The 70,276-nt window shown below is 36.7% G+C and overlaps 2 protein-coding genes across 2 annotated transcripts; both read right to left on the bottom strand.

Annotated features, from left to right (window-relative positions):
- Positions 1-12,399: 12,399 nt before the first annotated feature.
- Positions 12,400-47,952, bottom strand: LOC306875468 (ligand-dependent corepressor-like; the record flags this gene model as incomplete). The annotated part of the gene is made up of 7 exons (XM_079426051.1): positions 47,853-47,952; positions 27,288-27,353; positions 24,991-25,070; positions 21,519-21,630; positions 16,198-16,518; positions 14,966-15,062; positions 12,400-13,441 (listed from the first exon to the last, which is right to left on the bottom strand). Exons 1-7 carry the CDS (start codon positions 47,947-47,949, stop codon positions 12,400-12,402), a joined length of 1,815 nt encoding a protein of 604 aa, XP_079282177.1. The 5' UTR covers positions 47,950-47,952.
- On the bottom strand, positions 17,264-18,261 carry LOC306875466 (uncharacterized protein). Its single transcript, XM_079426048.1, has 2 exons — positions 18,123-18,261; positions 17,264-18,013 (listed from the first exon to the last, which is right to left on the bottom strand). Exons 1-2 carry the CDS (start codon positions 18,246-18,248, stop codon positions 17,615-17,617), a joined length of 525 nt encoding a protein of 174 aa, XP_079282174.1. The 5' UTR covers positions 18,249-18,261; the 3' UTR covers positions 17,264-17,614.
- Positions 47,953-70,276: the final 22,324 nt, after the last annotated feature.

Raw genomic sequence — 70,276 nt, 5'->3', positions numbered from 1 at the left:
ACTAACTTGCACAATGTTACATTTAAAATGTGTTGAAAAATGGCATTTTTTTCCTAATGGGTAAAATATAACCAGTAAAACTCCACACATGCACAAAGACGGATCTAATCAGCAATTTGCTTAATGGTCAATGCAAATAAAAAGAAAGAGAAAACTTTTTTTTGTTTGTTTTTAAATTAGACCACAGAAAATCTAATCAGTTTTTTCCTTTTCATTTTTAAAAAAAACAAAATCACATACATTAGGATATTATTCATTAGCCCAGCTCAAAAATAAGAATTTGCATTCAAACGGAAAACAAATAGTACCAAAATAATTGTGATCCTCGTAAGTGCTCTAACACGGACATCAATAATAGTCTAGAATAAAAGTCAAACACACAGTACAAAAAAAGAACAAATGAATATACATAAAGCTACAGTACAAGAAAATATTAAACTATACAATGTTTTTGTCAAAGAGTAAACAGTATATATTGAAATGAGGTCTATTCCAGTTTTGGAGCACCTGTCTTCCAACAATTGGACTGACTCGAAGGAACCAGTGTGTTACAGGTCAAGATGCCATTTCGTAAAAAGCACTCGTTTCGATCTAGATGGTCTGAGGTATATCGAAAACAGAGAAGATTCGGACAAAGCAGCACCTTATCCCACACAGTCAAACCTGCACATTTTAAAAACCCACTCAGTCTCGTATTAAAAGTTAAAATGTAAGTATTTCATTTTTTACCTTAAATCAAGCCTGAACTTTTGAGTCCAAGCCTATGTGGACAACAACAAACTCGCTGCCTGTTATCAGGCATCGCAAACTAAAACCCACGACGACAAGAACAACAACAGCAATGTTCCAAGAACTGCCGATCTGAGGGAAAATAACAACAAAACTCAACACCAAGACTAATTCAGGAGTAAATGCCGCCCTTGTTTCACACGACCTTTTATGTCGCTTTAATATGCACCATTCCTGTCTTTCTAATAATAATTATAGATGAAAATCAGCATAGCACAGCCAGTTCATAAACCCTTCGTTAAGTAGCTGAGCTTTTTTGACAATAAGAGTAGGCACCTAAAAGCTCAAGAACAAAAAAACAAGCACAAATTAAAACCAGAAAATCAGACCGCGACGTAAAGACATTCACATATTGAGAGGCAGTTTCTTCAGGCAGTCCCCCCCTCTGAAATACTTACATGCTAAAAGCAGAGACCAAAACTACCAATTACTGACTGCAAATGTGAAAGATCAGGCCTTGCGATGTAGAGGTATGTCTGTATACGAGTGCTGAGACCGGTCGACCACTATCATTGAGGGCTCTGATGTGGTGTTTGTCGCTATAGTGTCTATTGTATTCAGGCATTTGAGGCACAGTGCGTGCAGAAATTGTAATGAAAAGCACTCTCTGAGTGTTGCTCTTCACCTGAAGTTTCAGCTTGACATTCATTTCGTATATTGTACTTAAGTCTGGTTACATAGAATACAAAAACTAAAAAGGACAGAGAAAAAGAAATTAAGCGACAACAGGTTAAAAATGACTCTCGTCACGAGCAACCGTTTTCTTTTGCTCAATTTTTCAAAAAATATGTACGTTTTTGTCGCATTTTAACAGCTAGTCCGCAGAATCTAGAGAAAGTACCTGAATAGATTGAATCAGTGTCATTTGTCCCTGAGGGATTCGTTGTGGCGTAATAATAGGATTTAAGATAAATAGAGAAATGGTTTAAGGATCGTTTTTTTCTTTCTTTTCACAGATGATCAAGAAAACCACTCAAGAGGCTTGTCTTATCAGAAATCGCATGATTAAGTGTATAAGAAATGGTTTATCTACAAAATGCATGAGCAAAAAATGTAAAACCTCAAAAAGTTCCACACACTCATAAACAACCAGCTCACAGCCACGGAGACGTTTAACTTCACACAAGAAATTATAATAGTTATAAACAACATTATCGTTAAGAAAAAGCAGTTGCAGCAAAGCACACCCAGGGCGCGTTTCTTCATCATAATGAATAAGGATGATTTTAGGACATCGTCCAATAGAGATCCAGTGTTCACAAATAATTTAACCATCCGACTTGCTGAACTTAAATTTCATGTACATTTAGCAAGCAAAAATAACAAGCAATACCGCAAAATCTGGCTGATAAGCTTTTTTCACAGGGAATGTCCCAATGAATATTTTATACTCACTTAAAATGCTGTTATTAAGCCAAAACATATGGACTATATACACATCCACCTTAAAAAGTTTGCCCTTTCTCTTAATATATATTCTTGTTTGTACAGTATTGTGGAAAAAACAGCTGTCTGCATCACTGCAGCATTAGATGCCTTACAATAACTTATTTTATTCTTTGTTTAGCTCACTTCAAGACTAACTACCATTCCAGTATGTGGACGATAAAAGAAACTTGTGAGAAGATGTAAACGAACTATACAAATGCGGTATACAGGAGTCTAAAATATACTGCACAGAAATGTTTGTTCCCTGAATCAAATGAGGAAGAGATAAACATCTCGTTCCAGAAGATAAGTATATAACTATACAGAACATTATATACAATGCACTGCGACTGTTGAGTGTATATATATTTAAGAACACATTAATATAATAATCTATAGCTTGTCCTAAAGTATGTATGTAGTTACATAAAAAGTTAGTTTGTGTGTTAAGAGTTTCAATTTTTTTATTCTTTTTCCGCCTACATTCAGTTTAGCTGATAATGAGAATGAATGATGAAATTACGCTCGACAAATGCGTAAACTATGGCTTATGCTTAACAAACTACCTCTAAAAAAGACAAAGCCCATCTTTTGACTTTAAAATCTGGTTTTGAATTGAGCCGCAACTTAATTTACGGTAATAGACTGAAATCTGCAATTATAAACATGGTACTTGGTCTGATTATTAATGCATTACTTTGAAATGGACTGTAAAAATAAGCATCTACTACTGAGGCAATGTCTTCCCTTCCTAAAACGGCATTCACACTGTCATCGAAAAAAAACGCTGGAGGTCTCGATGTTGCAGTGCTGTTGGTTGCTAGAATATGTTCTTACTCAACCACAGTATCCAAATGAATCAGGTGACGAATCACAGTCTAGGCTCCCATTGGTTGTCACCTCATCACTACACATTTGCCTAAAGTCGATTAGCTCAACTTTGTCACATCATCAAAAGTCTGATGCTCAAGTCGCCTCAAATCGACAACTTTCATTGGAATCGAGCGACTTGCAAAGTGCCGTCAGTGTGAACGGCGCTTAACCTTGTCAAGCACACAGGTGAATGAAATAATGGTTCCTTTGTTACTGGGACTAAAAAAAAAAGGTATATATGGGACTATATATACACCTTTATATATAAAGGTATACTGGGACTAAAAAACCTCCATAACATATAACGGGCAGTGAAATGATAAAGAAGAGACGTGAGAGATGGGGAGGCAGTGAACAAGGTTCTATCTACACGTGGAGGCTGTCAAGATTTACATGGATTTATTATCTGAGGTATTCTGTGTTGTAAGGTTTTTTTCTTTAACTTGAAACATCACACATTGTACAGACATCAGAAACAAAATAAATAGTCTTTGTGGCCTTGTAGGTCTCGAAGGAACGAATTAAAAGTCTAAAGTTAGAGCGTCCATTTTTTTTTTGTTTCCCCAGGTAATTTGTACTTTACAATCCTCGCTGTTTATAAAGCACTGAACTAAGGATATTTGGCTGAATCTTTTTAAATGCAAAAGGCGGTCTGATAAGGACGTCGAGTTGAGTTGTCCGGCTGTTGGGCGACCTGCTTTCTTGGGCCTGCGACAACAAACTCACTTTTCTCATGTCAAGGGGATCACAAGTATTGCCTTGCTAGACTCATTTTCCCACTTATAGTCTAATACTGCAAAATAAAATCAACAAAAACATTTTTTAACCCAGTTTACTGGTAGGATTCTGGATTATGAGCAGTAAAACATGGAACCTAAAGGCAAGCGTTTTTGATAAAAGTAATCACAATATCAATAGTATTAAGAAATATAGAAAAGGTATCAATCTTTAGCCGAGCCTAATCATTCCACTCTCATGCATTAACCTGAGGGGGTATGGGAGAAGGGATCCTATCATCATACTACACTGAACGCTGAACCTTTACAACATTAAGACTCTACTCTGAGAATCCTTACAAAACATTAGAAAGTACTTGGAAATATGAACACAGCCGAACAGTTAGCAAAAGGCATTTTTGCTCCATAAAGCTTTGACTCCATACTCCACAAAAAGTGTAAGCACACCATCCCATCAAGAGATAAGATGCGCACCTTTGACGTATGCAAATGAGTGCAAATGCAACCAATCGCATTTCTCGCAAACAAAGATACTGCCCACAGACTGCATTTGGCTTGATTTTCAAGGGCACAAACTCATATGGTATGGCGTGACTATACTAGATTCTTGAGGAAACACAGGTAACGACGTGTTTCCAACTTTAGAGGTGATCGGTCAACCTGATTCTTCACAAACACTGGTCTTAGAAGCAGTCGAGATGCATAACTTGGGACCTTTTGGTCCAAAAAATATCATTACCTCTATCAAAAACATGTTTTATTAAATACACATGTGTATGCGGAATGTTTAACTGCTTTCCGACAAAACGAGGCCGTGACTTTGGGAATGACGAGCCAGTGTTATCCGTGCATCTGAAATGCTACATACAGTACAGCAAGTAAGCCGATCAAACCGCCAAGACATTTATACAACCTGATCGACAAAAGCCTGTAGGGACAGTCAGTCCCTCAAGATACAAGTCATTTTTTGCTTTACTACCAAAGGGCTCCTATGTCAAAACCATCGGCAAGTTGAGGTAGCAAAACTAATAATCCTAATAAAACTAATAACAGAACTCAATGGACTGCAGGGTTAAAACAGTCATGGATGGAGTTAATGGCCAAGAGCAGATTCAGGCATGAAATTCAATACAATGCCAACACAGTAGAAGGACAAATTGCAGAAAGAAGGAAACTTCGTAACTTCCAACACATCTAAAATTCTCTGGGAAAATTAGAAAGAAAAATTTACCCAAAACTACGCCTACATTTCAATGGTAGAAATCGCATGTGAAATACTAAAAATGCACAATCTTGGTATAAAATAAAGTAACAGAAAAGAATGTGGGTTTTACTTAAATGAAAGACTAATTAGAATAGGCACACCTTTACTTGTGAATGATCTTGCAAGATTGTCATGGCAACACAAGGGCAGCCCTTTCACGGCCAAAAGCTCTCTAGAAGAACGTTGGCCATTTATTTAAGCCCATTTTCTTCTTTCCGCTTTCATTTGCATTTTCACTGCTATATTTGACCTCTCACTGAGCTAGCATTAAGCACCTCAAGAAAGACTAAGTCATCATTGCCATCCATATTAATGTTTTATTCTAGAGACAGTAGAGGCAGCGGTCTGTTGTTGACTTTTCATGGCTTTTCAGGTTTCACTGAAGCCTTTGCAGGAACATCTCATTTTAATGATGAAGTGTGTAATTTTATTGACTTTAAAATTCTTTGTTGCCCATGTTTTATGTAGACTAGAAAATAACATGTTGGTTGATTCCCCTGAAAACACTGGCACATTTTAAAAACGTTGATCAGTGGTGCGTTTCCCGACAGCATCGTTAGTCCACTATGGCCGCATGTTTTGTCGTTACCAACATATTTCAACAATATGGTGTTTCCCAAAATCATAGTTTAAATGAACATTTGCAAACAGCATCGCAAACTTACATGGTTGGAACTACAGCTCTCGATCTGTGGTTAGATGCATATTGACATAAATAAATGATGCTATTGGGCACAGAAATCAAGATAACATGCAGTACTAGCTATAAATCAATTTAAATATCCACCTTTTTCCTGAACACGGCAGTCTCGTTCGCTTCGTAACAGAAAAATGCTTTACATTTTCGGTGTTTCTAGTTAAATTAACGCACAGCTTAACCCTGCGTACAATATTATATTTAGTTATATTTAAAAAGTTTCAATTAAATTAATTTAGTCTATCTTTTTACCCCATTTTAAAATGGATTTCTATGGAGAGCATCCAAACAGAAGTTAAAAACCATCATGGCGGCGCTTATGGGTTATTCAGGAAAAAGGTGGATATATTCATTTCAATGTATATATTTTAGTGTGTCCTCAATAAGCGCCAATGGTGAAGAGTGTGCATGTGCAAAAATGTGTGAAGAAACTATGATGTAAGAGGGAACCGCAGTAAATCAAACATCAAATAAACCAAAATGACAATGAACGGTAAACAAAGAAGTAGTTATCAGGTGCAATGTTTGTTACAGCAACATCTCGGAGATCTCAAATCAAACAATTAGTAGAAGTTATTACTCTACCACCTGCGCGTGATTGTTGCACCAAATGGTTCAAACGACAGAGATGAGACCATGTTCAGGAAACAGTTGTGACTAGCTAGTTAGTTTCTACAACGATGCATCATACTATGGTGGTTAAGCAGCAAGTTACATAATTGTATGGGAAGCACAGCCCTATTTATTTGAGTATCCTGCCAACTATGAAAGCAACTATGGTCGCAAGTTCTGTCATTACCAACTGAGTTCAACGGAATTTTGACCATAGTTGGCTAGAGTGTTTTTGGGGGTGTGGTTATCTGTTTGGAACGGGTTTAGAAACAACAACAAATACAAGAGTGTTTTGCAATTTCACTAGTGGCCCCAAAATTACACACTTCACCTGTATTTATTTTTATTTAATTGCATGAAAGCAATCTAGACGACACGGATTCAATTTAATTTAAGAAAAATAACAAATAGATTGTAAGTCGCCTTGGTTAACGATTTTCGATAGTTGTTACCAATTATCTGTACGTATCATCGGCTCATCATTTACATTAATTAGTAAACAACACTTAATCATGTAATGATGATTGAATGCAATTATGGAACTCTCTGTGACGATTGAACACTGCAAAACAGGCACTCCGGATGACACCAAAATTCCAACGAAATGTATAAAGTATACAGTATCATGGTGAACGCAAATTTCTGAGTTTATCTTTTCTGAGCAAAACTGTCTGTGCATATTCTATCAGTTTTATCTAAGACGTTTCTCTAGTCGGTTACATTCAAAACATATCTTTTACCATGGCGTGTGCTGCAAGTTGTACCATGACAACAGCTATTTTAAGATATACTGCTACAAATAATATGAATCAAATGAAAATTATGGCCCCTAGAACTACAGAATATTTTCACAAACACAGAAAACAGTTATGGTGCAAGAAACTTTATCCTCTCAAGTGCATAGATTGACAGTACAATGGATATCTATAATTGAATTGGACTACAATGGTTGCCGACAATTTGTTTCTCCCAATTTTGAAGATGTTTTCTGTTGAATAAAGGTGTGGCTATTCATTTTTATCTCACCAAAAAAAAATAAAAAAAAATGCTTTGAATCTAAAAAAAAAGAACACGTCTCTAATATATATTTAAATGGCAGTTGAAAAGAGACATTTAATCAGATGTAATAATAAAAACATCTAACTTGGAGTGCCTATGTGTCCATATATGCCTTTTCTGTTTCTCTCTCATGTCATAACCAACTAGATAGGTTACACTTTAGGAGTTATCAAACCAATAGCCTAAAACTGTATAACCATCCACATGATGTAGACCTGAAGGTGTTTTGTGGGCACGTGAGACTATGGAGTGTGTATTAATTGTGGCGTACAAATGTGTGCCCTATTGATTTGAACTTTTGTGTGCTAACATCAATAAAGTTGCATTCAAAAAGAGACCCGTGGTTCAGTTAAGCAAAGCATTAATATTTTAAAACACACTGGAGGAAAACAAAAAAATGTGACTAGCGTTATTTATAAACTGCTTCCTTGAAAAGTAATAGTTGCGTTTTTTTGGAAACGTGTAAAAGTCACGTACAGGACCTGATTTCTACAACTAAATGTAGAATCAGCTGCTCTGGAGAGATCTCACCTGAGGTAATGCTGTTAAGTGGATATGCAGTGGAGGTCAAAAAAGAAAAAAAAAAAAGGCTATCTGAGCATCTTTTCAGAAAAGAAAATCATTATGAGCCACTTGAGACAAAACAAATGGCACTTCATATGGTACAGAAACTGAGGTTGTAGCTGTCAGCGCCGTTTTCCATCATTTCTTAGTGTAGCATGTCAATTTCAACCAGAAAAACACAAATAAAAAGATAAAACAGTAACATAAATATAATACATATTAATTTGTATATGTATAGATTTTTTCTTCCATATAAAGGTATCTCTTGAAATTTTTGGAATGCAGTTTAAAAACAAGTTTACAGAGAGCACAAAAACAACAGAAGGTTAACATTTCCACCTGTCACATATTCTCCCCTTCAAACCTCCATTTGTGTTTTTCACGAAAACACCCATGACGGTTAAATCGCATTTCAGAGTACAGGAAAAAGGTATAGTGTCTTACCTACAGTATCCTTTGATATTTGCCTTGACGATCAACTTAACTTAAAGGATGAGACCCATTATTGGCAAGATGCGAATGTTAAGTGAAATTTTTGATTGTATTCAAATAGTTCGATTTTCTGTACCTGAATGAAAAAGGGCGTAAATATTGGTCAGTCAGACACATGAAATGCCTCGCTTGCCATCCCTCTCATAGAAGACAAAAAAGAGGGTTTAATAGGAAAATAAAATTAATTTCCCAGAGTTTCAACTGCTCCTTTTCCACGTGCCCCTGAATGGTATTTAAGGATGTGGCACAGAAAGGTGCGTTTATTCCCAAGGATGAGGTATATTGTGCAAAGGCTGTCTATGCACGTCTTGCACAGGTAGTTATGGCTGCATCGTTATCCGACTGACAAATATTGCGAACCCTTCTGCTGAATCTATCCTGAGATACGAAAGTACTGAAGGCTACAGGTGTACGTTTCGGAGAAACGCAAAAAAAAAAAAAAAAAAAAATTGAAACGAGCAGCAAGAGAAAAACTAAAACAGTCTGTTCAAAGTATGAAATGTGAAAGTGCCATATTTTCTAAACAACTTCTTTAAGAAATTATTCTTAAATGGTTTACATTCATTTGAGTAAAGACGGTATCATTTCTTCAAGAGGAGGATGTTTTTGGACAGGGGGAGCCGTTAACCCTGTAATACATTAATCATTAAAGTCAAATTAAATAAATATGTTGAAATGGCATGCACCATAGACAGCTGATGATAAATAAAGGCTGCAGAATGTACAGTGGCAATGTGAAAGTTCAAAACTTTCTAGACTAGTCATAGAGAGCTGATCGTTTGAAACTTTTAGATTTAAGTGCTGCAAAACATCTTCCAGTCATAGCCATCAGTGCAATAGTTTATAAGTGCCAATTATAGGGGCAAATATTCAATTATAATAGAATCTGTTACTAGTAGTACTAACAATCTAGTTGTAGCTACTGATCTACTACTAATTTGCTATTAGTTGCACTTCAAACTAATATTTTTATCTTGTTTTCCAGTAAAAATTTTAAGTAATATTATTGGAGAATCCAACTAAATTTAAACTTAAAACAAGAAAAATAAATGTTCCAAATACGAAGTACGAAATCAGGGTAAGAAAAATGTAATTCAAGGGTTTCAAATATTCTTAGAAACCAAGAAAGCTTTAGATCTTTAGGTATTTTTACTGTAAAACAAGACAAAAATACTAATGTTAATGTTTAATAATAATGTTTAAATGGCAAGAGTCAAGCACAGCTGAGCAGTATTTTACATTACATTGATTAATATATAAATCTAATTTATTGATTGAATGATTAAGGACCTAACTAATTTCTAATTAGACACTTCAAACGCTCAGCATTGGTAAAGTGTTGGTGCATTTGATGCTAGATGATCTAAAGGGATTTACACAGTACAGCTCATAAGTATGAATATGGTTCTAATTCTTTATACATAAAATTCTTTCCTTCAACTTGTTTCATGTAGAAGTACAGTAGCATGTGATCATAATTTATAAACTCAACCAAATATGTCACATCAGTGGTTTACTATTGTATGTTGCATTGATTAAAAATAATCAGATCTCTACTAATTTCCGTAGTGTCTCCAGACATGGCTATAATTGCAATGCAACTTCATTAAACAAAGCAACACTATTGGCATTTTTAACAACACTAAAATCATTTTACAACCATACTTACAAGTATAGCATTGTAGGAAATATATACAATTTATATAAGCCTAATATGATGTGGGAAATTCACTAGGTCTAGTACAAAATTATAAGGGTGAGCCCAGGACAGTGTTCCCGGTTGTCCACTTTGATGACAACCCTGCCACCAAGTGTCAGATTATAAATAGTTTGATTATAAATATCACTGAACTGGTGCATGCCATTTACTTAAATGATTCAAATTAAATAATGAAATAAATAAATAAAAGGTACATTTCAAAGAGTCAGTTTCATCATCAGAAACCCTGAAGTTTGAAGTATCATTTGTCACAGACTGGGTGAGCACCAGGCAGTGATATATACCAGAATGCCCTTCAAAACTACATCAAGTGGAGCATGCCATTCCAAAAGCCTTCTCATTGAAATATTCACAGATCTATATGCTTTCTCGGTTTTATATACATAATACGACATTTGAAAAAGGGGCAATGTGACAATAAACACTGAGGCAACATTAGACAAATCTGAGAATTCACGCTGTCAACCAGGTAATTTTTTTCAAAACAAAATGAGCATGTTTGGGTCTAAGCTGCAGGATGCCAAGAGTTGAAATACTCCCCCTTTGATCTTGCAAGTCTCTTTTATGCTATCTGCTACTGCAAAAGCTACTTTAAAACACACCCAAACATATTCGCTTTTATTTTTAAACAAAGTGCTATTTTCAGAGAGATCTCAGAAAAATCCCAACTGGCCCAGGTGTTTTGAATGATAACATCCTACCAATATCTGCAATCCATGGCTCAGCTCGGCCCAACCTACTCCCGGTATAAAGCCCTGCCCCGACCCAATTCATTGACTGAGAATTGTCACAGGTTCCAGTTCAAGTAGGTAAGATGCATTGTTTCTCCAAAAACACGATCGCTATATTTGTCTCAGTTGCCCTGAGTTTTACATGAGGAAATTAATGTATTCAGAGACAAGAATTGGCTCTCTGAAAGAATGCTAATTTATAATATAACAGGGTTATATGGTCATAACCCTACCTACATTTCCCCCACCCACCTATGTTCCCCAAAACCAACCCTCTGCGAAAAATGCTCTTCTATTTATAAATATACACTTCAGCGACTGACTATAAGCAGCGATGAGGGAGCAGCCAGAATCAGCCAAAAGTTGACTGCGTGCACCCTCCCTCGATTAATTTTAGTAGAAAGATGTGAATCGGAAACACATTCCTGTCCTGTGTGGCTTAAGTCGGCATTGTCCCTTCATGGGCGTCAAAATCCTTTTAAGAGAGAGGCTCTCGCCAAGAGTAGACTACTGTAAAATGAGCATTATGTGGTATGCCACAGTAAGTAAACAGTAAGTGCGTAATGCAAGCAGTGTTGAGGTAATCGGGTCTAATTGCCAGATTTAGGCTCTGGCGAGTGCCAGACTCAAAGTGTAGTGCAAAAGAAAGCGCTAGATTTAAAGAAAAATTTAGTTACAGTAAAGTAAAAAAAAAAAAAAAATATTTTCAACATCACAAACATGCATCCCTGAATGACTAATCTTAAGCTTCATTTTTTTTAAATGGACGTGTCTAATTCTTAGTCTGTTTCAATGGTGCAGAATATAAAAGGAGGAATCTACAAAGAGTTGAAAGCAATTGTTTTACCTATTAACAGAAAAACGGGCCTAGGATCGATCCCTGGTGATAATCCAACTCCATTTGAAATAAATTAGTTTTAAAGATCATGAATTATTTCATAAACCTACCAATCAGAGGAGATAAATTCATTTTTGAAGGGTCAATTTCCAGCCTTGCACGCAACCCTTGAAACCCCGCTTCTCGTTTCTCAAAATGGTATGCTGTCCAAAACGCATGAGCACTAATGGCGCAGCGCGCAAAGTTCAGATGAAGGGGGCGAACAAAGGGTTAATCTGCTTGCTTTTTTAAAATAAAATGTCTCTCTGTCGATACTCTCTTATGGCTTTAGTACGCATTTGTTGCTTTATGTTGTAAAAAACTTCAGCAAATGCTTGCAGTGTCAATGCGACCACTGTGATAACTGCCAATTTGTTTCTTTTCCCCAGTTATCAGGCTTAAATCCTCCCATGAATCCCTGCAGTTGTGCTCACCCAGATACTGCAAGTATAAATTGGCACAATTAAAGCCCCATCCTCAATTCCAAATCATTTTAGTTTTTTTGTGTCTGTCAAAATCTAAAACATTTTCCGTTTTATGAGGTGTTCTGTGTAATCTACTCGACTTTGTCTCCTGTCCCCTGCAAGACATCCACTTGCGTTGCGATGGGTGTGGTGGCGGGCGTCGACGTGGATTCGGTTTCGGTGGTGATCCCAGAGTCCTGCGCCTCTGCCCTCATCGTCAGTTTAAGCTTTTTCTTTGGTGGGTTCTTCAGGGTGCCCATCCTCTCTTTCACCTTGTACTCCAAGGTACTGTGGGGAATACCGTAGATGTTCTGCGCCTTCGAAACGCTCATCTTCCCATTCATCACCACAGCAATGGCTTCTTCTAGAATCTCGCTGTTGTACTGACGATACCGTCCCCTTTTCTTTCGGGGTTGCTTGGAGCCGGTCGGGTCTGCCTCTGGATCTGATGTCGGGTACTGAGGTCCCAAAGTTGGCTGTTCGAGGTCTGCACCCCAGTACTCGCCCACGGCTCCCCCATCAAGAAGGCCTCCGAGAGCGGCTCTGCGACTCTGCTTTGGCAAGATGGCCCTCAGCTTCCTACTGAGCGCATTCTCCGAGTGCACATTGCCCAAAGCTATAGAGCTGTAACTGTAGAGATCCGAGACGTTCCCATGGGAGTCCCAAGACAGATCCATGCCTCTGACTTGTGGGATCTTCAAGTCCACTGGAGGGGAATGTCCAGGTTCTTTCTTTACCATGATGGAACCGGTGTCGTGGGACTTTGTACCCTTGGTGAACACGCCTTGGTTCTCCTGGAAAAGAGGCAGGTTGTTTAGGTCGGCGCTAACTTGTTTGAGCTTCAGGAGGCCGTTTAGATGGGATTTCCCCCATGTCCCATCACGGGAAAGAAGGGACTGGGCTTGGCTGTTAAGGAGACCCACGGACTCTAGGCTAGCCAAAGAAAGAGGTTGGCCAACGAGGCGATGTTTCTGGCTCAGGAGTTCCTCTTTTATGAGGAGTGAGCAGGCCAAGGGTGGCTTGAGGGGTCCAGAACCAATACAGTTCTCCCTTATCCCATCATGCAAGCTTCTCGGTGGCAAGCCATCGTCATCATCAACATCTCGATAGTTGTGATCAGCTCTCTGGGAACGCCTAATTTATGGAAAGATAAAATGTTCAGATGTGAGAATGTAGTTTGCTATTGGAAGGAAGTCTTGTACTTCAGTCTTGTAAAGGAAAAGGACAATTACTTTGTCCGCTAGAAAGTGAATAGGGCACTTTCCATGAAAAAGGTAAATTTTGGTGTCGCATTAATTTTTTGTAAAAAGAAACAAATTCCATGTTTTTGTGTGTGAGAGAGAACTATTAGATCACCGGATCTAATTGATCTCAGCTGTATCCAACAATTAAAGTCACGTTATAATTTTCACACAAACTGATGAACTGATAAACAACTATAGTAAAACTATTTATAATTATTAACTTATTTTAAATATTCATAAGCTTTTTTTTCCCAACAATTTGCGATCAACCCTGTTACCACATGATTTCCCCCAATTACAGCATGGTGACATGTAAGACGTTGACTGAATTTATCAAGCCCAATCATTCAACCATTAACAAAGATATTACAAGAAAAAATTTTCAATCACAAGTCTTCAATTCATAGGAAATAAGTTTTTCAACATTACAGTTGATAAACTTCTTGAATGGGTAACAGGTTAGCAAATTTAGATTAAGTTAATCTCTCACTGAAGTAGTGGGGTTAGCTAGTTTGCGACCAAATATTCAGTGACAGATTGACTTACTTAATTTACCAATTCTAGCCCTTTTCATTTAATCCATTTTGTCTTTTAAATTACATATATTTTACATATGTTTCATGTTTATTGCTAGAAGATAAAATTACACAAATCAGGGTTTTATCTACGATTTGTTTAAAAAAAGTTTTGTACCATATTTATATAAAGTTTCATAGACGATCATTCACAGTACCATTTTGTATCTTTTAGAGAACAAAAAAAGTATAATTAAAATAAATGTATCTCTCCTGAGGAAATGATCGTATGTACCTCAGTTTACTTACCCTAAAGTGTCTTGGTCAGAAGGACACTGACCGTCTAGACTGTAAACTGAAGGTCCCCCAAGGGGTTTTCAGCATTGTTCTCTGATGACACTTCATTTAGATTACTCTGGCTCGTCTGTTCCTTCAAGTATCAGCCAAATTATGAAATTTGATTCATAGCCATCATTCAAATAAAGTTTATTACTGTAAAAACTGCATGTACGCACCATTCATTACCAGATTTATACAAATTTCACTACATTTTTATCATTTGAGTTTTTTCCCTTTCTTTTTGTATATATCCAACTAACAATTATTTTCCCCTAAAAGAGTTAGTATAATTTTAAGGACACCTGTTACCGTTGCATTATATAGTTTAGGTTAAAATTCTTACTAGTAAATCTAAAATTCTTCAAAATTGTTTCTAAAATTGTTTTTGCAGGGCTCATTTTGTGAGCTAACATCAACAAAAGTGAAACACAAAATAAGCATCTAGGGATTGGACTAAGACTTATTTTAAAGGCACGTGTATAACAGACATGCTTACATGATGGTTACAGTGCTACAAAGGACTTTGGGAAAAGGAAAAAAACAGCAACAACACTTCTTACCCCTTAACTGTGGGCATGATTGAGAAACCATGAGAGCTTTTCAGTGAGACACTACCATGACTGTGGTTATTCTTAGTTGAGAGGTCAAGGACTCCATCTGTAAATAAAAACATCATATTCTAAAACCAAACTAAGGAAAATTAATCAACCAAACTGAATCACACTGTCTAGTTTTTTTTAACCGTATAGATCCAACTTTCTTTTTGATATTTTATATTGTTGAATACTTGAAAAGTTCTTTACATTCGCTTTCCGAGGTTTTGGTTTTTGGGTTTATATAATCAATATGACTAATAATTATGATGATGATGATGATGATGATTACTAAATAAAACTATTAAACAAAATAAGAAATATTTCATTATTAAAATAGAGTATTTAAAAAATATATATGATAATAAAAAAAAAATAATAATATACTACTGGTGCCCTATTAACATGCAGGTAGCCTATAACTATAACTCATTACAAAGGTTTTATTATATTATATTTTATATATTATTAAAATTATGTAATTTCTTAAAGTTCATGTTTTTAATATGAAATACGAGCCTCTTATACATCTCATTTATGCATTGAAAAAAACTACACAACAAAAAACTATTGTACACCGGAGAAAAATTGAAGCTTTACGGTTTACTTAAAATTCTTTAAGAAGTATAAACATAATTTTTTTTTATGTTTCATTCATGCTGTCAATAATACTTTTAATAGCTTATTTTTGGGCAAATATTCAAATCTTTGATTCATTTCATCAGTTGTTTTGAACTGTTTGAATGAATCTATTTTGAACAATTAATTTGCCTGATTTGTGAGACATTTCTGACTCTTGAAAATGTAAATTTTTTTTAGAACAAAATATATATATATATATTTGTAGGTAAATTGCTGTTTTTTTATTATTTATTGATATTTATGTGAATACAGATAAATATATATATCCATATATTTATAATGTTAATGTAGCGGAAAACGTTCCTTGATCATTTTAACTGCAACTAAAACCTATAGGTAAAATATTACAAATATGTTTTAATATTTCAGTTGCCTATATGATTACTTGTTTTCAGAGAACATATCTTGAAGTTTTTGGAAAATATTTTTGCTTCTGAAATGTGTTGAGGATGTTTAATTAAAAAAAAGAAAAAAGACACAAATATGGGTTAAGAATTAAAAAAAAAAAAATACACAGAATCAATGAAACACGGATCTGAAGGTGTTTGCGGTCTGACCTTGTTCGCTGGGTTCTGTCTCTGGTTTCTTGATGGTGAGGTCCAGTGGGGAGTCCTGGTCTGCCATGAGAAGCTTGCTGAGGACGGGATTCTGTGCGGAGGCAGCAGCGCCGGTACCGGGTGTGGAGGTGTCCAGCTCCAGCGAGGGCGCTTTCGGCAGGCTTTGGTCCTTGGTGCCGTTGGGCTGGGACTGGGGTTGGGGTACGTCCTGAGTTGAGCTGGTTTTTGAGGTATATTCGGCAGCGAACTGTCGGATCATTCGCTGCATGATCTCACGAGCCACTAGAGGAATGTGGGGGTCTGTAAATCTTGGGAGGTCTGCTGAGGGAAAATATATGAAGGAATAAATAAATTGCTTGTTTTTTTGAAGATACAGGGAAATAGATTTTAGCTACAAAATATAAAAAGTCTATCCTTCAGTGATATTTACTGCTCACACTTTACACCAGTTCTGTTTTAATATAACTGAGTGATTATTATAGTTTGAATCATTTTTAAATAGTTTAACATTTGTAATTTGTCATTTAAATTTTTGTTATATATTATTTTTAATTGTTATATATATTATATTTTTAAGTTTACAAGTTCCACTAAGTGCAATTAAGACATTTTATAATATTTTTTTTCAGTTTATGTATATTTTATTACAAGTAACAATTTTTCTTTTAACGGTTTTAGTATTTGTTAACTATAATAATCTTGCTTCACACACATTTGAACAAATCTCTTGTAGTTTGCAATATTGTTATTGAACAGGCAGGTGAACATGATACGATAAGTTAATATTTGACTAAAAGTACCTCTCGTCAATTTTTCTCTTATAGGAATTTTATATCTTATAACAGTGCATCATTAAACTGTTTCACAATACTCTTGGTTAGTTCCAATCGTTAAAATCAAAGTCACTGGATTTGGCAGACAAGCCTTTGAAAACATTTCCCGATCAAGGCTGTAAAGTCCTGCAGACTTCCAAAAAGGAAAAGCCATTTCCTAAGTTTGTTTAGAGTAAAACAAAACATCAAATAGACACGGCCAGGAAGAGAGTAACGAGGAGGCATTTTCATTTAGATCCATGTGCAGCTTTATTAGTTCCACAGAATAGTCGTACAAGCAGAGGTCAATCATAGACGGTAAACGCAATGTAGACAAGGCAGAATCATAAACCAAGTTCAGGCTGAGGGTCAGGGCAGGCGGCAGACTGAGAATAGAGCAGGTCAACAAAGCAGGCAGAGTCAGAGTAGGCAGGCAGAGTTCGTTCGTAATCGATATAACAGTCCAGGTCAGCAACAGGAATTCAAACACGGGAATAACGCTCAGAAATGTCTGCATGGGCAATAACAAGACTTCGTACTGAGAGAGGGGAAGGAATGGTTTATATATGCTGGTTGATGAGGAACACCTGTGCAGTTAATCAGTCTCAGGAACGGGGTGATATGGGAAATGGAGTCCGAATGATAATGTCAGTACTCAGGAGATGGTTCCCTCTGGTGGTGATCGGAGGGAGCCACAGAGGCTGAATTTGTGACAAAGCAACCCCCCCTCCCTTTGAGCAGCTCCTGACGCGAAGAGGCGACCGACGCCGGGGTCTTCCACGGGGTCTCGGGGCCGGCCTATCCAGATGGTCTCCGTGAAAGTCGGTGGTCAGAGATGGGTCCAAGATGTCGTCTGAGTTGACCCATGACCGTTCCTCCGGGCCGTACCCGTCCCAGTCTACTAGGTATTGAAGGATTCTACCCCGGCGCCGAGAGTCCAGGATTTCTGATCTCTGGTCTCCAGCCTCCTCTTGGACCTCCGCTCCTCTCGGACCACCAGCGTGCTTGAGCAAAGAGACATGAAAAGTGGGTGAGATACGGTAATGAGCAGGGAGTGATAAACAAAATGAAACAGGAGTAATTTGTCTGAGGATTTTGAATGGACCCACGTACCTGGGACTGAGCTTCTTGCAGGGTAACCGGAGACGTAGATCCCGAGTGGACAACCAGACACACTGCCCGGGTTGATAATTTTGGTTGATGCGTCGGCGTCGATTGGCCTGTTCTGTGGTTCCACATCTCCTCACTCCGTTGCAACCTTGAATTAACAGATGGTAATTCTGAAGGCTCCCCTGACCAGGGGAACAAAGGAGGTTGGAATCCCAGAACACATCAGAATGGTGTGATGCCAGTAGCAGATAGAGTTCTGGGCGTATTCAGCCCAGAATAGGTAGTAGCTCCAGTCGGATTGGTTTCGGTGGCAGTGAGATCGAAGGAATCGGGTTAATTCTTGATTGAGGCGTTCTTCTACCTGGCCATTGGATTGGGGATGGTATCCAGAAGTGAGACTCACGTTAATGTTCAGTTGTTGGCAGAATGCGGTCCATACCCGCGAAGTGAATTGTGGTCCTCGATTCGAGACCACGTCCTCAGGAAGGCCGTAGAATCTGAACACATAGTTGCATAGGGCTTCGGCAGTTTCGAATGCTGTGAGCAGCTTTGGGAGTGGAATGAGGCGACAGGCCTTAGAGAAGCGGTCAATGACTGTGAGGATGGTAGTGTGGCCCTGTGAGGGTGGAAGATCTGTTATAAAGTCAATGGCGATGTGTGACCAAGGACGTTGAGGAATGGGTAGTGGAAGGAGCAGACCAGCGGTTAATTGATGAGGCGATTTGGAGATGTTGCATATTTCACAGTTCTTCATGAACGCCGTTGTGTCAGACTGAATGGAGGGCCACCAGAATCGATTACTCATAAGTTGGAGAGTGGCTGTAATACCAGGATGGCCTGAGCTGGGGGTTGCATGTACTAAACTGAGGACTCGTTGCCGTAAAGCCTGAGGGACATAGGTGAGATTAGGCGGGGTCTCGGCAGGTGGAGGTTCAGTGGTCTGGGCATCTGTAATCTCTGTCATAATATCCCATTGAATCGGTCCGTGAATGATGGAAGATGTCAGGATTGGTTCTTGATCGGGAGTCCGGGTTGAGAATTTGTGGAGTCGGGAGAGTGCGTCTGCCTTGGTGTTCTGGGATCCTGGTTGATAAGTTATTTTGAAGTGGAATCTTGTGAAGAAGAGTGCCCGTCGATGATTGAGTCGTTTAGCGGGTTTGAGATATTCCAGGTTCCGGTGATCGGTGAGAATGGTGAAAGGTTGTTTAGCTCTCTCGAGCCAATGACGCCACTCCTCAAAGGCTGCCTTCATAGCTAAAAGTTCCCGATTGCCCACATCATAATTCTGCTTGGCAGTATTGCGTTTACGGGAGAAGAAGGCACAAGGGTATAGTTTAGGTGGGTTGCCCTGACGTTGGGAGAGAATCGCTCCAATGCCCGTGCTGGAGGCGTCCACCTCCACAATGAACTCTTGTTCTGGATCGGGATGATGTAATATGGGAGCGGAGGTAAAACGTTCCTTGAGGGACTGAAAGGCCTGAAGGGCTGCCGGTGACCAGGTGAGGCGTTGATTACCTTTCTTGGTCATGGACGTAAGTGGTCCTGCTACCGTGCTGAATTCACGGATGAATCTCCGATAGAAGTTAGCGAAGCTCAAAAAGCATTGAAGTTCTTTTAGTGTGGCTGGTTGAGGCCAGTCGACAACGGCACAAACCTTCTGATCATCCATGGCTACCCCTCCTGAGCTGATCACATAACCGAGGAAAGAAACAGATGTTTGGTGTAATTCGCATTTTTCTGCCTTGGCGTAAAGTTGGTGATCAATGAGGCGTTTTAGGACAGCTCGGACCTGCTTGATATGTTCCTCGAGTGACTTAGAGTAAATCAAGATGTCGTCTATATACACAATGACCCAACAGTTGAGCATGTCTCTTAATACGTCGTTGATGAAAGACTGGAACTCAGAAGGACTATTGGCAAGCCCGAAGGGCATAACGAGGTATTCGTAGTGCCCCGTGGTGGTTGAGAAGGCCATTTTCCACTCGTCACCCTCCTTTATGCGAATGAGATTATAAGCGTTGCGCTGGTCTAGTTTGGTGAAGTATTTTGCCTCTCGCAGTTGCTCTAGTGCCGCCGGAACTAGGGGTAGTGGATAACGGAATTTTATGGTGATGTCATTCAGGCCTCGATAATCAATACATGGTCGAAGGCCCCCATCCTTCTTCTTAACGAAAAAGAAACCGGCTGAAGCTGGTGAAGTGGATGGTCTGATAAATCCCTTTGCGAGCTCCTCCTCGATATATGCTTTCATAGACTCTGCCTCGGGTTGAGAAAGAGGGAAGATTCTCCCCTTGGGTGGTTGTGAACCAGGTTGAAGGGTGATGTCACAATCACTCGTCCTATGTGGTGGAAGTTGAGTGGCCTTGGTCTGGCTGAATGCCTCTGTGAGATCGTGGTATTCGGTAGGAAGAGTTGTTTTGGGTGTGCTCGTAATCTTTTTGGCTGAGGTAGCTGGAAGACAGTCTTGTTGGCAGGATTTTGACCATTGCGTGATTTGCCTTTCTGACCATGAAATGGAAGGGTTGTGTTTCTTGAGCCAGGGTAATCCGAGGATGATGGGGGTGTGGGGTGACGAGAAGACAAACAGCTTCATGGATTCCGTGTGAAGCACCCCAACACTTAACTGAATCTCCTCGGTAAAGAACTGAACTCGGCCCGAACCCAGCGGGCGGCCGTCTAGCGCTACCGGAATAACACTCAGAAATGTCTGCATAGGCAAGAACAAGACTTCGCACTGAGAGAGGGGAAGGAATGCTTTCCTGTAGCTCAAATAGTTGAGCATGGCGCTAGGAACGCCAAGGTCATGTGTTCCATTCCCAGGGAAAGCAAGAGCTGATAAAATGTAAAAACTGTAACTTGAATGCAATGTAAGTCGCTTGTCTGCTAAATGCATAAATGGAAATGAATGGTTTATATATGCTGGTTGATGAGGAACACCTGTGCAGGTAATCAGTCTCAGGAACGGGGTGATATGGGAAATGGAGTCCGAATGATAATGTTAGTACTCAGGAGATGGTTCTATCTGGTGGTGATAGGAGGGAGCCACAGAGGCTGAATTTGTGACAAAGACTAAAAACATTTGTACATCAAAACACTTTTCTTGGACATTACACTAAACATACTGTATGCTATGTGTATAATCTGTGTGTTAATATTTAATTTGATTTAAATCTGCAAGGTCTTTTAGTAATTTTCAAAATGAATTTTTGCCATGTCATAACTATTTGAATTTTATTTAAAAAAATTATTTAAAAATGACATCAATTTAATTCGCCTTTGTTTATAATGAAAAAAGAAAGAAAATACAAAAATGCAGATTCCTCTGCAAAAAAAGTATCTTCACTTTATCAACTACTTTGGTTTCAGCTTATGTAAAGTACAAAATAATGCACGTCTTACCCTTTCTATAGAAGACAACATTGAGGAAATCCTCTGCTTCCTTCTCAAGTTTGTTAATGTTTGACTGCTCTGCTTCTGATAACACTTGGTTGTTCAAACCAACCAAATTTTCCTGGAGAGAAAAAAATAAAATAAATAAGAGACTATAATTAATTAACAAAAAAAATCTAAATATATTTGAAGAATCATGTACATTTGAAAATCATACTTCATTACGAAGTCCAATATTGTACCAATGTACCTGTGAGATTATTAGCCTGTAAAATGTCTGCAAATTTGTGAATGCAAAAGCTTTTCAGTGTCAAAGAAAGAATAAAGCTGATTTATCATTTGAGGTTTGTTGTATAGGCAAATGACTGACAGTGTTGTAGTTCCTTCACAGTGCATCTGTCACATCTGAAGATGTGTTTTCAAGTCATAGCTTAACAAAAACTTAAGTTATAATAATAAGCACCGGTCACTTGAAAAACATAAACATTGAACGCATTAATGAGCATCACATATATATTTTTTTCTTTTAAGACCAATGACCCAGCAACTACAAACACATTTAACCCTCTGGGGTTGGCTGTATTGCCGGCGATTAGGGATGGGTACCGAAACTCGGTATTAAATCGGTCTCGGGGCTAAATTATGAAAGACCGGAGTATCGATAAGCTCTGAAGTTATCGGTACTTCTGTCGGTATTGGAGAAATTAAGAAAACACACATACATTTATTGTTGCTCTCTCTCTCTCTCTCTCTCTCTCTCTCTCTCTCTCTATATATATATATATATATATATATATAATGTCGCCAGCTGTTTTTATGTGCAATAATATTCAAACATTTGTCTGTGATGCATTTTTGCTATGCGCAATTCAGAAGCCAGATCGCGCTCACGCGGAGGAGCTTCAGCACACGCAACATGAAAGTCCTGTTTAATTATGATAGAAGAGAGAACCAACTATTCAAACATCTGCTCACACTTTAGGCCTGTGGCTGTTATATTAAGTATTTTTTTTTTTTTTTCGATTTTGGCTTCCAAGGATTATAGCCGTATTTCTTCTAGCACAACTCCCTTCCCTTCATACAAGCAAAGTACACTTTGAGCTTCGGGCGCATCGAAATAACAAACAAAAATATGCCAAAAAATACACACACAATGTGTCAAAATGGCTGGTTATGAGAGTCTTCACTTTTATGTTTTAAGTGGACGAGAACAGTTGGGAGAAAATCCGATGCGTGTCAGTATATTGTCTTAAAGTGTCAGACTGGAGTTTGAGCCATCAATGTTAATCAAAGAACAAAATGCAAAGAGAAAATCACCCACAGCTCTTAATCTGAACAACGTTATAGCTTTAATAAACATAAATCTATCAGTACATACAGTGAAAACTATGCAGTGCTCATTTACATCTGATTACTTTTAGATTTATTTTGTAGTTATTACTTACCTGAACATTAATATTAGTAGACCTTCATGGAAAAATGAAAGCACTGTTTATTTCATTTCGTTTGTGTGTTTGTTTTATTGTATTTGTCAGTTTGTTTTACTTTGTTTCTTTGTTCATGTTGTTACTGTATCTTATCTTATGTATATAAAACACTAAAAATACCTGCACACTGGTGCATGTACAAATTGATGAAGTGCAGGCATTTTTAGTGTTTTATATACATAAGATAAGATACTGTAAGAATATGAACAAAGAAACAAAGTAAAACAAAAAGTACCGATAAGAATACCGTTAAAGTACCGGATCGATAAGCAGTATCGGTAAGAGTAGTAATACCGTTAAAACCTTAACGATACCCATCCCTACCGGCGATACCAACTAGTTTTTTTTAAGATCAGTGCAAAAGACACTAAAAATACTCTGTTTCGTTTTGGTCACACAAATAATTGTTATACATCAATCAAAACTGTTAAGTGTCGATTTGTTTTTGTGTACACTCACGATTACAACAAAACTTTGTGGTTTTGGGGGAAAAAGAAAACAAACAGGGTGCGCTCTCTGTCTTCTCCGTCTCCGCGATCTGTTTATAGTAACGCGTCACTAAAATGAAGTGTAACTCAGCGAATACTCAACACAGAAACATGGGAGTTAAATCATATCGAAAATAAACGTTCTGTGATAAAGTAATCCGTTGTTCAGTCTGTCCAGTCTAACTCATTATTTCTAATGAGATCCCGCCCCCTCGTGTTCACATGTAAATCACCACGTGACCCGCGCGCGCTTGGAGACGCCAAACATAAACAAAGCATCAGTGAAGAGATCATCACGGATACTGTTCCTTTCTGGAAGAAGACGCGCTGAGTAAAGGCTGGATTTCCCTAAAAATAAGAGCAAGAGTTCATCCAGAATACAGCGATCGATCTGATGAGTAAGTAATGCTTCTTTTTTGCATTAGTTAGCGTGTTATTGTGACAAACCTGAACGCGTTTAGTTGGGTTTTTCCCAAACGACAACATGATGAATGCTACGCATCTAAGAATGTTTAATGTTCACAAATAGATTTAATAGCGTGCTAAACAATAACAATTAGTTTCTCAGATATAAAATATCCTTTTTTTAATGGTACAGAGTACATCCTTTTGTAGTTCACAGCAATCATAACAGCTTCTATAAAACCATACATACTAGGCTGTATGAGTGCAAAATCATAGTTGTTTTTCTCCCAAACTGTAATTCCAGACTACAGTGTTTGAATATGATGGACAATTCATTGTATTTAAATTTCTTATGGCACGATGATGTTTTCATGCTCTGTATAAAACAATAAAAGTAATATGAGAGTACACTGTAACATGATGAATGCTACGAGTCTAAGTATGTTTACAACATGTTTATGATTAATAGCCTACTCTGTTCAAAAATAGATTTTAATAGCGTGCTAAACAATAATAATTCGTTTCTCAGATATAAAAGGTCTTTTTTTGTTTACGATAGTACAAAGTATGTGTGAGTCTATAAAACCTATATATTTAGATGCTCCTGATGTTAACATGCTCACAAATGTTTTTGGTTGTTTGTATTTTATTGAATCAGGTACCACAGATGAATCCTGATGACTTTCTTCTGATGTTGGTACAGTGCTCTCAGAGGAACACAGTTTGATGTTCAACTACACTGATATTCTCTGGTAAAACAAGATCCTTGACTGACTGTTTTTTTTTCTTCTTGAATCCATGGACATGTCAGGTACTTGTTGAACATAATCTGTTGCAGGAATGAGTTAAAGTCTGTTCACATCTCTGTGGTTAGATCAGTGTGCACAATAATGTGTCTTTGACCTTCATTATGTATGTTTTGATTATACTGTTGTAAATAAAATACAAATAATTAAAAAACCTTTTTTCTCCTCACACTCCGTCTTACAGTCTTACAGTGCTGCGTGATTGAAAACGTTCAATGACTCAATGTGAGATGTGAAATTGCTAATGCCTTATTTGTGGAAACATAGATACGAAAATAAGAGTGAGATTAATTACCTTCACTTTTTCACGTCTTAAGCAGCAAAAGAGACAATTATCATTAAACGACCAATCTGATACACCCTCCGGCTCACAATCTGCAAGAGAAAATAAATTGTATCAGTGCTGTCCTTTATAAACAAACACTTAATACACTTTGCAACATATTACAACAAACATGTTGGCCAATTATTAATAATGGTGCATTTAAAAATAATAATAATATTCTGTGTTTTTTCCTGCACTGATAATTTTCAGTAGGATCCAAAATAATATTTTGGGTCACATTACAAAACAATAAAAACATAAAGAAAGAAGCCTTCCTCTTTTCGAGAAAATTTCAGAAATACATCTTCCACCGGTTGTTTCCACGCAAAGGTCAGAAGTGTGAAGCTATTTATTTTTGTTAAATTTGATTTGAGTTTGCAAAACGGAATTATTGATCCTAATGCAAATTGCAATACAAGTGAACTTGTCTAATTTCAGTACATACTTTCAACTTTTATTGTTAGAATTTAGCAAGTCAGTTATTTAATTTAGGGTTGAGAGATATTTTTTGTTATACCTCCTTTCTCAATATTCTCAGTAAGAAGCTAAATATCCATGTATTATTTTACATTCTGATCAAACACCCATTGAAACAACTTCAAAATGCTTAAGAACTACATGCAAAACTGCACTGTTTAACTGTTTAACTACATATATTTTATGTCAACTGATTTAAAAATATTAATTAAAATAACCCATATATTAATATTTGCTGAGAAAAGCCCTTAAAGTAAGACCTAGTCGAATGTATTGCTGAAACCAACAGAAGTCATGTGCATGATCTTGTTGAGCACGAGAAATGAAATTACAATGGTTTTAAGAAACCTTGACTACAATAAGTGGGCCTTGGGGGAAAATTAAAGTGATAACTCTTGACCCCATATATGACCCCTTTAAATGTTTTCTTTGTTATGATCTTTGACAGACTACATTTCCAACACTGTGCCTGATTATAGCCACAAGCTAACAATCACAAGACAAGAACATTTTGTTTATTTTTAGGAGTTGCTGTCTGTTGACCGATTGACTGCGAAATAACCTGAGTGGAGACAATCTTCCGTTCTTGACTACTCCATGTATGTGATAGGTAAAGATGTAAATGTACATACTGTATGTATAAAGATGTATATAGATATATTTGTTATTTTCTTAATTAACAAATTAAAATACAGAAAAGGTCATTTAAAAAAAATTAAATAGAATCATCACATTACAGTACAAGCAATTAGATGATTGCTTATTATCAAAGAAAATTAATAACTACAAATAACCTGTACTGATCTGTATAAAATATTAACTTGAACAACTTTTAAAGTTCATTAACACTTCCACCTAAAAGGCCTTTTAATTTGTGGCTGTGTGAATTTTAGGTTACTGTTTTTGCAAAAATAAGTATTTCTCTTAATAAACAATTACCAACACAAGTCAAAACACAAAAAACATGATCTTTTTCTCCAACACAAAAATGTTCACTGTGTGAAATTTTAATTTGCATATCAAGTGCTGCACAAAAAGCAAAGCAATGCTTATATTCATTTTTAAATTTAGTTTGATTTATGTGATTTCTATAGTTTAAGCTCATGAATGGTACTTCGAAGCGAAGTACTACTAACGAAGTTAATTGTATACACCTTCAGAAACAGACAATTTAAACATTTTCTGATTGAACTGCTAATGTGCAATTAGATCGATTATATTTTATGAATGAATTTACAAAACAACTAAAGGGCTTAGAATAGAGCCCTGCGGTACACCAGAACAAAAACAGAAACCAGGTGTTTTTCCATCTATGCAATTTTGTTTGAGTGGACCAAAAACAACAACAACAACAACAACAACAAAAAATAACAACTACTTTTCATACTCTAATTACTTTATTTAAAGGTAATTAAAAACAACTTTTTGTCTCTCTAAGGCTATTTTTATAACTAGCATTGTACATACCTTAAACACAATGATATATTTTTTTTTTTTACTTTTTCATAGTTTGACAAAATGACATTAATTGGAAATTATGAAAATTATTATAATTTAAAATATAGTTTTAAACATATGTAGTTAATCATACTTTAATGGATTTTCATCATTTCAAATATAAGGTCATGGACAAGGTAAAAAGCATAACATCTATACAAGAAATGTAAAAATTATGGTTCAAATATGATATTATTTAGACTATAATTAAAGTTAATTGCCAACAAAGTATTTTAATCTAAAGTAAACATCAATATAATCTTCACCTCCACTGTATGCAGTGTAACACTGACCTTGAAATAGGGTAAGATCTTTTACGAGTCCTAGTCCAAACAGCCCCTCCAAAATGCTTTCAAACCCTGTGAAGCAGACAAAGGTATATTCTTACTAGCTCCGTGCAGGGTTTATAAGTACAAATCACACGTCCACCCACGTCCACCCCCACACGTGCACAAACTGCTTTCAATTTTATGAACTAAATCAATGCTTTGACTATTTAATACTGCCACTCATTTTAATTAACTGCAAATACTGGCTCAAGTGCATAGTTGCATGAATACACCCTGAAGAATCTGCTAAAATGGGATCAGTATTAATAAAGATAAGTATTGTTCTGTGTAAATGTTTCATAGTAGTGATTCTTGGAAAGGAATCAAATACTATTTAGTCACCTGAATGACAAGATGTGAATTCCTGTAAATATGGTGCTTTAAAAGGGAACAAATTTAAAGACACAATCTTTCTGAGAGGTTTACCTTGCTACTAGCTAATGCAAAACACATTGCAATCTCCTAGTTCAGTTAAAAAAGACAAAAAATGCAAAGAAACCCCCATAGATGTATAATAGCGTTCATCATAATAAAAAATAATAAGCATGAACAAAATAATTGTTTTGTGCAATCTCTAGTCTAAACCACATACATAAACTTGAATGGTTCATAGTGGCATTTTCTCAGGTTGTTTAATGCAAACCCTTACAGCTTGTTCAATAACGTACTTAGTTATGCTGTCGCAATGATTAAGAAGAACATGATCACAAGATTTTGTCCTTCAGGAGATGGCTCTTTCAGACTTGAAAAAGCCATCAGATGGTCTTTCTGACAGAAACACAAACCGCCAGGCTTAGTTAGTGTGATTCACTATTCATCTGCTGTTCCTTATACAGCATGTTTGCTTATAAAGCATGCAGTTTGCTTATAAAGCATGCATTCCAAATTGTTGCTGGCTACAAAGGTGGCTTTGAAAACAAAAATGAGCACTTCAAAATGTTTCAACATTCCAGTCCATGAAATGCACAGCATTACTGCTAAAACTGCAGCGGTTTTGAAGCTCTAGTGGATAATTGCATTGGTACACATTAGCCCATGCCACACAGTAATACCAGTAAATTGGCATAAAATTACCAGAACGACTTTACTGGTAAATTCAAAAATGCACTGTTCACAAAGGCAACAACATTCCGTCTTTTTTCCGGAAAAGCACTATTCACACATCCATTCAAAATACTGGTAAATTCTGTGACATCTTTAACCTGTGCTTGTATTTGTAAACATGGAGGGGTATATGCGGTCTATGTTGGTTTCATTTTTGTTTCAAACTTTTGCATTCATACAGCTGCTTTTGTCCCAGAGACATCGTAATAGACGACTACAAACCAGTGCTTAATTTGAAAATTTCGAGGTCCCGGAACAAAGCGGGGTGATGGATCCGGCATGTGATTAGAGGAGGGAGAGGTAACGGAGCATTCAGCCGATCACATTGGTCACCAGCTTAAGTGATTAACAGCGTGCATCAGTTGCTTTTATTAAATTTTGAAAGCAGCAATTTCCAGGCCTGAGGGAAAAAAAAATACTAAAAAATAATGAAATATTATTTCTAATTTTAGTTATGATTAATCATGTCCAGAATTTCCATGGGGGATTGTGTGCATATTACATAGTGTGCATATATATTATATAATATTCTGTGCATATTACATCTGTGTCAGAAGGTTATGATTGGCCCGGAGTAGAGTCTTACGTCAGCGCGTTCTGAACTCGTATGTGCTCATACCGGTAATTTTCCTTCTGCGTTCACACACAGCAGAATTACGGCAATTTACTGGTAATGTTACAACTTCTCATACCGGTAAATTGCCGGAACGAATTTACCGGTATTTTTGAAAAGGTCCTGTTCACACATGATCTTTTTATGGCAATTTACCGGTAATTTTCCGGAAAGGTCTGTATGTGTGAAAAGGCAATGCAAAGATATTTGTTATAAAGCACAACATTATGTTAGACTTGTTTTTGTAATTACATCAGAAACACTTACAGTTGTGTATTAAATGCTTGAATAATTGTGAAATTCAGTGCTTGTTCATATTATAATTATATTTTATATTCATTCATTTTTATTTTATAAAAATGAATGAAATGTTACCAAATTTCTGTTTGGTATTTTTATTTATTTTATTTTTATTTTTATTGGACAAAATACTGAACAATGCAAGATTTTTCTTGAAGATAAAGAAAATTGTAAATTTTATATTCATCTGCTAAAAGTATTTTTTTTTTTCATCCTTCACAATGACAACACACAATGACTACAAACTTCCGAATTTGATTTCATGGGATGTTTAAGATGGTAAAAAGTGTTTGTAATTATAAATAAAAACTGATAAGCAAATTATATATATATATATATATATAAAACGAGATAAAAAAACATTTACAAATGCCACATAAGATAAACCCTAAAATATAAACCTTTCCCAAGTAGACCTAAAATTTGGGTTGCAGGGTATTAATTATTCTGTTTTATCATCTGTAACATGGTTTCATAAGTTCTGGTTTAATACTCAATATGAAAAGCACTAGTGCAAGAGGCCTGTTGGAGGAGAACTGTGTGGGATATCGCCACAAAAGAGCGTCTCATTCAACCCAACAAAACTAACATTCATTCATTACAAAACTGTAAATCACCAAGACCAAATAAAGAATGCAGTGCATACATACACAGAAACTGAACAATCATGGTGAGGAAATGTCCTATGGAGGGATGCATGAACATACAGAAACAAGCCAATCAATTCAACACCAGGGATGGTCACATGAGCAGCTTTTTGTTTGAACTTCCTGGTGACCATTAATAGTCTATATATAGTGTACTGGATGTATGAATAATTTACTTTCACTGGGCAACAAGCACCCATGTATCTAACCAGTGGATAAGATCGATATATCGTACAGAGTCTAAGTACTGCAGATGGTTGAAGGACACTATTTCCAAGCAAGCTTCCCACACAAGCTAACTGTTCAATATAAAAAGTCATTAAATCTAACCTAACAAACTGCATATGTTTAATCTATATTATGGACAGATTCTTTAGAAGGCTCAGCTACTGTAAAAATATAATCATGATTTTTCTTAATTAGCATGGCGTGCTTTGCTTCTATATCCATGAACTACATACATTTTTTTAAACAGTAACCTCATGCTATGTTCTTGTCATGTTCATGTTCATATATGAGAAAAAAAAAAAAGGAAAGAAAATAAGAATGCCACAAACCGGATGTGATAATGTCTCTAAGCAAAGGAGGAGATTTGGCATTATAATTATTTTTAGCTGTGGTGATGGCATGTAAATGTAGATACTTTCACACACTGGACCGAGTACTGAACCCTGAGGCACACAACTTGACATTTGGCCCTTTTAAAATGAACTTGGATAATAACTGCTTCTGAATTATTATTACAATAGTTTGTTAATATCTTTGAATCATGAATATTGCTGTAGTGTTATACTTTTTTATGTTGTTTTATTTTAAATCAAATTGGTTGCTAATTTAGACTTCAAATATACACTTTCCTAAAGGCTTAAGCTGTTGTCAATGTCTCCCGGACTTCTTCTGTAACATTTTAAGGAACTAAGCACCACCCAAGAGATCAATATCATCTTACATAAAGACTAGAAAAAAAGAGCTTTCTCTCTCCACAATACCTTCATTAAATCATTAAAATCAGTATATTGGCGACGGTGCATGCTTTCTTCCCTGTGGTTTATCTTAACCCTAAATTAAGCCAACTCCCTACCCCCAATCCTTCATACATGGGAGGCAAGGGGGTTGGGGTTGTTCTTGAGGTGAAATCTGTGTCAAATATAAACATCTTTATCTGTTAAAGCCATTGTTAAAGCCATTCCATGAGACGGATGCTACAAAACAGCCTGGCCAAAGGGAACCAAGACAACTTAATTTTGAGTTTTCAAGAACAAGCCAATGAACAAATCGACCAATACAATGAATATAATTTACTAAAACACAATTACTTCAATATACACACACATAGTCACTGTAGCAACATTTCTGATGGTAAGAGTAGATTGCCCTTTATCCGGCCCCAAGCAGTTCAAAAGACAAAAAAAATAGACACTCCAAAAAATATGTTCCCAACCCTTCCCCCACCCTCATTCTTCAGTCCATTGTTGTGTTTGTCCACATTTCAACTGCCTTTATCCAATTTCACTCGGAGTATATTCAAATTGGGGAGGGGCGGAAGAAACTGGGTCATTTCTCTTTATTTGGTTAAGGAGTTAACCCACAAAAAAACCTGCAGCCTCTGAGAAAGAAATCCTAATCTGTGAACAACCTGCCATTGTGACCCTGACGGCTATTCTTTAAATTTAGAAGAAAAAAAGCAGTAACATTTTACTGATAATTCTCTGACAGGAAGCTGACGGCTGAAATTCAGAGTGGCGGCACGCAGGAGTCACGCTGTGCAGTTAAACGATCCTGTTTATTGGCCAATGATTTATTCAGTGGGCCATGTGCCAAAAGCAGAACGTCTAATTAATTATCCAATTATTTAATTATCCAACTGAAGGATGCTGAAATGATTAGGAATTCAATTGTTAAGCTCAGGTTTGAAATCTTTTATTACTCCTTTGACATATAAAAATAAATGAAATAAGATTGGAATGTGCTCCAGTATTAACTCAGCAAGAAATGTAGCTAGAACAATACAGATATAATTTGAGAGGTCTCACTATGTTTAATATGCCTTTTCAATACATTTAACAAAATGCATATCTAAATAATGTAAAGTGAAATGCATGCTGAAAATGTCAAAGACGTCAACACTTCATGAGTAGCACATACTTGAAGTACTATATAAGTAAACAAATAATAACCCACTTGACTAAAAGCTCAAATATCTTGAGGATTTGAAATTACCGTGATACAAAAACACTAAAATATCTATTTATTGTTGGGATTTGTTCAAACAAGCTCAAGAAAATGTCGCTAGACAAAATCTGATGTGAGAGTAAGTAATTCAAATTATTACATGCTGTCTATAATGTAAATATAAATAAAAATGTTTTAATAAATAATATTTAAAAATATATTATAACATTTATTTATAAATAATACTAATTGTTCTCGTTATTATTGGTTTATATATTATATTTATATTTTTGTCAACAAGTATTGAATGAGCTATAATTGGTTTGAGGCTGTAACAAATGATAAAGATTTATTATTTAATCAAATAAAAAAAAAATGTTTTTTAAATGTAGACTTTAAATCAGTTTTAAAAGTAATTATTTTGACATCTATTTACTAACATAATTTAAATTCACAGATCATTATCTTCAACTCTAGATGCAATGACACTTTGTCTCAATGTATTCAAAACCTTAAATGTTTTATTCAGTGTTTAAGATGCTGGTATTGTTAGTGGAGTAGAGCAGATGTTGCGGTAACAGAGATTGCCTTTAAGATTTGACTACATTTACTGCAGCCGGAAAGATTCACCCTTGAGAAAGTTGATAGCAGATGAATGCTTAAAGACGCATAGCTCTCTAGGAAGCAGTTCTTCTCTTGTCTCAGTTACCTGCTAGGGACGGCGTTCACATGAAATGCTTTATAGGTTTCCTACGCTTCAATTCACACGTTCTGCCAGATTCAATTCACTTCAGTTCCAAATAAACTGTAAACGCTGAGACAAAAGCGTAGCCCACAGCTGACCTTGTAAAATGCTTTGAACGTTACTAAAAAAAACTGGAAAACGAAATAACTAAAACACATAGTAGCAGAAATAAAGTGAAGAAAATTTGATGACGAATTCAAAACATACAAAATCACTTTTTTTAATGTTTGGCCTTTTTACAAAATGAAAGAATGGTGGAAAGAAAATAAGACCTTTTATAAGCACAACTAGCATAACTGAAAAACGCTGAGAAGTGAAGGGAAGAGATTTTTTGAATGCTAAATGTTGCAAGCCGGATTCGAACCTACAGTGTCCACATGAGCATCATAGCTTCGCTACATCTCCAAGTTAAAGCTTATGTTGCATTTTCTTCATTCAAGGCCTCTACACTCTTAAAAAAAGGTGCCAGGAAGAACCAAAAAGGGGTTTCGAGGCGATGCCATAGAAGAACCTTTTTTGGTTCCCTGAAGAACCTTTTATTAAACGGTTCCTCGAAGAACCTTTTTTTTTCTTAGTGCCATAAAGAACCTTTTTTTGGTACTGCAAAGAACCCTTTTCAAAGGTTCTTAAAAGAACCCCTTGCAGTTCTTCATGTCACTTTATTAGGTTCTTTGTGGAACCATTCATGAAAAGGTTCTTCATGGCCCCAATGTAGTTAACAAACATACAAAGAAATCCAGGAATAGGAATAAAGGCATGTTTATTACTTTTATCCCTTGTGCCACAAAATCATATGAATAGGCAACCAAAATTAATAAATTAGACAAATTGCCCAAAATCAAACTGAAAACAGCATTAAATAAACAAACCAGAAAACAGCGTGTAAGATAAACAGCAGCAGCAACAACAAATAAATATGCAACTTAGGATGATTAATTTTAACAACAGGGAACTAAAAACTTCCTTCACAGAGAAATGCATTTCTTTCAAAAAGAAAGCCTTAAACTGATACATCTTAGACTTGAGAATTGCAACGATGAATTGCATACCATCTGCAAACAAATACTGTTTTAACATCCAAAAGTGATGGAACGACTATGAATTTTACATATTTAATAAACAATGAAAATGAGCTACGGTTTAATATAAACGTGCGAGTGTGGGGAGCGATGTAATTTCCTCGTCTTCAGCTGGGATGTTCCTGTGACAATGCAGCACGATCTGTATAGGCATAAAAAAAATTGCCTATTTGATATTTAAAAAGGTTTCATACATAGTTTTTATATTAGCATATTTAAATTTTTAAATATAAAATGTATATTTATTTACAACAGTTATGCTAACAAAACAAACACGACTTTAAAACAGCATTTGCTGACAGAGACCATGCTGCGTTGTCACAGGAACATCCCAGCTGAAGACGAGGAAATGACATTGCTCCCTTTACCAAGTGCATTCCAAACGACTGCATAATGATACACGTGCCCTGCTCACTGGGGTGTGTGTGTGTGCGCGTGCGTGCCTCTCGGTGTGAGAGACACCGTGTTTGGATTACAGGGAATCTACGGGGATCTACAGGGAATTATAAACCCTCTGTACACCTACAGGGACAGGTATAGTCTTTTGGAAAACGAAAGCCTCCAAAAACGTCAAGGTCTCTCTCTCTACATTGTATATTTGGTAGAGTGAGTACAGGAGGCTGAGAGCGAGGGAAATATCAGTGCCCCCATCATCTTTGACCATGTCCTCTTCATCCACCTGAATGGTAATTGTTAAAGGGTTCCCGTCTTCAGTTTTTTTAGGATGATGGTTGGGTATAGAGGATCCTGTGACAACAAACAATTTTAGGGTTTGTAGGAAATAAGCAGTGTTTTAAAATATATAATAAAATCAGTTTATGACCCTTTTACTTTGTCCTAGTTCATGACCCCTTTAAAATATTAAGCACTGTTTTTAATATCTGGTCACTGTTGCCTTGTCTGTTATTACAGATTGCTTGATATGTACTGAGCATTTAAGCATTTTAACCTAAATCACAGCAGTGTCTATGAATGAAGGATGTAGGCTGCCAAACACACATCACAGACATTTCAAATTAGATTATTTTTCACCATTTAGAAAAACAACAATAAAAAACCTTTGATATTGTGTTTTGGTTATTTAAAATACTTATATTTATGCACTTACCGTCGATTTCTGTCAGACTGAGGAAACGCAACCTGTCAGCGCGGGCGTAGCCTGAAGTGAGCAGAAGAAACGGCGCGAAACTGCATTTGGCAGAAAAGAAAAAAAAAAAATCATAAACAAGTTTCTTTCTTGTAAAATGATGATGTGTCGTTCTTGATAAAGTATTTCACAGATGCTTCGGATATATTTAGCGACAGTCAGAGGTTTGGTGTGATCGGTGTGGAGGAATGAGCGACAGGCCAAGGCCTGCTCACCTCGTTTGGGCAGATTAAAATGACCATTTAACTAACAGACTAGTCTAACGTTACCTCACTGGATTAAGGCTGATTTTACCATTTAACCACTCATGACCACACAAACAAAGAACGAATAAACAGTGTTTTATTTCAGTACATTATATGATATTTATAATGATTCCATGAACTCACTTACCGTTAGCCTTTTGGAGAGATTCAAAAATAACGGACAGCCTTCCCAACGCCTCAAACATCGGCGAATGAAGCGAAGAAACTGCTCTACACCTCATATGGGCAGATAAAACCATTTAAAATGAGATTATTTTTAACCAGTTAGAAAAAACAACAATAAATAACCCTTGATATTTTGTTCTAGCTATTAAAATAGTTCTATGTATGCACACTTACCGTCGATTTCTGTCAGACTCTCAGAGAAAACGCATCCTGTTCCAGCGCGCGCGTAACTTCAAATGAAATGAGCGGGAAGAAAAAGCGCGAAACCTCATTTGCCAAATAACAAATAAATAAAATAGGACAATTTATTCATAGAGTTTGGAAAAGCCATCATGTTATGTTATTTTATGTTATGTTAATTAAAAATGCTTTAAAAATTTACTTCTTGACTCTCCTACCGCACAATAAAGACTGAAAGGAGGGGGAGGGGAAGAATCATTTCCCACAAATGATCACTTCGTCTATTTAATGGCGTCAGAAATTGAGAGTCCTCTCCAAACTTTAAATCACTGCAAGCTAAGACCTGTCATAGCTGTGATTTTCCTCATTACTTCACTATAACCCCCCCAAAAAAAAACATTAACGATAATAATTAATCAAGTAGGACTATGTGAACACAGGTTGGCATTTAAAACACTAGCTTACATTAGATTTAAATATTAAATTTAGTGAATTCATAATGGCCATTTGCTTTTTTTAAAAATGCTTCAATTTCAGATGGTATATTATGTGCTTACATGAAGCAGACTAATATTTATTTTTAATATGAAATCACAAGGCATTATGTAGTCGCTCTTATCTGATTCAGTTCATAATCACTCTCCTATTGAGCTAATGATTTGATTCAGGTGTGTTAAATAAGGGAGACATACGAAATGCGCAGAGCTGTGGGTCAAGCATTGAAAACCATTATGCAAATGACATTGTGCTATTTATTATAATCGGATGCCTTGTCACATTATTTTTCTTAAGAATCAATAAAATCATGCTGGGATTTATTCCAACAATATGAGGTCACATGCCCATTCAAAGTGCATGTGCCGCCTCAGGTTTTTGAGTCAAGTGGATTTTGAAAGCAGCTTCCAAAAGATAATATTTTCTATTTTTGATACAGTCACACCATCATGATTAAATCATTCAGTGCGTCATATCATCAGCAGCTAATTAATCTAATTTTGATGCAAAATTTAGTGAGACAAAGTGGAACTTTTATATTTTAAGATTTTGTAGCCTATACCTCAGCCTTTTTATTTAAAAAGACAATATGCAGACAAATTTAGCTTTTGTTAAATAACTAGCCTAGTATTTTTTATAAAACAGATATAAAAGGACTGATCTACTGGTCTTTCTTTAATTAATAAACACTACTTATATAACTCCAAATTATAACTTGCACTATAACTGAACGCAACTAATAGAAAATGAGTTTGGAATGAGTTCTTGACCAGACAGGACAATTTAGTTCACTTTCCAAAAAATAAAAATATATTTACAACATGTTGAGTGTGAAAAAACATTAGTCTAAAGAACTTTTCTGTGCTACAGAGAACTTTTCTGTGCTGCAAAGAACCTTTTGTGCAATGGAAAGGTTCTTTGGATATAAAAGGTTCTTCATGGAACCATACAGGGTCCCAAAGAAATGCTTTTTTTTAAGAGTGTAACAAACAAAACAAGTGTTTTCCTTTATGGCAGAAGCATAAATAAAAGAGTGGCACATCACCTGTGTGTGATTAATGATATAAATAAGCATACGCTATTGCCATTTTGACTGCCTTTATGATTTAATACCCTCTATCCACGTATTTCATAAATAGACATCAAACTAATTAATTTGAAGGACTGCAGAAAAAGCGAATTATAAGGTCGCAAGGTGCACATATTTTATTATAAAAGAGAGAACAAAAAAAGGAAGTTAGTAGCAGCAGACGGCTTTTCTCAGACATGTGCTTCCTAACCTCAGGGCGTAAAAAGAAGGATTGCACGTTGCTTAGTGACACTGGGCGAGATCGCTATACTTCTCTTAATTAGCCTTTCCTCCATTCCTTTGTCTCCTGCTGCCTGTCTGTCATTTCACGGACTATATATATATATATATATATATATCGTGTTTGGTGTGCAATTGAAAAGTTGCTTAAAAAAATCCATCTACTATAAGTGCGTTAGATCAAGAATGCAATGTTAAAGGGAATTACTGCTAAAATGGTTTTATAGTTTTATCAACAGTGTGTCATGATTAGAAAATCACTGATGAGTTTTTTTTATGTAGATATTCAGAGATCTGGATAACAGATGGCCAATATAATACTGATTTTATACATATAATACAGTTAAATTATTGCAAATTAGATGCACACACATCTAATGCAATTTAGTGAGTTTGACTAATTGATTTAAACTTTCTTTACTACAAATATAATATATTTTTGATATTTTAATTGGCGCTTTAATTGGATTGCTGAGTTTTCTGTTTTTGAAGAAAACAACAAGAATACATTTGAAAAATGTAAATGGACTAATTGTTTTGAGCTTCCAATTAATTAGCCAAAGACCAACTAACTAGTTGGTTTTGAAATTTCGCACATTCCAACATTCCCATCCCAAAAATAGCCAAATCAAAAACATATCAAAAATATCCAAACTATCCACTGGAATTGACCAGCTGGCAGAGTTAACAGCATCTCAAGAATCTCAAAATGGTAAAATAACGGTCAATAACACATTAATAAAATGAATGCTTAATGCTAAGTTAATAAATAAAATAGATTTGTTTCCAGACAATAGACCTAATAATTCTTAAATCAAGAAGGGTTTTCTAGACAAGTAAAAATTATTGTCTTGTTTTTGGGAAAAGAACAACTTTGCTTAGAACAAGCAAAATAATCTTATTTCAAACAGAAAACTGCTTATCCCATTGGCAGATTATTTTACTTGTTTCAAGCAAAAACTCACTTAATTTTGACGTTTTTTTCTAAAAAATAAGACAATAGTTTTTACTTGTCTAGAAAATCCTTCTTGGTTTAAGAATGTTTAGATATATATTGGCTGGAAACAAGACACAAAATCTAAGAAAAGCATTTTTTGCAGTGTATGCCCAATGCTGTAATCTATCTTGGCTCAATTAAATAAAAACTTAAACATTGCATTCATTTGCATATATTAGATAGTGTTAACAAAAGTGACAAAAATAAGATTCTGCTGTTAAGCAGCTCTCTGTTTTTGAAGACAACAACTAGATCGCGGTCAAGTGAACTGTAAACTGGACTAATAATTCAGGCCGTTCTATCGTTTAGTCGCCTAGACAATGAGGAACCCCCACTATCATCCCAACTCAAAATCACAAAGTGTCCAAACTATCCATTGGAATCGACTAACTAGTACACTTATGAGGCAAGAATCTAAAAATGGTCAAATAGGGCTGGGCAATAAGGCCCAAAAAAATTATCACAATAAAATGTTTCATATCTGTCATTATCATGATCAATTTTAAGGCTGCAGACTGCAATATTAATAATATTACCTTTTTGTCTCTTGGAGATTCACGTTTGAGTTAGGACGCAGATTCAAATTAAAGTGTATTATCAAAAACATCTGTAAAAAAGTATAACAACCTCATTTTTATATGGTGAAATTGAATTATTCTGACAGTTTTATTCAAATTAATCATTGGTATAGTAGCGTACATTTAGATCATGATAGTCTCAGTTAAAACCACACGTATAGCACCTCAATATCATGGTAAAAATGTAACTAGCCTATATGGTTTCTAGGTATTTGAATGAAAAACAGTAGTTTAAATGCATTTAGTATAAATGAACAAACAAAGTGTAATCTCAAAAAATACTGTAATTGCATCCATTACTCCTTTAATACATTTAATAGTGCAGTTAGTTTTGTTATACAGTAAATCCATGGTAAATGATGGCGATTTGTAGATTGAAAAGCCTGCTGACTGTATCGTTGTGCAGTGTTTCTCCTGTTTGTCGGCGCTTTTTCATCTGGCTTTAAACTAGTTTAAATCACACTCGATCTGACCGAGGTTCATCAGCGAGTAAACGCTGCAACTGCTTTAGTAAATCTGCGCTGCACTGCCGTTTGAACTTTGAACCGAGTGGGTAAACGATCCATGTGTTGCAGTTCAAAAGAGTAGCGCTGTTTTGTTCTTCCTTTAGCGCATAAACAAAAATGAACATTTATCGAAATCTTATTATTGTTTTATCATGGAAAGTTATACTGTGATAATGTAGTTATCGTTTTATCGCCCAGCCCTGTGGTCAAATAACGGCCAAGAACACATGAATTAATAATAATAATAATAATCATAATAAACTATAACAAACTAGGTCCAACTGATCCAAAAATACCACAACCATTGTGCTATCCTACCTTTGGCTTAGTTTAGTAAATTAAAGTTTAAAAGTCGTGACGTATTGTCAAGTATGGTGACCCATACTCGAAATTGGTGCTCTGCGTTTAACCCATCCAAGTGCACACACACAGCAGTGAGTAGTGAACAAATGCACACACACACACACACACACACACCGTGAACACACACCCGGAGCAGTGGGCAGCCATGCTGCAGCGCCCGGGGAGCAGTTGGGGGTTCGGTGCCTTGCTCAAGGGCACCTCAGTCGTGGTATTGAGGGTGGAGAGAGCGCTGGACATTCCCTCCCCCCACCTACAATTCCTGCCGGCCGGGGGCTCGAACTCGCAACCTTTCGATTACAAGTCCGACTCTCTAACCATTAGGCCACGACTTAAATAACGAGAAACAGCTAGAACGAACTAGATCGCTGACAAGTGAACCTGAAACTGGACTAATTAATCAGACCCTCCTATCGATTAGTCAACTAGTCACTCAGGAACCCCCACTAACTAGTATATTTTGAATTTTCGCACATCACAAATCAAAATCAGCAAAATACCCAATCTATCCATTGGAATCGACTGAACAGTCTTTTGTCTAACCTAGTAAGAAAAACACAAACAAATCATAAAGATAAAAAATATGAATGTTTTTAATCTTTAAAGAGAAGATAAACGCAGACATTGCCGTCATCCAGATAATTTTGCCCTATTACCTGAAAGGCTTTTCCAACAACATAAAAACCTAGAAACTAATGCATGAGCATTCCTGCAACAAGGTACAAGGCTAGTGCATGAAATTTTAAGAAAAACAAATAGAAAATGCACTCAAGTGCTTCATCTACTATTTTATTTTCACTTGTTCGATTCCAGCACCAACATTGCAAGTGTTATTTGGAGAGGGGGTTAAACAATGTAATTCGGGCCCCTCTGGACCAAGATTGTGTTTGAATCAGAGTGCGGGAAAACTATAAACCCACAGCTGTGCTATGAGGGAATGGCCAATCACATTTAACCCATCAGGACATCGGCCTTCCATGACAGGACCTTTTAGGTCACCAAGCCCCAACTGCAGGGAATGTACATCTCGTACATGCACCATTTGTCATTTCACAGTTGGCCACGAAAGGCAATTTTAAGCTTTTGATGGTGGTGTTTAGTGTCAAAAGCCATGTTTACTTGGCCATTAAGTGCCAAATGTGCAGCATTAGGTTAAAGTAGACATCTGGATTTAAGTCCGCTGTAAAGCAGGTTATTTACAGGGTTAAGTGATCCAAAAAATCAAATGTCATATAGAATAAAGAATGTTTTTTTTTTGCTGAACTTCATTTCAAAAAGAAGGGTGGGGTGGGGTGGGCTGGGGGGGGGGGGGGGGAGGGGGTGGAAGAAGAAGAATACAAAGTCGATTTTCCAAAATATTTCATCTTTGCGAGCTGCTCTACGTTAGTGAGTCACAAATGGTTTCTTTTCAGGGCTGACACATGTCAAACTGCTGTATGATCTCGGAGTAAACCCACAGAACATCTGCAGCACAATTAAAAATATATTTGTCTTTGAGAGAATTAATTTTTTTATTAAAAACTATAGGTTTTTTTTCATAGCCTAAGGTCAATCTGAGAATGAAAGCACTCTACAAAAAGGCTTGGACTTCGTCGTGCGTGTCTATGTACTACATTGCCATTGTTCTGCGCTTGAACCTTGGATCAATAATATTTTTATTTCAGTCTGTTTATCTATTAGAGTTGAAGAATATAACAAAAATGCCTATTTTTCAGTTTTTACAAAGTTATATTATATAGGTAGACCATTATTTCAACTCTGCAGTAAATGTTGCCAAGTATATTCAGTAAGTAAAATGCAACTAGGTTTCTTTTCCCACACAGATTTTCCAAAAAACAACTGAAAGAATCGTATTTAATCATTTTCAATAATATGTACCAATATAGAAATACATATTGTTTAAAAAAAAAGCTATTTTTACCAACATATATATTTAGAACCAGCAACAAAACCACCATAAGTCAAATCCCTCTAAAGGTATATAGTTGACCAAAAATAATGTTGTTCCAAACTTTCTTTCTTCAGTGAAACATGAAGACAAGGAAATTTAGCAGAAGATGTTTTCATTGAAAGAGCAGCTTGGAGCCGTTGTGCTACAGGCGTCCCAAGTTCGAATCCTGGCTTGAGGACATTTCCTGATCCTGCCCCCCTCTCGCTCTCCTACTTCACTTCATGTCAGCTCTGATCTGTCCTATCATAATAAAGGCAAAAATTCCAAAAAAAATCTTACAAAAAGAGCAGCTTGGACATTCGGTTAAACAACTCCTTACAGAAAGCGAGCGACTAATCACCAAATTTTCTTATTTGGGTGAGCTATACCTTTCACAAAGACATCAGAGAACATGTATCCATTGTACGCCACTGTGATAATTCAACAATACATGAGTGAAAGGAAAACTTCATCTCTCTAGTTAAAACACAATGCAGGCGATATGATACTCCATTCAAAAACACCCTTTGAAAATATCCTGTTTTAACTGACATATCCAAGTCTATTGTTTTGTGTTTCTTATGAGAAGAGTTTTTCCATGGTTTAAATGCAGAATGGTAACTGCTCAAAGTTCATATTATTCTAGGCTATATGGTTTTAATGAGATTTAATCTAGCTTCAGAATAGGTTGAAACACAGACAAAAAGTAATAACTTGGCTGGAAAGATAACAATTGTTATGCATTTCCACTAAATGACTTTAATAGCCTGAAAAATATTTTCAGTTTCTTCAGTTTTCTAAACAACAGTAAATAGTTCATTTTACTTTTGTAATTATTGGCATCTACTGAACAATAGAGTCTTACATTGGGTTCACAATTAATCTCATTTAATAGCACAAAGACCCTAAAGACAATAGTCAACGGATCACCAGAGTATACAATCATTTCTAGTCAGGAGGGGGCTGTGTAATTGAGATGAGATTTCAGTTGACTGTTCTTATCATATGATTTTCACATGCATTACTGCTCTATAGCACTGAGAAACAAAAGAAAATCATTCACAGACATGGAAAATGCACTGGATTAATCAAACTTCACTGATCAGAGTAAATACAGGGTTTATCTGAGGGTAACATAGATCAAATATTACTGAAACTGCATTCAAAATGAATAATTTAGTAAAATGTCAAATCAATCAAAAACTTGCAAAAAGAAAGCCTAATATGAAAAGCTTGCTACACTTGAACCTATCCTATTTCTTATCTTTGCATTCCAAGTGTTTCAATATTAAAACTGCTTTGCTAAAAGTGATGCTAAATCTTACAAATGTTTTTTTGGTATTTAGGAATTGTAGCAGCATAGACCAAAGCTTTAAATTAATTTGCCACCATTTCTTTATAAAAATCTGCATCAGCATTCCCTAAAAACATCTGCTGCATTAGGCAGCGAAAATAATAAAAATTCCTTCAAACTCCCACCTCAGGCGGCTTTTTAGGGCATTCAACTTTGCGCGCATAATCTAAACCCATTCTGAACACGGCTTTAATGACAACCACAGAGTGTCACATGAGAAGCAGACAAAAAAAATGGTAAAGCATATGGCAGATTTGGATTGGTTTAGGCTGGCATGAACTACAGCACAGAAAGAGGAAGAGTAAAATTCGAGTTTATCTTGTCTTTATGGTTACTGTATATCAAAAAGAAACACTCCCAAAGTTCTTGTGCAACAGCTTGTTAAAGAATATTTTACTTCATCGAATCAAAGGTCCCGCTTGCCTGGAATCTTTTGGGAATTTAGGGAGGAAACATAACCTGAGAGAACAAATATTATACTAAGAAATGTCCAAAATTCAACATTCTTGACAATAAAACCTTATTTCACAATTATTATTAATTTGCATTTACAAATTTAGTTGTGTACAACATCCAAATAGTCTCTACACAATCAAACATCCACAATTAGAACTGGTCAAAAAAAGTCAGAATTGGGATATAGTACGGATTTAATAGATGTCCTTTGACAGAATGAGAATCCCTGGGGTTTAAAGGGAGAAAATAATGGAGGCAGACTTCCCAGATGTCAAAATACTTAGGCACAGAAGCCTGACGTATTTAAGATCTGAAAAAATCCTGCGAAAAACCTAAAGTATTATCTCTGTGGGAGTATAATGCTGCTACTTTTAAAGTAGTTTACATGGTTTAGCGTAACCCTGACAGCTTAAACATGAAAGTGGTGGAGACCCAAGCTGTAAGCTTTAGATAAATGCTAAAATCAAGAAGAATCAATGTTTTAGTTCCCTAAACAAAAATATAAGTTTTTTTTTTCCCAAATGTGAAAACAAAGCATGACCTTCATTTGGCCATCTAATACATGTTTAATTTTGTTTAGTTTAAAGTGCAATGCATGCTAACAGCTGTTGTAGATTTCAGTGAATCGTTCAATATTTGACATAAAATATTAAGTAAAATGCATTATACGGTGAAAAACCCAAGGTTTTAACATTTATTTCATTATTTAACTATTCAATTATTTAATCAAATATTCTATGCCGTATTTTCCCCCGTACTGTAAACATATACAGCTGTTCTCAACAAGAAAAAGATCCATACATAATTTTTTTTATCAATTTAAAATGCTGCTGATTTTCAGTGGTGGTCAAAAAGAATGCAACTCGAATCAATGCAGCCTACATGCCAATTAAATCTGCTGGAAACTGTCGTCAAATAGCTCCAGACGCTTCTTTAACAACCTCGTCACTTGGGGGTGGATGTTCAAGAGCTGCTAGAAGCGGTTTATGATCAAAATAGAAAAATATAAAGGTAACGTCGCTCTCGATATGCACCAAAAAGGTTCTCAAACCACCAAAACCAAAATGCTATGATGAACCATGCATGGAACTACAAGAACTTGTAAAAGCGCTAGGATATCTAATATAGATAAGACGGTGACCGAACTCTGGCGATTGACAAACAGCAGTAAATGTCAAAGGAATATCCAAAATAGCCCTATATTTGAGCGAGATCTTGCAAGAATCATAATTGGCCATAAGATTGTTGCTGATCTTTGATGAAACGAGAGGAAAGGCAAATGCATAGGGGAGCTTTCGAAGAGAGAGAGGGGGAGGTAGATGATGACTAGAGATAAAAATAAAAAGTGACATTTTTCCTGATGGTAATAGTTCTCACAGCAAGCAGCTTTGACCTTCAGTTTTGTTTGAATTTGTGACGCTCTCGTGCATGACACCAAATGTGTGGTGACAAATTCACCCAGAAAGAGTTGGAAAAGCCAAGGTTCGGTTGGGTTTTGTCACATCCTTGTATATATTAGCTGTTTGCAGGCAGATTAAAAATAAACAGCAACATCTCACCACAATAATTTAACCAAATGAAAGCGTCACACACATGATCAAACTACATTTTATGTATTTAGACGCACCAAGGCTAGATATAAAGATCACTTCAAGCGTTAAACTAAAATTACAGATCAAATCCTAATCACGGGTCTCATTCCTTGAGGCACCGATAAACGGAAATAATTTAATTGAAATATATATATACTATAGTGAATGAAAATAGATGGCCAAGCTGCTCACTAGAGAGAAAAGCATATCACAAAATTAATATTAATAAAATCAGTTGTTGGTACTGTTTGTGAACCTTTAGTAATAATTTACATTTATGTATTGTTATTATTAACATTACATGCTGCTGTCGTATCCATGCAAGGCTATCTACAGATCAACAAATAAGCAAAGCTAGTGGTAGTAAACATAATAGTCCATGTAACATTACAGAGGATGATTTAGTATCAGACACAGGAACGATAACAAAATATGATACCATTGAAGCCCAAATTCAGCATCAAACTGACTGGTTTGCAGAGGGAAACAAATCTTCTTTGCAGCTTCTAGCAATGCTGGCTTTCAAGGAGAGTTTGTTAACAACAGTTTAGAATTTGGAACTTTGACCCTTGAAAGTTTGAGGAAATGATTTATGATGCTCCCTAAAGCGTTATCAACAGAGCAAGAATGTCCATTCTTGTCATGAAGGTGTGAACCAACTTTTACATACTTCTAGATTCCCGAAGTATGGAGGGAGATTTATTACTTTGGTTGTTGTTTTACATCCAAAAACATGCTAAGCTCTCATTATGAATTCACTGGAGACTTTCAGTAGACTAAACCCAAATTATTTAGTCTACACTTCCTCAAAGCATGCCTAGAATTAATCTCTTGTGATGGACAGAATATCTGCATGGCATAAGATACAAGCAGCAAATCTTTAAGCCTTCAACACAGCAATTGTATTTAAAGTATTGTTCCCACGCATGATTAGGATGAAGATTTTAAGATAATTTGTACTCTCAAAAGAAATATGTTTATTCAGTTAACTACATCAGGTAATAATCAAGTTAATAACCTCTAAAAACTCACAGTCTTTAAATATTATCTGCGTGAGAATCTTGTTAAAGGCTCACTGTCAAATTTCAGCACAAAATAGCAATGAATCCACCCATCATCACATCAATGCCCTCATACTTCCTGGAACGGACCTTTTGGTACAAATTAGGAGCTTTTCCTCATAGTATGAGGTAAACTAAGCCAGTTCCACTGACATATACGCCATATCTGATAACAAAATACATCCTAGTCTTTTTAAATATATCAGTTTATCATATCTGATATGATATGTTAAACAAACATAGCTTTACCATCTATATAGAGTCCCGCATATGTTCATATTCAATATCTGACATTAATGCAGCACTAGATTCACTATATATGGTTATATCTACATTGTTTTGGTTGATAGAGAGTGAACAACATTTACTCAAAAGCTGCTGTAACAGATGCCAAAAGCCAATGGTTTTCTGTCTGACATTAAAAGAGAGATTAACACAAATCTAGGGTTGAAAACCTCGAGGTTAAGACTCAATAATTTCCCAATAACATCTGATATGGCGATTTAAAGGATTAAACAAAGCTAATGAAACATTAGATTAACGGGGGAGGGGCGGGAAAACATCAGTTTCTGTCATATTTTTGGAAATGAGAACCAAAAACGAGAAAATAACAAATAGAAACGTTATGGGCTTCCCACAAACCAAATATTGTTGCTATTTGCAAGACAGTTTGGCTACACTGACATGGACTGCCTTGCTGCTTCAAAGCAAGCAATCGATTAACAAATAAAATCAAAACAGACTCAAATATCAGCGCATATATTCGGCAAAGCCCTCCTGATTAAGATCAAGCCGATATATTAAAGTGCCAGAAGAACCTGGCCTTGACAAGGCCGCGATAACAACTAAGCAATATGCGCAGTGTCATTTTCTTTGTCAACCCCCACCTTCCCCTAAAATACAAAATTATTTTCTGACATTTCCCCAATGCAGCAATGCGCGCTCCCCCAGCGCCGAGGATTTGAGGGAAGGGAGGGGACGCGCGCAGCGGGGCGGGGACGCGCACAGCCCTCCCCCCAAATAATACAGTAGCCTACAATAAAGCAGGGAGCACACTGGCAAAACAAACGCCAGCGATTGGTCAGAGCACAATTCCCTCTGTAGACGTAACACGCCCTGCTTACGATAAATAAACATCGCTTAAATTTCCTCTAAAAAATATAACTTAAAGAAATTGCGTTAGGCCAAAACAACAGCTGTTACGCAGTCAAATATAAACGCAAATGTACATTATTTCTCAAACAACGCCCGCACAACTAAACTAATTATTTCTTTTTTTTTTTTTTTTTTTTTTTTTGATAAGGTCCAACGGCTATAAGAAAAAAATCGCTGCGAGACAAAAAAAAAAAAAAAATCCGCTTGGCTCGCGGCTCGCGGTAATGGGTTTTAGCCGGTCCCCGTGCCGAATAAACACATTGAATCAACCCCGAAGCTCCGCCAGACAATCCTGCACGAGAGGTTACGCGAGCTTACCTACACAGTGAATGAGTTTGTGCCGCCACGAGTCAAGCTCCTGCCGAAAGCCGCGCCTCTCGATCGTGCATTGCTGCCTTCTGCACAGACTCGCCATTTTCTACCGGCCCCTCCCGCGGACGCGCGCCTCACACCGGGAGCTCCCAGGGCCCGCGTCATCGGCCACCTCTCTCTCTCTCTCTCTCTCTCCGTGGGTCTTCAATGCTGCAGCACTTTTCTGTCCCTCCAATATCCAAATCTCCTTCAGCCTATAACTGAAGCTTTGCCTGTTCTCGCTCCAAAGAATTTAAACATAGATGCATGCCTTAAATAACTTTGTGTTTGATTTAATGCATCTTGTATTAATAATAGTGTTTATGATCATTGTCGTGTTTTGTGATAATGCATAATAGTACATGCATTTTAATAATGCACTCATTTTAATCATTTTATTAGTGTCCCATTACAGAAATATTACAAAATGCACTGACTTAAGCCCCGTTCACACCACAATAACTATAAAGATAAATATATGTGACCCTGGACCACAAAATAAAAGTCCTTTTTTTAAAAATTGAGATTTATACATCATCTGAAATCTGAATAATAAGCTTTCAATGATGCATGGTTTTTAGGATACACTGTAAAAAATGATCGTGATTTTAACGGTAAAAAACTGTGAAAATGCTACGGAAAAAACCTGTTACATGGTTAACGGAAAGTTTCTGTAAAATTTACAGGGAAAAACCGTAAACTGACGTTCCCAGAATTCCCTGCATTCCATTTCAAATTCTGTTTGAATTTGACGTTTTTTTCTTTGAAATAACTGTTTCTTCTTAGTTTTTTCTTATCGGTTATGTTTATTAGGGTTGTATGTTGCATCTAATGTTGTTAAATGAATGTTTATAGCATATTTCAGTTTAATGAGTCTCACCATGATGGTGTTTAGTGCTTGTGTGAATGAAACTGTGCACCTGTTCTGTATACGCTTTTGTTCAAAAGTTGTTTGTGATGGGTTTTGGCTCATCATGTGACTTTCTCATCATCACCTGCATTTGATGGCTATCAGCGTATTTCAAAAGAACAAAACAGATTTCAGTACTTTAATAGGATGGTATATTAACATTATATCAGTTAAAGAAATTACGGTATTAAACTGTAAATTTAAGTTAAAACCTAAAACGTTGCTACCGTATTTTTTACGTTAGAATTCTGGTAACCACAGCTGCCAGTTTTTTTCCGTAAATTTTAGGGATTTGTTTTTACAGTGTAGGACAATATTTGGCCGTGAAATTTGAAAAGGTGCAAAAAATCAAAATATTGAGAAAATCTCATTTAAAGTTGTCCAAATGAAGTTCTTAGCAATGCATATTACTAATAAAAAATTAAGTTTTGATATATTTACAGTAGGAAATTTACAAAATATCTTTATGGAACATGATCTTTACTTAATATCCTAATGATTTTTGCCATAAAATAAAAATAATTTTGACCCATACTGTTGGATTTGTGCTCCAGGGTCACATATGATGATGTTATAGTGTTTATGATACGTGTATTATGTCAGTTTTACATACATTCTAAATCATAAACATCTTAAAGACATCTAATAAATGTCAATTTGACATCTAATAGGAAACGTCCTAGATGTATTGCAGATGAGCAAACACTCTAAAAAATACGTCTTGCAGATGTAAACACAGACGTCAAATAGACGTCTCCAAGATGTACGTGTGGTGTCAGGGACTGCAACTATAAAAATGCATTCTAAATTTTTAAAACGACATCTTTATCGGTATCTTTATAGTTATCGTGCTTGGTGTGAACGGGTCTTAATACTGAGAACGACTTTTAGACTTTCTTTATTGTTATCTTTACTTATCATCCTTGGTGTAAATGGGCCTTTATTCTCTCTGAGCAATGTTTAAAACCCCAGAAAGGATCGTGTCATAATTAGTGGGACACTGTAATTCAGGTCTTCAAGCGTTGACTGCGTGCAGCTCTTCAGCCAATCAGGTGTCACTCGGACAACCGCTCAGCCAATCAGATGTCGCTTTGAAAAAAACCTAAGTGGAGATCCTATGAGGGAATCGAGAAAAATGGGTTTGCTAACTTTCGGCTTTGGTAGTGCTATAAACCAGGACTTCTGTTCCCTCACAATACCGCTAATAGTATCACAATACCGATAATTGTTTTGCCATTGCAACTATTTTTGGTTATTGTTATTATTGCAAATTGACTCAAATATATATATATATATTTTAAATTAAATATCTCAGATTTTGAACTTGAGTAGTCTGCAAATAAGCACCAATATGCAACACACTGAAGCAAGAGCAAATTAAGATTTATTCACTGAATTTTTTTACTTTGAATGAGCTACACCTACATTTTTGTGTTATATGGACAAAATGGTGTTAACAATAAGAGCCTTTACTTTTCAGCTGAGCTGAAGATTATTGAAATGGAAGTAAGTCATGGGACAAAAAGAGATTAAATGGTACTAGAAGTGAATTCAGACTTTACAATTAACTGCAGATATGTCAAAAATGTGCATGCTCAAAGTCAGGGTCAGGATAGTAACTGGAATGAAAATATAGTCAATGCCTTTCGTTTTTGGAAAATGAAAGTTTTTTTGTGGCATGGCGAATCATAAATTCCAAATAAAAAGTCTGCTGATACTAAACGATCATATTACAAAGAGTCTTCTACATCTTTAGAGACAGCTAAACACACATAAACAGAGGGGCTATTTGTACCAGGGCTCCATATACCCTCAAAGTCTTCTTTGCAGTATGGTATAAACAAAAGGCATCAGTCCCACAGGGAAAGACAAAGCAGTCACTCACAACTGATCTGAATACGCTATTTTGGTAATAGTATGGTAAACCGTAACAGAAACAGTTTTGTGGCGTGTATTGTAAATGTAAACGGAAAAATGCAGTAAATTGATTTGTTGTTGCAGGTTCCCATGGAGAACACACTGAGTCTGACCTGTTGATTGGCTGCGTCTTTTTTTTTAATGAGCGTCATTGACTGTATGACCTTTGGTGAGACATTTCTGAACATGTAACATTTAAGTCTCCAGGAAATGACTATTGAACCCCCCCCCCGCTCTACTTGCACACAAGGCCAGCATTTCTTAACTCTCTCACTGCCTAATTCGTTTCTTAGCCTCGTCTCATGCATACCGCTCAAAGCGTTTAGGAATAATCTGATGTTAAAATACCAGTGTAGTGGGGGAGGGGCTTCACGGACAGTGTTTCTTTGGAGACTGGGAGCACAGTATGGGTGTTAAAGGGGCCAATACAAAAAGATGTGCAGAATGTGCAGTGTACGTTTTCAGTAGATGTTGATAGATTTGTTTAGGATACTTAGTGTTTCCTGAACTGAATTCAGTTATTGAATCTCCAGCGCCACGCCAAAACAAATTATATTTCACCAGATATGAGTCTGCAGTCTGAATTCGATATAAAGACAGAGTGCCACAAAATAATATTAGGACGATCGGTTTCATTCATGAAACACAAGCAGAATGATTTTTCATGTAAAAATACATATTTTACATAATTTTCGGATTCATTAAAGTGTTTGCATCTCAAAATGTGGTATGAAAATTGCATGTGTAATTGGTACATAAAACATCCAAACATTAATTTGGTGATTCTCAGACTATGGGCACTTTTATGTTCTTTGGTCATATTTTTAGAAATACATATAATTTTGGACAAATTCCTCTTTCTTTGTCAAACTAACAATAACATCACCTTAAAAACTTTTTACTACCTTTTCAATTATGATTTTTTTCATACTTACTTTTCAACCTCCTTATAGGTGTCAAAATCACTGTTTTCTCCTTGTCGCACACCCAGACTTTTAAATTTCAACAATGAAAATACAGTTTAAAAATATGACATATGTGGTAACTATTATTGCACCTGAATTAAGCACTAGTAAAAGAACTAAAATACATTATAGTATTTAATGTGAGACCATTATCAATATTAGTTTTTATACAAAAAATAGCTGCCGCACAGTATTGGTGTCATTTCCACCACAACACTGTAATGTCTCTTTAAAAAGATTGTGTGAAAGATTGTTTAGGTGGTTTCTATGGAAATGTTCAGTGACATCAGAGCACATGTTGGACATGGAAGGAATTCGAATTTTCATCAACAACATATGAAGAAAAATCAAGGTAAATATTGCTTGATCATTTAATATATTTATTCTATGTCATTTCCAAATATGCTGTACTTTCAAGGGAGTTTTTAAAAAGCTAAAACAAGCTATCTTCCATTTTTTCACAAAAAAACTACAGAAATGTCATTTCCACCACACTGCCCTCTGTGGTGGAAATGACATTTATGTCATATAAGTGCTATAAGTGTCATAGAAGTGCAAGTGATATATTTAATGACTTTGTGAATTGAGTTTAATGAGGGTGATGAGTTTAAGACATTTTCAAATAAATATCTCTGCTGTTTCTCTTCATTCACATTCATTCATTGTCATTTCCATCACCACACATTTTAAAAAATATTTAAAAAGTTCTCCGCACATATTAAAAATGTATCCAAAATTTATGAGATCATGCTCTACTTAATATAAAATTCAAGTTATTTATTTTCTAAAAAGCTCTTACCCAAACCAATATTAAATTTCAGAGTGTGACAGGTGTACAGTTCAGCATTTGGTCCTTAAGGCCGTTTAATTTATCTCATTGACAAATGTATAATTATTGTACATTGTGGAAAAACTGGTACAACTAGTTACAAAAATTATCTTAGACAATTCTTGAGTAGCATAATTATTCTATGTTTAAATAACAGCTGTATATTGAGATGTGGTGGAAATGACATTTGTTCATTGCCGGTCGGAAAAATGTAAAATATTAACAATTTCTCTTGTAATCTACTTTTGTCCTCTTACAGACCTTAAAACTAGACAAATTATTTAAATTTATGAGACTGTTACGTGACTTTTGAAGTTTTTTTTTCTAAAATCGCCCCTAGTTGAAGAAATGCCCAATTATTTGTGAAATTTACTAGCAATTTCTGAGTGAGAATTGTTTCAAAGTGAATCCTAAACCATTTTTTTCAGTGTGTGTACCATAATAATATTACATGAGTTTGTTTGGCCATATATATGTTATATAAAGCTATTGAGGTTAAACTTGTATTTTTGCAATATACTGAAGCCAAACCTGAGATAGGCATCCAAAGATCCCACAATATTTCTGTACAGAAATAATTTGTCTAGTTGTAATTCATTAAAATACACGATCAAATCAGATGCTTTTGTGAATCTGGAGGAGAGTTTTACTAAATTGCTCAGTAAATTACTAATTAATTTAGTCATATTTACAAAAGTTTCATGGATGAGGGCCTGTGATTGAGTTATGGTCACTTGCTGCGCACAAAAACAAAAACATACATTGTAGACGCACCCAGGGTCACCTGATTTAATAACAATTGACTTTTGAACCAGTTCTTTTAATAAATTGGTCAAAGTCCAATGTAAGGATGGCGCTGAGGCAGAACTGGAATCCATTCGCAGTAGACAGAAACTTGAAGTCAGGCAAAGGGTCAAAACCAGAGTAACAGTTGAATCCGTTGACCAACACAGGGGCAATCCAGAAGACGAGAGTCAGGAGGCAGGCAGAGGGCTCAAACACAAACATCTGTCCAATCAGTTAAACAGAGCAAAGGGGCAAATCCAGGAAATCAGAAGTCGAAATAATGAGGCAGAGTAATACACAGAAAGTCAGGCAGAAAATAACAATGGAAAACGCTCGGTAAGGCAGGTAAACTGGCAATACTTCGCAATCTGCCATGTGGTCAGTATCCGGCTTATAAAGTCACCAAACAGGAAGTGTCAGTAGAGGAAGCAGAGAGAGCGGCATGCAGTCAGTACTCGGGTGAGGGCTTCCTCTGCTGGTTTGGTGTTACATCCAATCAGTTTGAATCCATTTAAGTCAAATAATTGCTGACCGATTCAATCAACATCTTACACTTAGTGACACTAATTATTTGTAATAAATTCAACTTTATTTAAAAAAAAAAAAAAATCTATGATAAAACTCTTATTGTTTTGTAAAGTATGTTAATTAATTTAATTGGGGCTATTTCTGTGGTATATATTTTTCATCACAAAAATAGCTTGGTAGCACCTCAATTATCATGATGTTTTCTCATTAAATCATTTAACAAAGAATGACACATTTCCCCAGATCTGCATACATTTAAAAATAGTTTTCATAGACAAAATCTCAGTTTCCAAACTTGGAAAAAAGAAGAAGAAAAAAAAACGTTTTCAACAATTAACGTAATGCAGAACTAATATATTCCGAGCACAGTAATTAGCTGAACAGTAGGAGACTGATTAACTCAAATTGAATAAAAGAAACAGACCTTGGTCTCTGCACTGCTAATTGCTACAATAAAACCTTCTTGGGTTTTCTTGATGAAATAATTGTACTTGCTTTTAGCATTTAATACAAAAGTTACACAGAAGCTACACAGAACAAACAAATAATTAATTATAAATCAAACTAAACATTAATGAACATGGTTGTTTTTTTGAATGCAATTGGGAAAAGTAGCAATTCTGGATATGAATGGTGTATTTTATTATGCCGTCTTTAGATAATGGCTGTATCCGAAATCGCCCCCTATACCCTCATTCACTATTCCCTACATTAGTCCACTCATATACAGGTCCTTTTCAAAAAATTAGCATATTGTGATAAAGTTCATTATTTTCTGTAATGTACTGATAAACATTAGACTTTCATATATTTTAGATTCATTACAACACAACTGAAGTAGTTCAAGCCTTTTATTGTTTTAATATTGATGATTTTGGCATACAGCTCATGAAAACCCAAAATTCCTATCTCAAAAAATTAGCATATCATGAAAAGGTTCTCTAAACGAGCTATTAACCTAATCATCTGAATCAACTAATTAACTCTAAACACCTGCAAAAGATTCCTGAGGCTTTTAAAAACTCCCAGCCTGGTTCATTACTCAAAACCGCAATCATGGGTAAGACTGCCGACCTGACTGCTGTCCAGAAGGCCATCATTGACACCCTCAAGCAAGAGGGTAAGACACAGAAAGAAATTTCTGAACGAATAGGCTGTTCCCAGAGTGCTGTATCAAGGCACCTCAGTGGGAAGTCTGTGGGAAGGAAAAAGTGTGGCAGAAAACGCAGCACAACGAGAAGAGGTGACCGGACCCTGAGGAAGATTGTGGAGAAGGACCGATTCCAGACCTTGGGGGACCTGCGGAAGCAGTGGACTGAGTCTGGAGTAGAAACATCCAGAGCCACCGTGTACAGGCGTGTGCAGGAAATGGGCTACAGGTGCCGCATTCCCCAGGTCAAGCCACTTTTGAACCAGAAACAGCGGCAGAAGCGCCTGACCTGGGCTACAGAGAAGCAGCACTGGACTGTTGCTCAGTGGTCCAAAGTACTTTTTTCGGATGAAAGCAAATTTTGCATGTCATTCGGAAATCAAGGTGCCAGAGTCTGGAGGAAGACTGGGGAGAGGGAAATGCCAAAATGCCTGAAGTCCAGTGTCAAGTACCCACAGTCAGTGATGCTGGTGTTGGTCCACTGTGTTTTATCAAGGGCAGGGTCAATGCAGCTAGCTATCAGGAGATTTTGGAGCACTTCATGCTTCCATCTGCTGAAAAGCTTTATGGAGATGAAGATTTCATTTTTCAGCACGACCTGGCACCTGCTCACAGTGCCAAAACCACTGGTAAATGGTTTACTGACCATGGTATTACTGTGCTCAATTGGCCTGCCAACTCTCCTGACCTGAACCCCATAGAGAATCTGTGGGATATTGTGAAGAGAAAGTTGAGAGACGCAAGACCCAACACTCTGGATGAGCTTAAGGCCGCTATCGAAGCATCCTGGGCCTCCATAACACCTCAGCAGTGCCACAGGCTGATTGCCTCCATGCCACGCCGCATTGAAGCAGTCATTTCTGCAAAAGGATTCCCGACCAAGTATTGAGTGCATAACTGAACATAATTATTTGAAGGTTGACTTTTTTTGTATTAAAAACGCTTTTCTTTTATTGGTCGGATGAAATATGCTAATTTTTTGAGATAGGAATTTTGGGTTTTCATGAGCTGTATGCCAAAATCATCAATATTAAAACAATAAAAGGCTTGAACTACTTCAGTTGTGTTGTAATGAATCTAAAATATATGAAAGTCTAATGTTTATCAGTACATTACAGAAAATAATGAACTTTATCACAATATGCTAATTTTTTGAAAAGGACCTGTAGTTCACTTGAAGGAGTGAATGAAAACGAGTGAGTGAATTCGGACACTAAGTGCACCGGAAGAACTGCCGCTTTTGCATAGTTTGCTTCCTGTTAAATAATCATTTGAAACGGGCAGCTCCAATAGTAAGATTGAAGGATTTATCTTGAACTCTGTCACGGAAATTATGTATAAACCCTAATAGTCAATTTACAATTAATTTTGTACCTTTGTTGTATTCCACTGTATTACGCCGTGGACGAGCGCTTCTAAAATCAATGAATGGATGATTCAGCTGCGGGCGCCATCTTCTGGTGAGACGTGGGAATTGACTCGGCGCGCGACTCTCGCAGTGCATTCTGGGGATTCTCTAGCCGTTGAGTGTACATAGTTTGAACACTCGTTTTTGCGGTGCATTGTGGGATTGAATGATTGCACTCGAGAACATTCACTAAGGTTTCGAACACCACTTAAAATGGCCGTCCCCTCAAATAGTGCACAAATAGTGCACTATTTGAGGGTATAGGGGGCGATTTCGGATACAGCCATTGTCACAGAATGGCCTGTCTCCAGCGTCATCACGATCACCTTCACCTTGTTAATGATCTAACACAGTCTCATCCCAACTCGTCACATATTGACGCTTGGTTTTTGCGTCGCTTTTTGACGCTCAAGGTACCCCTTTAGCGTCACTTTTCGACGTGACGGGAAGGTAATTTTTTTAAATAGGAAACACTTAGCGTATATTAATCATTTTTAAATAAATTATGCCAGTACTTGCATCTGCCTCCTATATCTTGCGTTTTCTTCACAGATGGTAGGTTTAGGGGCAGGGGTTGGGTAAGTCACTATTTTGACTGTTTACATTCAAAAATCACACCCCTACATATACGCAATAATGGCAACCTTATTATGACGATAAAATTCCCAATAGCGCGTTAGCATATCGACGCCGAAAAGTTACGCTTCCCTTCACGTCGAAAAGTGACGCTAAAGGGGTACCTTGAGCGTCAAAAAGCGACGCAAAAACCAAGCGTCAATATGTGACGACTTGGGATGAGACCGGGTTGAATGATCACACGCACCTGCACCTCATCACAGTAATCAAGACCAACATAAAAAGCTCACACAACAGCCATCTCACTGTCCGATCTCGTTGATCCAACGCAGACTCTATCCCTACGGACCTCACTCGATGAGAATAATCTCTGAATGCTTACTTGTTTATACTTACCCCCTGTTCTCCACTCCGTTGTCTCTGCTATGTCCAGATCGTCCATCGCTGCGGTCAGTGTCTCCAGTGTTCCTGTCCTCATCGTCTGCTCCACTGCTCGCTCCTGGGAATCACAAAACCACGATCAGTATCACATCAAGGGATAAAGCGCACGTCTTCAAGATTATACTCACCTCACGTTCCCATCATCGCTAATCCTCTACACCAAACCTTTCAATAAAGTCACTGTGTTAACCCTTACCCCTGTGTCTGGCAGCGTATGTAACAGATATTAGTTTATAAAACGTAATATTTGATGCCATCAAAATTTCTGAATTTTTTTTTAAAGAACTGCTCGAAGCAAATGTACATACTAAACAATGTTGACAGATCCTGTGAGTAAAAGCAACACCAGAAAGTGGATTCTCAAAAATAATTGGGTAATTTGCAAATTCTTGGTCCTAATTAACTGGCAACTGTCTCTTAGTATTGGCTTGATGTTGAGCACGGCACAGATTGTTCTCTCTGTGTTCAAAAAATTCAGAAAAATAATATAACTAGAGCATTTAATTCAAATGGATGTTCTTTAAATGAAAAACATCAACTAGTTTTTCAGCGATTTGCCAATGTGCACAATTTCATTTGTTTTAATTATGTACAGCAATCCACTCTAATTTTCTCTGTTTTTGCAAAACAAAATTGTTTCTAATCCTTATCCGTCCTAATACAAAAATACATTAATAGCGAACAAGAACATTTTCTACAGCTGAAGGCTATGCCCTTTTCCCCACTCCCCTACAAAATATCCTGGCTAAGAATAACTTCCAAGATTAGGGAATGGGTAGCTCTGTAAGAGCCGACAGATGGGGAGCCTAATTTAGTAAACCATTAGCTGGCAAAAAAGCAATAGCTCCCTTCCTCCACTTCACTCAAATCATCACACACTGAGGTCTGAGGATTGTCATGCTGTTTGTAAATTTGCACGTAGAATATTTGGGCACTTTTATGCATTTTCTGAGCTGAATGTCTGCAGAATTCTGCTGAATGGATTTAAATAGAAAACTGGCGGTAGAAAATACAATAAAAACATGTCAGAGACAGTAACTTGAGGAATGTGTGGAGTTCTGAAGGCATGCATCAATTTTCAGTAAAGAAACAATGTCATTTATTTTCAATTAGAGTTGGTGATTTGAGTATACATGAACAATGTGACAGCTGAGCAGAGTTCAACTTTATGTAAATGTAGTGTCTATCAGTTGGAGAGTGGACAATGATAGAATTGTATGCAGTAGTCAAGTAGAAACGCCTACTAAAACCAACAGTACATCGACCTGGAAAACACTCTGTTCATCAAAAAATACTCTGAAAAAAATACAAAAATATGAAGTGCGGTTGTCAACATTGATAATAATATTAGCAATGCAGCATATTAGAACACTGAAGTACGGAGCCCCTTAAGGGACATACATTGTGGTGGAAAAAATTTGGGGTGGGAGGAAAAAATATTTCTCAAATGTTTTGCATTCTCTTGCAAAACTTTTGCGTTTCCTTGAGGAACTTTGCGTTCACAGGCAAAACTTTTGCGTTCTCTCGCAAAACCAGTTGAGTTCGGACAAACTCTTCCTGTTTACTTCACAGCTTGCAGTGGTTCATACAATGGAGTGGTTCATAGTGTTTCATTTTGAACTTGGACTCAAGAATAAAGAAATAGTCAGTGCTTTAAGGCACGGTTTTCTCAAATGCTTAATGTGGTTTAAAGTTTTAAAACAGTGACACTGGAGGACCAAATTCGATAATAATAAATACTGATAAAACTATTAGGCTAATATTAATAACCTTATTCATAATATTACTATTAATACAGCAGAATAGCCCAGAATATGAACGCAACGCGAGACTGGAGCAACGATGCTGAAAATTCAGCTTTGCATCACAGGAATAAATGACATTTTAAAATATTCAAATAGAAAACAGTTATTTTAAATTGTAATAATATTTTACAACATTACTGTTTTTACTGTAGTTTTGATCAAATAAATGAGGCCAATGTGAGCATAAAAGACTTCTTTCAAAAACATTTAAAAACTCCTCTCAAACCCAAATTCTGAAAAGTAGTGTAAATGAGTAAACAATAATAAAATATAGTATATATATATATATACATATATATATATATATATATATATATATATATATATACACTCACCTAAAAGATTATTAGGAACACCTGTTCAATTTCTCATTAATGCAACTATCTAATCAACCAATCACATGGCAGTTGCTTCAATGCATTTAGGGGTGTGGTCCTGGTCAAGACAATCTCCTGAACTCCAAACTGAATGTCAGAATGGGAAAGAAAGGTGATTTAAGCAATTTTGAGCGTGGCATGGTTGTTGGTGCCAGACGGGCCGGTCTGAGTATTTCACAATCTGCTCAGTTACTGGGATTTTCACGCACAACCATTTCTAGGGTTTACAAAGAATGGTGTGAAAAGGGAAAAACATCCAGTATGCGGCAGTCCTGTGGGCGAAAATGCCTTGTTGATGCTAGAGGTCAGAGGAGAATGGGCCGACTGATTCAAGCTGATAGAAGAGCAACTTTGACTGAAATAACCACTTGTTACACCCGAGGTATGCAGCAACACATTTGTGAAGCCACAACACGCACAACCTTCAGGCGGATGGGCTACAACAGCAGAAGACCCCACCGGGTACCACTCATCTCCACTACAAATAGGAAAAAGAGGCTACAATTTGCACGAGCTCACCAAAATTGGACGGTTGAAGACTGGAAAAATGTTGCCTGGTCTGATGAGTCTCGATTTCTGTTGAGACATTCAGATGGTAGAGTCAGAATTTGGCGTAAACAGAATGAGAACATGGATCCATCATGCCTTGTTACCACTGTGCAGGCTGGTGGTGGTGGTGTAATGGTGTGGGGGATGTTTTCTTGGCACACTTTAGGCCCCTTAGTGCCAATTGGGCATCGTTTAAATGCCACGGCCTACCTGAGCATTGTTTCTGACCATGTCCATCCCTTTATGACCACCATGTACCCATCCTCTGATGGCTACTTCCAGCAGGATAATGCACCATGTCACAAAGCTCGAATCATTTCAAATTGGTTTCTTGAACATGACAATGAGTTCACTGTACTAAAATGGCCCCCACAGTCACCAGATCTCAACCCAATAGAGCATCTTTGGGATGTGGTGGAACGGGAGCTTCGTGCCCTGGATGTGCATCCCACAAATCTCCATCAACTGCAAGATGCTATCCTATCAATATGGGCCAACATTTCTAAAGAATGCTTTCAGCACCTTGTTGAATCAATGCCACGTAGAATTAAGGCAGTTCTGAAGGCGAAAGTGGGTCAAACACAGTATTAGTATGGTGTTCCTAATAATCCTTTAGGTGAGTGTATATATATATATATATATATATATATGCAAACTAGAAGCCCCCTCCAACACTATCTGCCTGTTTCTCTTACCTGACACTCTATTTTAGCGGTCATAGTAACCCTTGTGCTGGAAAAAAACGAGATTCCCCAAGCCCTACCTGTACCCTACCCTCTGGCAACAGCAAATACACTCTCACAAGAGCTTCTCCAGTGCATGAGAATGGAGCCTAATGAGCTTATGAGTTGAATCAGGTGTGTTAGATTAGAGAGACATCCAAAATATGCAGTGCTGGACTGCCACTATGCACAGTGCTGGAAACATATTACACGTGTGTGTGTGAGAGACACAATTTGTAATATTTATTTGTAATAATACACTCTTAAAAAAATGATTTATTGTTATCAACAACTCCACTAAGAATCTTTAACATCAATGGAATCTTTCCATTCAACAGAAGGTTCTATTTGAGCAGAAAAAAGTTATTTATATTAATAAAATGTTTTTCACACTTAGAAAGCAAAGGGTTGTGTCAAAATTTCTTTGGGGAACCAAAAATAGTTCTTCTATGGCTTTGTATAAGAGTGTATTTATTAAACCATTCCTTCTGCTCTTCTATTGCTTTCTTTTTCTCTCATTCCTATAAAATTAAGCCACAAAGCAAGAAAAAAAAAGATACTTTTAATTACTTTTAAATTAAATACTTCAATTCATAATATGTACACGATTACCAGTAGATACAGCCAGCATTCCAGCATTTTTTGCACCACACATCTACAGGAAACAACATCATAATCATGACCCATCATCTCGCCCAGCAGCATGATCACAAATAATACTTAGAACTGACATTTGGTGGCAAAAAGACTCTTAATGTATTTGAACCCTTTGCCTTCTTTTGAGCGCTATGAAAATAGCGTTCATTGTTTTTTCTTTTAACTGCAGGCTTTTTGTCTACAATGTATAAATATTTTTATGTATCACAGATGCAGAAAGGCACAATGGTTTTGAGCTATAGTAAGCAAATATTGAAATGAAGGAATGTTTTTATTATACGTAGTTTCAGAGAGCAGGTACACTGGATGTGGTCTACTGACATGTTATTTAGAACACTTTTTAGAGAAACACATGATTTCATAATTTTAAATATATTCCATTCATAATAAACACTGTCTTCATAAAAATATATTTTAAAAAATATATTTAAAAATAAACACAAAAGTAAAAATATATATATATGTATACATGTATATCTTAGCGGAAAGGGTTGTTTATTAAGTTAATTGCACTTATGATGTGATTTTATTGCTACTTTAAAATCAACACAACGATACATTTTGACAACACTGCTGATATTTAGCATAGTTTATGTCCTTTTAATAAAGTGTATTTCTGTCTTTCACCTATCACATTAAACATTTGAATATTTATGCACTAAGACCAAAAGTCAACTTTACTTATTTTGTAAGTCTTTCTGTTGAACATTTTGTTGGGCATCTTGAGCAAGGTGTGGAATCTGTGGACAATGATACCGTGATACAGTATTTGTGTTCTCAGCAATGCACCATGGCATGAATATATAATGCAAATTACTATTTGTTTTAATGTTAACTGCTTATACTGCTGGTTTCCTTGCCAATTTCAGTTGTCCATCATGATGATTATTTAGATCTTTTACTTAATGTTTTTTAGTTGTTGTCAGAGTTGTTATGAACTGTGTGTTAAATGTTGAAGTCCATTCACATCTACAGTAGCATTTTTAATTTTTAACTAAGAGCACAAGCAATTATGTGTAGACCTTTGTGAATGGTATACAAATTTAGCTAAATCTGCTTAGCTTTCTGTGGAGATCTGCGGGCCGGTTGATATATCAGAAAGGCATGCCGAGATCTTCTATGAGAAGGTGGAGATATTTGGGTGAAAGTACCGAGCAATATAGTGAATGGAACTGGAGAATAGAGATGGACCAAGTACTGAACCTTGTGGGATTCCAGCATTGAAAGTAGGGTTGTGTGGTAAACGATATCATATCGAGATCCCAATAAAATCTGTCGATAACTATGATAAGCTCTGGACATTTTTACTCATTATAAATTAATCTAACAGCTGATCACACAGCAGAAATTAAGGCAAAAGGAGCTGCTCAGTGCATATCACTAATAAGTCTGCATGTTCTAAGCATCTGTGTGAATGAGTTCATCTGCTAGACAAACTGAAACACATGATGCTCGCCTTGTTTTCAGCACCTGTTCTCAATAAAAGAGAGCTAGGGATGTGCATCTCCATGACTGAGGCGGATGTGATATGCATCTTGATGCATAGCCTACGATACAATACATTAAATATACATATGAAACAGCTACGGATGCGATACGATTCACCCCAACTGGTATTCGATGCACACTTTTTTAATCGATGCATTGCATCGTTAACTTTTATGCCGATGCACCAGTGCAAATCTTTCCATCCCTAATGAGAACACCTTAATTTCATCTCCAGAGCTGCTCTGAGAGTCACTTCATCAGCTTTAAACCTTTTAAATTTAAAAAAACTAATGTTAGATACAGACTGAAACTGAAAGACCATCGGGACAAACTGGTCAAAATAAAAGTCCGGTTTAACTTGAAGAAATTATGACAATTATATTACTATTGTATACTAAAATTTAATTCTTATTATTCTTGTTATTAATTTGATATATTTAAGAAATATCACACAATCATGATATATATCTATTTTTTTTCATTAATTTATACGGTTCTGTTGTGCTGCATCTTGACAAAAAAATAAAAATTATTTTTTTGTTGTAAATATTTTTATTTGATTGCATTTTAAAAGATTGATTAAATTGTTTTTATTACGTTTCATTAATTAATTACATTAGACAATTGTTATGATAAATATGTACTAATTTAATCAATATATAAAGTATAATCAATTTTATTTCTAACTGTTCTAAATTCATTTGAAATCATTTTTAAAATCATTTTAAATGTTTTTAAAATTCCTTGTTTTATTGGTGTGATTATTTTTTATGATTATTTTACTTCCTTTTATGTAAAGCACTTTGAATTACCATTGTGTATGAAATGTGCTATATAAATAAACTTGCCTTGCCTTGCCTAAATCATAAAAAAAATAAAAGGGAAAACATTATTATTTTTTTTTACATGTAAAATGTATTTCATGGGGCCCTAAATTAAAAGTTAGCTTACTCACTGGAGTTTAATTGTGAACAAACGAGTTATGTTTACATTCGTTCTCAAGGTGTTACAATTAGCACAAATCTATTATATAATATAATATTTTTGGTCATATCGCCCATCCCAAATTGAAAGATTCCCAAATTGGGTTAGCCCATATTTGATATTTTATCAAAGTGAAAAATAAGCCATGAAAGTGAAGAAACAGATATGCCAGCTAGTGGTATTTTTTTTTACTGCAGCAGAGAGACCCAGCATGTCCATGGGCCATTGTGTTTGATCAATGTGTGTGGTGTGGTCTAGTTGTAGTTAAATCTCTGGGCTGGTAAATGAAAGGCTTGCATGATCCAGTAAGCATTGCACCATTGAGCAAGACACTTAACCCCACGCTCCAGGGGGACGGCTACTGAATTAACTGTTTTATTCAGTGTCACTATAAGTAAAAGCATCCGCTAAATTACTAATTAGGTAAACCATTTGTTAATTAATTAGTGTCTAGTGCAAGCCGCTTTGGCTTTCTCTGTGCTGTCTCTCTTACTGTTTTCTGTGTTGTCTCTCTCATTGTTTTCTGTGCTGTCTATCTCACTGTTTTCTGTGCTGTCTATCTCACTGTTTTCTGTGCTGTCTATCTCACTGTTTTCTGTGCTGTCTCTCTCACTGTTCTCTGTGCTGTCTCTCTCATTGTTCTCTGTGCTGTCTATCTCACTGTTTTCTGTGCTGTCTATCTCACTGTTTTCTGTGCTGTCTCACTGTTTTCTGTGCTGTCTCTCTCACTGTTTTCTGTGCTGTCTCTCTCATTGTTCTCTGTGCTGTCTCTCTCATTGTTCTCTGTGCTGTCTCTCTCATTGTTCTCTGTGCTGTCTCTCTCACCGTTCTCTGTGCTGTCTCTCTTACCGTTTTCTGTGCTGTCTCTCTCACTGTTCTCTGTGCTGTCTCTCTCACTGTTTTCTGTGCTGTCTCTCTCACTGTTTTCTGTGCTGTCTCTTTCATTGTCCTCTATGCTGTTTGTCTCATTGTTCTCTGTACTGTCTCTCTCACTGTTCTCTGTGCTGTCTATCTCACTGTTTTCTGTGCTTTCTCTCTCATTGTTCTCTGTACTGTCTCTCTCATTGTTCTCTGTACTGTCTCTCTCATTGTTCTCTGTGCTGTCTATCTCACTGTTTTCTGTGCTTTCTCTCTCATTGTTCTCTTTGCTGTCTATCTCACTGTTTTCTGTGCTGTCTCTCTCATTGTTCTCTGTGCTGTCTATCTCACTGTTTTCTGTGCTGTCTATCTCATTGTTCTCTGTGCTGTCTCTCTCATTGTTTTCCGTGCTGCCTCTCTCATTGTTCTCTGTACTGTCTCTCTCACTGTTCTCTGTGCTGTCTCTCTCACTGTTTTCTGTGTTGTCTCTCTCATTGTTCTCTGTGCTGTCTATCTCACTGTTTTCTGTGCTGTCTCTCTCATTGTTCTCTGTGCTGTCTCTCTCATTGTTCTCTGTGCTGTCTCTCTCATTGTTCTCTGTGCTGTCTCTCTCATTGTTTTCTGTGCTGTCTCTCTCATTGTTCTCTGTGCTGTCTATCTCACTGTTTTCTGTGCTGTCTCTCTCATTGTTCTCTGTGCTGTCTCTCTCATTGTTCTCTGTGCTGTCTCTCTCATTGTTCTCTGTGCTGTCTCTCTCATTGTTTTCTGTGCTGTCTCTCTCATTGTTTTCTGTGCTGTCTCTCTCACCGTTCTCTGTGCTGTCTCTCTTACCGTTTTCTGTGCTGTCTCTCTCACTGTTCTCTGTGCTGTCTCTCTCACTGTTTTCTGTGCTGTCTCTCTCACTGTTTTCTGTGCTGTCTCTTTCATTGTCCTCTATGCTGTTTGTCTCATTGTTCTCTGTACTGTCTCTCTCACTGTTCTCTGTGCTGTCTATCTCACTGTTTTCTGTGCTTTCTCTCTCATTGTTCTCTGTGCTGTCTCTCTCACTGTTCTCTGTGCTGTCTATCTCACTGTTTTCTGTGCTTTCTCTCTCATTGTTCTCTGTACTGTCTCTCTCACTGTTCTCTTTGCTGTCTATCTCACTGTTTTCTGTGCTGTCTCTCTCATTGTTCTCTGTGCTGTCTATCTCACTGTTTTCTGTGCTGTCTATCTCATTGTTCTCTGTGCTGTGTCTCTCATTGTTTTCCGTGCTGCCTCTCTCATTGTTCTCTGTACTGTCTCTCTCACTGTTCTCTGTGCTGTCTCTCTCACTGTTTTCTGTGTTGTCTCTCTCATTGTTCTCTGTGCTGTCTATCTCACTGTTTTCTGTGCTGTCTCTCTCATTGTTCTCTGTGCTGTCTCTCTCATTGTTCTCTGTGCTGTCTCTCTCATTGTTCTCTGTGCTGTCTCTCTCATTGTTCTCTGTGCTGTCTCTCTCATTGTTTTCTGTGCTGTCTCTCTCATTGTTCTCTTTGCTGTCTCTCTCATTGTTCTCTGTGCTGTTTGTTTCATTGTTCTCTGTGCTGTCTCTCTCATTGTTCTCTGTACTGTCTCTCTCATTGTTCTCTGTGCTGTCTCTCATTGTTCTCTTTGCTGTCTCTCTCATTGTTCTCTGTGCTGTTTGTTTCATTGTTCTCTGTACTGTCTCTCTCACTGTTCTCTGTGCTGTCTCTCTCACTGTTCTCTGTGCTGTCTCTCTCACTGTTTTCTGTGCTGTCTGTCTCACTGTTTTCTGTGCTGTCTCTCTCATTCTTCTCTGTGCTGTTTGTCTAATTCTTCTCTGTACTGTCTCTCTCACTGTTCTCTGTGCTGTCTCTCTCACTGTTTTCTGTGCTGTCTCTCTCATTGTCCTCTATGCTGTTTGTCTCATTCTTCTCTGTACCGTCTCTCTCATTGTTCTCTGTGCTATCTCTCTCACTGTTCTCTGTGCTGTCTCTCTCACTGTTTTCTGTGCTGTCTGTCTCACTGTTTTCTGTGCTGTCTCTCTCATTCTTCTCTGTGCTGTTTGTCTAATTCTTCTCTGTACTGTCTCTCTCACTGTTTTCTGTGCTGTCTCTCTCATTGTCCTCTATGCTGTTTGTCTCATTCTTCTCTGTACCGTCTCTCTCATTGTTCTCTGTGCTATCTCTCTCATTGTTCTCTGTACTGTCTCTCTCATCGTTCTCTGTGCTGTCTCGCTTACTGTTTTCTGTGTTGTATCTCTCATTGTTCTCTGTGCTGTCTATCTCACTGTTTTCTGTGCTGTCTCTCTCATTCTTCTCTGTACTGTCTGTCTCTCTCACTGTTCTCTGTGCTGTCTCTCTCACTGTTTTCTGTGCTGTCTCTTTCATTGTTCTCTGTGCTGTCTATCTCACTGTTTTCTGTGCTGTCTCTCTCATTCTTCTCTGTACTGTCTGTCTCTCTCACTGTTCTCTGTGCTGTCTCTCTCACTGTTTTCTGTGCTGTCTCTCTCACTGTTTTCTGTGCTGTCTCTTTCATTGTTTTCTGTGCTGCCTCTCTCATTGTTCTAATGTGAAAATAATCATAACTCCATAATATTGCCTGACGTCATTTTAAGCTTTTGAGATATATGTGAGGTTTTGGATAGTAACGACTCAAGTGTTACTACATCCTTCTGAACAAACTACTAATTATTTGTATCAGTATTCTAAAGTGAAGACCACGGTAACCCACTAGTAATGATTTAAGTGTTAGCAAATCTAGCAAAATGAATTACTAACCAAAACCTTACAAGAACCTTAAAAGCTTACATTGATTTCAGTAATTACTAGGGAGTTATCATGATCTTCACTTTAGAATACTGATACAAATAATTAGTAATTCCTTCTGAGGAATTTGGTAATATTTGAGTCATTACAAGTGGGTTACCATGACCTTTACTTTAGAATGAATTATACGTTATGTATTATTAATATTAATTATGAACCTGTATATATTAGTTCTTAGGGAGGTATGAAAAAATAATAGTTACTGATTAGCTACTGGTAAACTACCACATTCAACTAAGCACTATTACTTACTAATTCATTAATCAGAGTTTCTTGTTAGTTAGTAATAGCTACTAGAGTGCTAATATTGTGTTACTCATGTGTTCTTGTGTAGTTATTCATTAATGATGGAACAGTATTCTAAAGTGTTGCCCAACATTTTTATGTACTATCCCTTTAATACTTTTATTTTACAGTAACGGCCTGTGTAAGGATTTTTATTTTGATATCCAAAGATAATTCTCCTCCTTTTTTTCTGATTAGTTAATTTATTTGCCTATTAAAAATTAAAAATCAAAACTTAATCTTCAGTAAGTATATCAGACTTTCCTGGATGACTTTCTTTTTTAAATATAATTAATTCAAGCAATCGGGACAATCCTGCTGGATTTAAACTCGAGAGACTACCTGTCTCATTGGCTGTTTGGCACTTTTCCTTGTTAACATCAACACCTGCACTGTCATGTCGACACAGAGTCTGGCGAGGTATCTTTGCTGCACAGTGAGGTTCCAGGTATAACTTATATTTCTGCTTATTTCGATGCATCTTTGTTAAAAACCAAACAAACAAAAAAGCAATAAGGACGTAAAGTAAAGTGCTCGAGATGAATCGTTGACGTAGCGTTTTGTTACGTATGAGGGGGTGGAGCTTAGCTCGCGCGAGACTAGGGTCAACTGTAAATAACGGTCGATTTTTAAACCGGTTTGCCGTCTTTCGCTTGCGAAACCATCCAACTTTTCAGTCAGGTAATGTTATTAATCATTATCTTTGCTGTTGTTTATACATTTTCTCAGTCTAGTCTTTACAACTTTGTGTAAGTCTGAGGTAGACGGTAGAGCCGTGTGTTAGGCCTACCTCAGTGCCAGAGGTTATGTTGTAGTAAAAAAATAAATGGTAACACTGTACGGTAAGGGTACACAAATTACCATGAATTCATGCATGAATGATGCGTTACTTCATGCATTAATATCTCATGAATTATCAGGAACTAACACGAATTCAGTATTTCTATCATGACTTCATGGATGAACAACACATTAATTAAGACATTAACTAAGATGGGTACATCACCATGATTTATGATTTATTACGCACGATCATGATGTTTTCTTTATTAAAAAAAAGGCCTTTACTATCCACTGTGGATAAATCTATACTTTTGGTACATGAATCATCATGAATTCATGCTGAAGGAGTGGATGCCGATCATACCCTTCACAATAATATTATTTCATTATTTCGTGTGTGTTTATTAATCAAGTTATTGATCAGTATTTGAGTGTGTGCGACGAACAACCGTATAAGTCCAAAAAAACAAAAAATGAGATAACCATGTGACATTAATTGTATGTGTGAACTTTGTATACAGAAACAGTTTGGGGATATTTTCGCGCGACCAAGAGTCCGCATTTTAAACGTTAAAATAGCGTCACGCGGAAAAACCGTTTATGTCCACAAAGAATAGTGGAGATGCCGCTTGCTGTCATGTCCGCTTCGGACATTAAAAGGCAAAACCTCGGCAAAAAAAAGAGAGCCGACATGACCAAATGGAAGGACAGAGTAAGGAAGGCTTTGAGGAATGCTGGAAAACCATATTTGACTCGAAGAGGAGAACAAAAACCAGGGAAAAATCCACCGAAAGAGGTGAGTGGAAGAACCGTATATGTGATGTGATCTCTCTCTCTCTCTCTCTCTCTCTCTGAACGCGCTGAGGAGCGCTAAACACCGCATAAACAGTTAACCTATCAAAATAAACCACATACCATATATAATAAAGCTGTATTCATTCATATTTGAGGTAGCAAGCTGTCTTTTGAAGTGGGTAGAAACATCTTTTGCTCCCCTTGTCCATGCAAAGGAACGGAAGCTCATTATCTATAGTGACCGATGCTGTGGGCAGAACAACAACTGACGAGTCCTAAACCTAATGGCCCTGCTCGTGTCCAGACGGTACTTCAGTCAGATAGAGCAGAAGTTCATGGTATCTGGTCACTCCTTCCTTCCCTGTGACCGTTCCTTTGCCACACTGGAGAAGAGGCGTAAGGTGTCCACACTCTACACCCCCAGCAATGTCGCTGAGATGATCCGTGGAGCCAGGCAACAGCATCCATTCAAAGTCATAGAGATGGCATGTGCAGACTTCAGGCAGCTCCCTGACTCAACACTAAAGCGTCCACCTGGCTTACTAATCACATCCATGATGTGGTTGAAAGTGACAGGTAAAAAACTAAAAAGAGTTGATTTTTTTATATTAACAGTGTTGGGAATATGTGCGTAGGTAAGGTAGAATCTTTGAATTTTTTATTGAATGTTAATTTCAGCTGCTGATCCATGGTATATTCATACCAAAACGAGCCACAGTCTCTATGAGGGATGGAAGACCTGGCTGATCACCAAACAGAGGAAGAATCAAC

Source organism: Barbus barbus, assembly GCF_936440315.1.
Source record: "Barbus barbus genome assembly, chromosome: 9".
Classification (NCBI taxonomy): domain Eukaryota; kingdom Metazoa; phylum Chordata; class Actinopteri; order Cypriniformes; family Cyprinidae; genus Barbus; species Barbus barbus.
Note: the sequence above shows the minus strand (reverse complement) of the source record. Positions and strands in the feature narration are given on the sequence as shown.

Coding starts and splice junctions, on each gene's coding strand:
- LOC306875466 (XM_079426048.1), bottom strand. CDS start 18,248: ATGTGGAACCACAGAACAGGCCAATCGACGCCGACGCATCAACCAAAA. Junction 18,014..18,122: donor TGCAAGAAGCTCAGTCCCAG/GTACGTGGGTCC, acceptor TCTTTGCTCAAG/CACGCTGGTGGTCCGAGAGG.